Genomic DNA, 68,058 nt, shown 5'->3' with positions numbered 1-68,058 from the left:
AGCTAGTTGTTAAATATGCATACCATGAGAACTTCTGTTTTTGCCTAGAGACATAATATTTTGTCAGTATGGTTTTTTGCAGGTGAACATGATCAAAGATCAGTGGAATTTCTTTGTAAGGGGAAGGTACTGGTTTGAATCAGAGCTGGATAAGTTTGCTTGCTTGGGTCGTATTCTACCACTTGAACAACACTTCCAGCTCTGGTCTTTGCTGGTTAATTGGAGTCTAGTGACATTTTTGTCCAGCCTGGCTTTGAACCATGATCTTCTTGATCTTAGATCCCTGAGTAGCTAGAATGACAGGCATAAGCCACTGGCATTTGGCATACCAATAGAATTTTGCTATATATATATATATATATATCAAATAACTTTTCAATTTGCTACATTTACCATTTATTAACTACTTATGAAACTAGAAACAAATCTATTTTCAATTTAAGCTTATTTTTCTTTCTTCTAGGATCTTAGGAAAATGGGGCTGAGAGTATGGCCTAGTGGTAGAATGCTTCTCTAGCATGCATTAAGCCCTCAGTTTGATTCAGTACCCCAAACACAGAAAAAGCCAGAAGTGGTGCTATGACTCAAGTGGCAGAGTGCTTGCCTTGAGTAAAGCCCAAAGATAGTGCTCAGGCCCCGAGTTCAAGCCCCAAGAAAACAAAAAGAATAAACATGCTTGATCTATGAATATAATACGAAATATTTATCACAAATCACTCAATTATTTTAGTCATTACCTGACATAGTCATCTTGTATTATACATTATTGTTAACAAATAATGTAGTTACCATGCCATACATTAGAGCAGCTTAAAAATGTATCCATCTCACAACTGAAAGGGTATGATCCTCTGGACTGTTTATATATCAAGGAAACACATTTCCAGAGGTCCCATCTAGAGTCTTTATTAGAGCATGCAAATGGGACTCCTGTATCAAATACCTAAAACCCTGTGATTGCACTTAACACTATCAGAAAACCGAGCTATGAGAACAAGAGAGGAAAGAAAAAGCAGGAACACTACCAACAAACCAGATCAGCTCCAGTGGAGAGCTGAAGTGGTACACCATGCTCACAAGACAGGACACAGGACACAGGACAGGAGGCATGGTAATGGAGCCTGAGCTGATCCAGGCCTAAATAGGGTCAGATGGGGAGGGGGAGTTCATGCTTGAGGGGGGGAGGTCACAGGGAGCTTGAGAGTTCAGTACCCAAGACTGGCAGGTCCAGTAACCTATTGTCCAAGTCCCCATCCCTGCCTCTAGGAATTCAAGCACACCCATCACCCAGGAGGTGGGGCATCTCTGCCTCCACCATGAAGACAAGATGGCACCAGTTAAACCAAATACCCTATCATCCACCAGTGGGGTGTGTGTGTGTGTGTGTGTGTGTGTGTGTGTGTGTGTGTGTGTGTATGTGAATGTGCTGGTACTGGGGCTTAAACTTAGAGCTTCTTACTCTTGTTTGCTTCCCACTCCCTCCCTGCCCTGCCCTTCCCCTACTAAAAGCTAGTGCCCTACCACTTGAGCCACAAATCTACTTCTGGCTTTTTCTGGTTAATTGGAGAGGAGAGTCTCAAGGACTTTTCTTCCCAGGCTGGCTTTGAACTGTGAACCTCAGATCCCAGCCTCCTGAGTAGCTAAGATTACTGGTATACACAGTGCTGCTGCTCAAAACCAGTTCTTAAGGCGTGCCTAGAAGAACAAGGCAAAGTCCCTGAAATGTAGTGGATGAGTAGCAGGTGGTGTGACCCACGTTCCTTCTTGCAAGGCGCTTACACCGCCAGGTGTCAGATTTCCAGGATCAGCTGTGCTCTGGAGCCTCCAGTGCTTTTGTAGATGACTAGCTATGCAATTAACTTATCCTTCACTTTCCTTGCATCATTTAAGTTTTGATTAACAGGTTATAAAAACAAACCAAACCTCCCATATCAGTCTAAGAAAAACAGAATCCTGATCTCAATGCCTGTGTATATGTCTTCAAGAATCTCAGATGGATTCAGGTAGATTTCAGAGAGAAAAGTAAGGACAATGTTATTGTCTTCAGCACCACAACCCAACTGGCCAATGAAGATACTTCTAGATTCAGACCATGCTTAGGGAGCACAGCTCTGGCCTTACTTGCTTCTTGTACACTTGGGAGTTTGTGAACTGTCTGTCATCAGAGCCCTTGACTTTCCAAGCTGCTCCAGCCATAAACATCCCCTGTGGTTTGAGATTAGAAGTCAGAACATTTATTGGCTGATTTGGGATGCCTTACATGTTTGTTTGTTTTTTTTTTTCTTGGAGGAGAAAACTAATGGAATTTCAGGAGTGACCACATATTTGTGGTCTCTGTGACCCTTGCCGCTCAACTTGCCCTGCTGTTTCACCTTCCATACTTTAATACAATGATGTTTTTGCTTTTTTGTATTAATTAACCTTGGCCTTGGATTTGTAGGTGCCTTCCCACATTTCATTGTTCTTTGATTAGTTAATTTCTTATTTCAAAATCTGTTCTATGGCAAGAATTTTAAGCTGAGTAGAAGAGGAAAAAAGTCAATCAGCACTCATTCACAGTGAGAGAAGCTGTTTACATTGGCTTGACGACAAAGAAGTGAGGTAAAAAATGGAAAGGTATGGAATGGCTGTTTATTTCAAATGCTTGAGGACATTCCTTTGTCTCCCATGAAAACTCAAGTGTTCTCTGGTTTACAGTGAAATGAACAAGTACTTTTAAAACATGTTTTATTTTACTCTATCCTCGTGTGTATGTGTGTTTGTGTGTGTGTGTTTGTGTATGAGTATGCTTGATATGCTTGCAAATCACAGTTCTCTTAACTTTGCCTCCCAAATAGTCAGGATTATAGGCATATGCCATCATACCAGGCCCTTTTTTGCTGTTTTGAGACAAGGTCTTACCATGCGATCTTACCATGTGACCCCGGCTGGTTTAGAACTTTCAGTGCTTGTTTTCCATCTCCTAAATGCTGGATTTCAAGCCAGGTGTCACCCTACCCTAGCTCTTATAATCTTTTCAGCGGCATATACTTTTTTTTGAACCACTATAAAAATATATGATATGGAACCATTAGTGGAGATCCACTAATAATAGTTTGTGTGAGAACTTGAATGAGACCAACAGAACACCAGAATAAATCTACTCAGGTCATTAGAATTGTTTTCAAAGGGGCATTTTGGTCTTAATCCACAAGAGGTCACCATAACATTATAGCAAATGGTCTTCATTTGATTCATCTAACCAGTAAAATCATAATTTAAAAAGTGTCACATCAAAGTTTTTTCTTTTTTCAAACAAGTGGCTTTCAATTGTTTAATATCTTGATAGATTCTTTGGACATCTCACCAGGTGTCAAGGAATTATGCTATTCCTTACCTGTCTTTTCTTTCCTTCAACCATCATTGGTTTCACCAGAATGCTGTCTTTTTCTTCTTCCTCAGCTGCCTTTTCCTCTGTTATATCTAACCTGGCTTCATTTAGTCTCTGTATTCCTATGGCATCTCTTGTTTTCAGAATCCTTGAGGGAAGCTCTGTGAGGAGAAGATTGCTCTGTGAATAGTTTGGAAAATGCAACAGGCACTGGAACTATGGTTAATATGCACATTGACAACATTTCTGAGAAATCTTTCAATAGTTCAAATTGTTTAACTCGAACCCAGCATTTCCCAAACAGTTGATTGGAAAAATCAGCTTTGATTAGGTAATTCAGCCCACCACCAGTGGCTTATGCCTGTAATCCTTGCTACTCAGGAAGTTGACATGGCAGGATTGTGATTCAAAGCCAGCCCAGGCATCAAAGTGCCCTTGAGAGTTTTATCCCCAACTAACCACTCAAAAACCAGAAGTGGTACTGTGGCTCAAATGGTCGTCTTGAGCACAAAGAGGCTCAGGGACAGTGGCTAATCATTGCAATTAACAAAAATATCAGAATGCTTCATCTTTTGAAAATTATTTGAAGATTCTAATTTGTAACATTGCTTTTTTAAAGCCTTAGAAAATTTTGACATCATATTATCTCATGAATATTCATTTTTAAGTTCAAAAAATTAATTATAGTTTTGAATTCAAATGTATTTTAAGACTTACTAGTCTAACAATGTTTTCTTCCTCTGTGTGGACAATTTGCTTTTTTTTTTTCGTTCTTTCAGTTTTAGTGGCAGTGATTCAAGGGCCTGCCTTGCTGTAGCAGTAATTTGTGTGGTGATTACAGGCATTAATGATGGAAAATTCATCCTTGGAAATAATAGATGACAATATTAGCAGAGAATATTGCTTCTAAGACAATAGAGGAACTAAAAAATGAGTAATGATAGGCAAAAAGGTCGTTATTTTATAAGACTAAGAAAATGTCACCGAGGAAAAATTGTAATCAGCAAAGACTATATTAAAGATGGCTGTTGCCATCTTTGATAGGAAAGAAACCCAATGGTCATTTAATATAAATGTCACAGCCACAGCAGAAATGAGCAGAAATATGTGATTTTGGAGGATATTCATTACATTTTCAGGTACCTCCAATATGTTTTGTAGTGAAACATATTTACTTCCTATGGGAGTTACTGTGCTCAAGGCTAGCACTCTACCAATTCCAGCTTTGGGGTAGTTACTTGGAGAAAATAGTTTTACAGATTTTCTTGTTTTTATAGAATTTTTTACTGGCTTTGGCCCTCAGTCCTCAGATCTCAGTCTTCTGAGTAGCTAGGAATATGGGTGTGAACCACAGAGCTTGGCTAGTTTGAAGAGTTTTTAAAAATTGAGGACTGAAATCAAGGGTAAGAAATATAAAAAAGACAAGTACTGAACTAGTGCTTATAAGCTCCAGACTTTCTATTTTCCTGGAAGGTGATTATAAAGTTCACATTTTTAAATGTACAAACATAGGGACAAATCACTGACACAATTTTAATAGCCTGACAGTTAACTCCCCCCCCCCCAGAAATTTACAACCTCATTCAAGCACACAGCATGTATTTGAAAATTGAAGTAAGCCATCCAGGAAACAATATGATTTTGGGGGTGGGGGTGGGAGGAGGACACATTTCAGAACAAATACATCATCCTATGGAGAAGTAAAATTGGTATTTCTGAGGTCAAATGAGCCTTGACAACTGGAATACCAGAAGAGCTGATGATGAGGTAGAGAAAACTGAGCTACTTCTTCAAACAATTGGTGGAGATGGAAGCTTGCAAACCTTTCTTAATAGGCCGGTCTCGAACCATGATCCTTTTCATTTCCAGCCTTCCAAGAAGGTAGGATTACAAGTGTGAGCCACAAGTGTGTGTCTGACACCTGTTAACATTTGAAAGTGCTATTTCTTTCTGCATCATACCAGGGAATTCAGGGTAGGTTTCAGGAAATAGTGAAGGGAAGCATCATCATACTAGTTCTGGCAGGCTCACCCACAAGGCCCGCCCCCAACTGGTGGCCACCACCCAGAGAAGGGTCTTTCCTTCTTGTTTCAAAGGAACCAATCACAATCTGGAAGATCACTTAGGGGGAGGAGGAAAGGAAGTGAGGGGAAATAAAAACAGTGGTCAGGGACCACGAGCCATGTGGTAGACAAGTTGTTACTATAAGACGTTTACTGTTCCTGGCTTCATGTCTATACTGTCAGAAAGCAAGAATCCACCATGAGCATACATCAGTAGCTAAGACGTGTTGACTTAAGTTAGAAATCAGTTGTGAAAAATGTTTATGAAAACTATCCTTCAAATGCAAGAATTGTTTTTTGTTCACTTTTGAAAATGCTTACCTGAAAATAGTTTGTCTAAATATTCCAGCATCACTCCACTATTTATTTTTTTAAGATAATAATTGCATTTAACCCTTTGGATATGGCAGCCTTGAGATTTGCATCATGCCAACCTTCCACACTGGGGAATGCAATTGATTGGAGATCTGTCCTTGAGTCTGCAATCATCCCCTAAGCCATTGCTCATCACCTGCTTGAATGGAATGCTGGAGCTGACCTGTTCCTGAGACATGGACTCCTTTCTCAGCAACAGGCCAAGTGCTCCCCAATAAATTCATTCATTCCTCCCTCCCTCCCTCCCTCCCTCTCCCCTTTTTTTTTGACTGTTCTGGAGCTTGAACGCAGGGCCTAAACATTAGCCTTGGGCTTTTTTATAGCCAGCACTTTACCACTTGATTCACAGCATCACTTCTGGCCTTTTCTGCGTATGTGGTACTAGGGAATTGAACCCAGGGCTTCATGCATACTAGGCAAGCACTACCACTAGGCCAGGCTTCTAGCCCTCCTCAGTGAATTCCTACATGATTCTCCAGGATATTTGGTTTCAACCCTCCTCAAAGGCTCTGCTAATTTTTCCCATTAATGTTTCTGTTTGGCATGAACACTTCATCTAATTATAATTATTCTTTTTGCAGTGTGGGGCCTTGGCCTGGGCACTGTCTCTGAATTTTTTTCACTCAAGGCTTGTGCTCTACCACTTTGAGTCACAGCTCAACTTCCATTACTAAAAGAATCTGTATATATTTCTTACGATAATAGTAACAGTAGGAAAAGTAATATAAATAATATATAATATGTGATAAATAATATATGGTATATGATAAATGTACACATTATAGAAATATTATTAAAGTAATAGTATAAAATATAAATAATAACAATAGTATTTCAACTCTTCCCTCAAATGTCTTGGATAATTTGATCCTCTTCTTTTTTTCTCCATATATTTGTCTTATTTCCTACTCAAATCTACACTTTTTTCTTTGCAAGAGGAAATCACATGTTAGGAGCTATCATATATCTTTCAGTAAGCTATAAAATGATGTGGAAATCCCTAAAGAAGTACAAAAATAATGCAACTAAAAGAATTTGATCACAGAGGTATAGATAATTTTTTTTTTTGTGGCTCATTGGGTTTGAACTCTGGGCCTGGGCGTTGTCCCTGAGCTCTTCAGCTCAAGGCTACTGCTCTACCCCTGGAGTCACAGCCCCATTTCCCATTTCCCATTTTCTAGTGCTTAATTGGAGATAAAAGTCTCAGGTCCTTTTGTGCCCAGGCTGGCTTTGAACCATGATCCTCAGATCTCAGCCTTCTGAGTAGCCAGGATTACAGGTGTGAGCCACCATGCCCAGCTTAGATAAAAATATTTATTTCTGTCTTAGCGATATAAAAAAATCAGGGGCGGGAGTGTGTCCTAGTGATAGAGTATTTGCCTTGCATGAACGAAGCCCTGAGTTCGATTCCTTGGTACCACATATACAGAAAAAGTGGAAAGTGGTGCTTACGTGGTAGAGTGCTAGTTTTGAGAAAGCCCGAGGACAGTGTCCAGGTCCTTAGTTCAAGCCCCAGGACTTGCAAAAAAATAAAAAATAGATATCAGAAGTGGAGGACAGAGAGAGAAGCTAAAAAATTTTCCTCAGGGTTGAGTGTTGTTACCAGAACTTGAGTTCAAGCCCTAGGACCAACATCCTCCCTTCCACCCCACAAAAAGAAAAAAGAAAGAAAGAAAGAAAGAAAGAAAGAAAGAAGCCGCTTCTCTCTTTGTCTCTCCAGTATTGGGATAGAATTCATGTTGAACAAGCTCCTCTCTCACTCAGCTGTACTCCAGATCCTAATGCTGTAGTGCTAAGTGTACAGATGAATGTACCTGAATTATTCACTAGTGCGTGGAATGAAGAATATTTTTATTCAGTAACTGAAAATGTATTGGGGGCCAGGAGCATAGCCTAGTGGTAGAGTGCTCACCTAGTATGCAGGAAGCCCTGGGTTTATTCCTCCGTACCACACATATTTAGAAAAAATCGGAAGTGGTGCTGTGGCTCAAATGTCAGGACACTAGCCTTGAGCAAAAAGTGTCCAAGGCCCTGAGTTCAAGCACCAGGACTGGCAAAAAGAAAAAGAAAAAAGAAAGAAAAGAAAATGTATTGGAGAGGTCTCTGAGTTATCTGCTTTGCTGGTGTTTTCACTGGGAGAGGCCGTGCAGCCAGGGTGGTTAAGAAAGTTCCTACTTCTCCAGTTCACACAAAGGCCCCCTGCTAAGCCGACCCTTATTATTTGCTTGTGGAAAGAGAGCTCAGAGAGTAAGTAGCAGCCTAGCTCCCTCCCTGCCATGTAAACACAGCCCCTGGCTAGTGGTCCTAACAAGAACAAATCCTCCCACCTGCTGAGTTGCAGGGAGCTGGTGAGATGAACTTTCAAACTGATATTTAAGGCAGGAGATTGCCTCAGAGAAAATTAATCCCAGCAAGGGGGCTTTAAAGAGAGCTAAAAACTTGTAAAAACAATGACAAACTTGTAGCTGTTGGAAGAGGAACTAATTCCAAATGAAGTGACTTCTTTATGTTACGTGTGTGTGTTTAAAAAAATGTCTTTGGGTTATATCTTTTTGAATATTGCATTTTAGGGCTTCTGAGCATGTCATCTCCTGGGATGCTCATAATCACTTGTTTTGCTCTCCTTGTTTCACGGAAGTTAACTAAGGACTGACAAAAGAATGGACTGTTGTATAAATATTGTATAAATACTATACCTGGGAGAAAATCAGAGTTTTCCCAAATGTTGGTCAAATAATTTCACAAATATTTGATTTGCCATAATTCCTTGAATATTTTTAAGTATATTATTCTTTAGGGGAAGGAATAAAACATGTGGAATTATCTTTTCCAATCAATTAGTGAATCCAGAGTTCTTCTAGGAAGGTGTTCTTTGTTGTTTTATTTTTTCGCCAGTCTTGGGGCTTGTACTCAGTGCCTGGGCATTGTCCTTGAGCTTCTTTTGCTCCAGGCTAGTGCTCTACCATTTTTTTCTGTTTATGTGTTACTGAGGAATGGAACCTAGGGCTTCATGTATGCTAGGCAAACACTCTACCACTAAGCCACATTCCCAGTCCTCTAGGCTAAGAAGTTGTTTTTTTTTGTTTTTTTTGTTTTATAGAATCTCTAATGCCTCAGACACATTGTAGGTATGTGGAAAGATCAGGCAGACTAGAAAGAAAAGGAAACAAGGCAGAGACCTCTACAGATTAGATTTTATTCATCACTGAAAAGTGGAGTCAAGTACCAACATGGAGACATTAGTCTTTTAGAGTGACAGTCTCAGTATAGAATCTCCCATGTTTACTTGTCCTCTGGAGAGTTGAAAAGCCAGGCCCAGCAAATTAAGTTAGGCTTCTGTCTTCCGGTCCACTATGTTCTTACCTCGTTAAATTCTGTAGATGAGTGGCTAGTGGTGTTTGATCTTGGAGCTGTGTCTTCTGAGTGTTACCTAACTAACAAAGACGCCAGCAGGGGGTTTCTATCTAACGGAGCAGCAGGTGACTCTGCCCGCCTCCTCCCAGTTGTTCTGCCCATAAACGAAGGCTCTGCAGAGCATTAATTCCCTTGAGTCCCTCCACTCTGGGGCGCAGAGCGCCCATGGCAGGGATGGGGTGTGGAGTCAGCAGGAAGGTGGTCCCAGAGGGGCCTTCTCTGGCTTGGGTCAAACACAGAGGCCAATGCCACGGCAGCACCACTGGTACAAGGTTCTGGCCAGAGGAGACGGCGGCCCAGGCAGCTCAGAGGATGCAGGTGGCTTTCTTCCGAGCCAAGTTCGACTCCCGAGTCCTTGCCAGGTAAAGAGCTTCAGGACGCATGGAGGAGGTGGCCTGGGCCTGGGTTCGGAGAGACAAACCAGGGTCCAAGATTGGCTGCAGGTTCACAGCAGCTTCCCTAACCCCCAGAGAGGTTTCTTCTGCATTGTAATAATAACAGAATTTAGGCCTTAGATTGCTCGAAATTCTTCCTTTGACGCTTTCAGATGTCCATTTTCTACAGACGTGGAATATATTTTCCAAAGACTTGGACTCATGATGGACAAAATGATTTTAAGGGACTTAAACAGCCATGAACCTGACATTCATCACCCTTGTATCTCACCATTTTAAGACTGACTCAAAGTGTGTTTGTGTGTGTGTGTGTGTGTGTGTGTGTGTGTGTGTCTGTCTGTCTGTGTGTGTGTGTGTGTGTGTGTGTGTGTGTGTGGTCTTTCAACAACTCATTTTTACGGACCAGAGGTGTGGCCTACTATGAATGAAGCCCTGCATTTGATTTCTCCATACCACATACACAGAAGAAGCTGGAAGTGGTATTATGGCTCAAGTGGAAGAGCACGAGTCTTGAGAAAGCTCAAGAAGAATGTCCAGGCCCCAGAACTGGCAAAACAATAAACAAAACAAAACAAAAAAAGAAAAACCGTTATCTTTAATTAATCAGAAATTGAGCCCAAGAAGATTGAGTAGCTGAAGATAAGGCATAATTGCGCCTTAGAATACAGACATCTTTCTTCTCCATTATGATTCTACTATAGTCATATATCTCATAAGATTCTAAAGTTAAGCAGAAAACAAATGATAACATTTAAGTCTGACTACAATCATTTCTAGGGAGCACATGATGATCGTTTCTATCGAACAATATGTTTCTGTTTTGTTAATTCCTATTCAGAAATTCCCTGCTCATAGCTGCTGGGGTGGTTAAAGTGGTATTTCCAATTTACTTACCCTCCGGGCTGATGTGAAACACCACCTACGAAACTGACTTGAGGTTGCTCTGTGGGAGGTGTCTCCAGCTTGATTCCATCCTACTTAATGTTTTGCTGACAGTTATGATGAATCAGGAACTAATTGTATCATTCATTATTTATTACTTCCCCTTCATTCCCATGTGCTATATACAAGGTTATAGTGATAGGTGGCAACATCCACAAATGGCAGAGACCCCCAAGCAAGGCTATAGCTTGTTACACAATGGGTTACACAATGTGCAGTCACATTGTGAAGCAATGTGAGGGAAGCCATTTATTTCTTCTACTTAAAAGGTTGGCTTGAAGCCCACTGCTTGCTCCAGTATCAACTCCCCAGCATGTTCTTCAATTATTTGGTACATGAAGTCCCCTCTGCATCCCACTTAAGAGTATCGAATAAATCTCTGTTGATCTGAGCAAAAGAAAATAGATCCTCAAACGCTGAACTTGATTGATAGCTAATGATTAATTCTATGAGCAGTTTGCTGGTAGTTTTGACAGTATAATGTTAAGTACTTACCAAGTGCTTTCATCCCCCCAAATTTGGTTATTCTGAAAAGCCATAAGACTTGAAATTCTTGTGATTACCTTCAGAGTCCTACTAGGAATGTATGTGAATGAAAAGGCAGAGTTGGACAGGGAAGAGAGAAAAGATGTATTTAAGATTATTAAATTGTTATCTGGCTTGATAAGATAATTGGCCAGAAAATTAAATTCACAATGTAGAAGATATTTTTTCCCCTGAGTTGGTCCAGTAGAATGTGGTTTTTATGCACTAAGCACAAGAATGTAAGGACCAAACAAGCAAAAGCAAAAATTACAGGAAGAATATCTTTTGCAAAATGAAGTAAGACTATGAAGAACATTTGGGCTGGCTTTGAACCCCGATCCTCAGATCTCAGCCTCTGAGTAGCTGGGATTACAGGCATGAGCCACTGGTGCCCAGCTTGCTTTAAGTTTCACATCTGCGAAAGATATATATTATTATGTCACTATCATTTCTTCAAGCACAACTATTGACACAAGATGAAGGGTAGTTATTGTTAAGACTGTCTTTCTATCATCAACTTTTATTTCAACAGAGAATCTGGAGTAACTGAAAAGTACAAGCAATACTAAGCAAGGGTATCTGGTGGGCGAAATATGAGGATAGAAACAGTGATGTAAAGTAGGGACTTCAATAATTGTGAGAGCCATCTATTTAGCAGATAAAGGCTTTGGTTTTCTTCCCACAGATATGACATCAAGGCTCTCATTGGGACAGGCAGATTCAGCAAGGTGGTCAGGGCAGAACAGAAGACTACCAAGAAACCTTTTGCAATAAAAGTGATGGAGACCAGAGAGCGAGAAGGCCGAGAAGCCTGTGAAGCTGAGCTGAGCGTCTTGAGGCGGGTGAATCACCATTACATTGTGCAACTCATGGAGATTTTTGAGGTCCCTGATCGAGTCTACATGGTGATGGAGCTGGCTACGGGAGGGGAGCTCTTCGATCGACTCCTTACTCAAGGATCTTTTACAGAACGGGATGCTGTCAGGATCCTTCAAATGGTAGCTGATGGGATTAGCTACTTGCATGGTTTGCGAATAACTCACCGGGACCTCAAACCCGAGAATCTCTTATATTATCATCCCGGTGCAGAGTCCAAAATTTTAATCACAGATTTTGGTTTGGCTCACTCTGGGAACAACAGAGGTGACTGGATGATGAGGACACACTGTGGGACCCCAGAGTACATAGCCCCTGAGGTTTTGTTAAGGAAACCGTATACCAGTGCTGTGGACATGTGGGCACTGGGTGTTATCACCTATGTCTTACTTAGCGGATCCCTGCCTTTTGATGATGAAAGCCAACCAAAGCTTTACAAGAAGATTCTTAAAGGCAAATACCATTATATAGGAGAGGTAAGTGACCAGTAATTTCTGTGTTGACCTAGAATAAGAGCTGTTGGCCTTTTTTTCTCTCTCAGCTATGGAATGTAGATACCCTGGACATCCCGTGCCTTGCAGGATGGACACTTACCTGCATCCAAGGCCTCTACTCACTGGATTCCAAGAATACCCAGATGTCTCCTGGTTCAATGTGTTTGTTGGGCAAAATTGGCCTTTGCAGAGTCTTTAGTTCTCAAGAGTGTTGATTACTGAGCTGCCTGTGGTTAGCATTTAGCAGTGATAATCTTGTAGATAAGTGGGTTAGGCTGCAGTGTTTTCCTTTAGTATGCAGAACCTGAGTGGGCTGAGGAATGTATACTCAGAAGCTCTGCACGATGCTTGTGTGTTTGGCAACAGATTTTTCTGCCTTGAATCTGGAAGTCTCCAGCACTTTCTATGATATAGTGTTTTCTCAGTAAAATGTTTAACCTCACAGCTTGTGAGAAGTATTTATCCAGTGTTTAAACTTGGAACTCCCAAGTGTTTGTGAACCTGCTAACTTTTTGTTGTTTTGAGTAGGGAAGGAAAATTGCCAAGTCTTGTGTGTGGGAAGCCCAACCAAATAGGAAATTCTTCTCTTGAATTTTATTTTGCTTTTGACTTCTCCTAAGGGAAAAGATCAGTGGTTTGATTATACCTACTTAAAATTAAAATGTCACATCTCTAATCAAAAACAAAATTGAAAAAACTCCATACCCTGCCAGAACTTTGGCACTCTTATATTCATTCCCTCAATCCACTTCCCTATGTGTGTCAGGCATGCTTATCCTAGCAAATATTTTATTTTAATATTTCCCAGTGGCTTATTTAGGACAGGCTTCTAGAACAGAATAATACTAGCAGGGTGCCATAACCACGAAATCTTATTCCTCACAGTTTCAGAGGCTGGGGGGCCCATCGTCAAGATATTGACAAGGTAGATTTCATTTTGAGAGCCTCATAGCCGTCCTGCTGTGTGCTCTCCTGAATGATTCTTTGTGTGTGTGTGTGTGTGTGTGTGAGAGAGAGAGAGAGAGAGAGAGAGAGAGACAGACAGACAGACAGACAGACAGACAGACAGACAGACACAGACAGATAGACAGAGACAGAGAGAGACAGAGAGAGCATGCTTCTACTGTCTCTTCTCATAAGGACACGAATCTTAGCAGGTTAGAGCCTTACATTCAATTTTGTTACTAAATTAACTACTTAGTTATTTCCTGTCGTTGATTTTAATGTGATATGTCCTCCACAAGCTCAGGTGTTGAGTGCTTGGTTCCCAGCTGCTAGATGTATTTTTGGAGGAAACTTTGGGAAGTGAGGAAATGAGTCACTGGGAGAGTGTCTCTGGGGTTGTGTCTTGTCCTGGGCACCTCTTTGTCCACCTGTTCGCTTCTTGTTGGCCATAAAGTGAACAACCTCGTCCTTCACACACTCTTACTACTATGAAAAAAGCATGAAGTGTGTCAAGACTGAATCTGAAGCCACAAGACAAAAGAAATCTTATTTCTCTCAAGTAAGTGTTTCTGTCGGATATCTTGACGTAGTGACAAGAAAAGTAACCTAGGGAATCATCTACAAATATCACCACACTGGAGTGTTGACTTTTAATATATGAATTTCTTTGGAGAGACAAAAAGCATTTGGTCCATAGCATCCTAGACTCAGAAAAGAATGTAGCATTATGGCTTTTTGCCACCATAATTTTGTTACATTAGCCCTTATGAGACAGCCTAGAAATCAGGGTGACCATTAACACTAGAAGCTTGAAATTAGTAGATAGAATAATAACCCATCAAAGAGGTCCAAACCTTACTCAAGAACCTGTGACCGTTACTCTTTATGGCACAAGGGAAAATCTAAGTGTGACTAAGGATTTTTTTTTCGGTCATGGGACTTGAACTCTGCATCTGGGCACTGTCCCTGAGCTCTTCAGCTCAAGGCCACTGCCCTACCCCTTGAGCCACAGCACCACTTCCAGTTTTCTGGTGGTTAGTTGGAGATAAGAGTCTCTGGGTCTTTAGTGCCCAGACTGGCTTTGAACCTGGATCCTCAGACCTCAGCCTCCTGATTAGCTAGAATTACAGGTGTGAGCCACCATGTCTGGCTGACTTAAGGATCTTCAGATGTGGAGATTAACTGGAATTGTCTATATGAGCCCAGTATGACCTCTCCCTATGGTCTTTATGGTAGGGGAGGCAAGAGGGCAAAGGCCAGAGAAAGAAAGAGACTGTGGAAACAGGTTGAAGTCATATAATTTGAAGATGGAGGACAGTTATGACCCAAGGGTGAAAGACAGGCTCTAGAAGCTAGGAGAGGCGGGGAGCTCTGCCACTCTCTCCTGCTATGTACAGAAGGATTAGGTTTACAGAAGGATTATGTTCTGCTGACACCTTAGCTTTTAGAGTTTGTGTCTCATTTTGGACTTTGGATTTGTGAAACTGTACAGTAACAAATTTTCATTTAAAAAAAGTAGTTCTTAGCTGGGCAGTACATGCCCACAGTCTCAGCACTCCAATAAGATATAAAAAAAGGAGATAGAAATAGGAAATGAATTTAATAAAGAAGTATTTTAAACAAGTATTAAAGCTTCAGATTTATATCTGTATGCGAATAAGTGTATTGACTAGTGTAACTAGTCAAAACTAGTTCAGAGTTCAGGAGACTATCAGGTAATTAATACCTTTAGTGTCCAAATTTATTAGCGTTTTTCTGACATAAACAAGGAGTTGGCAATGTAACGTTTATTTTACTCACTGCTTGCCTTCTATAAGGATTGGAGGCTCCCCTTGGCATTGCTTTCTCCCTAAGGTGCACCCACAGTAGAAAGATGCTGCAGCAGATAGTAGGAAAGGGGTGGGAGAGGACAGAGATTCTCCTTACTTTGTGAAGGAAGCCTTGGTTGGGCAATCATGCTGGAGTGGTAGCAGAGCCTATAATGGTAAGGCCTCAGAAAAGGACTCATCCAGGAGACCATTCGGAGACATTCTAAGTAGCTCTCTTCTCTAAATATAAGTGCTTTAATACAAGTAGAACAAAAAGCTAAAAGTGCATAGGAGCCCTGGAAGAGTGTCAATTACCATGTAGAAGGTAGATTCCATGCAGAAAGTGATATCCTGTTGTTTTGGAGGAAAGGTAGACATTTCTCAAAGAGAAAAGATCCACACATTCCAATAGATAGAACACTATATGCTCCATCATAAAAAGAAATGTGATCACCATAGAGGGAAATAAGTTGACCAGTGAAATGTAAATTTCTGAGTTTGTGTGCAGCATGCACACACAGACACACCTACGTATTGATATGACCATATACAGTGTAGTGTAAGAGGAACACAATATGGAACAATCTAGGCTGGATGACACCAGCAAATCTGCTGTGTGCTAACTGCACAAGTTTGGTCATGATTTAAGTGCTTAAAACAGTTCCATCTATTGGTCTATGTATTAGTTATCTCTGTTATAATTACTACTAACATGGGAAATTTTGGTTGAAAGTTTGATATTGGTTGTTTGTTTTATGTTTTGGTTATTTTTTTTTGGTAGAGTATTAGTAAAAACTTCATTCTTAGCTACTCAGGAGGCTGAGATCTGAGGGTTGTTCAAAGCCAGCCCAAGCATGAAAGTCATGACTCTTGTCTTCAATTAACCACCAGAACACTAGAAGTGGCACAGAGCACTAACCTTTAGTGAAAGACCTCAGGGACAGTGCCCAAGCCTAGAGTTCAAGCTCCACAACTGACAGAAAAAAAAAGAAAAATGAAAATGAACCCTTCATTTTCCAACTGTACTATGTTATTTATTTATGTAGTTATTTTGTCACTTGTGGGGCTTGAACTCAGAGCTCACTTGTGGGACTTGAACTCAGAGCCTGGGCGCTGTCCCTGAGCCTCTCTGTGCTCAAGCCTAGCACTGGATCACTTCAGCCACAGAGCCATTTCTGGTTTTTGTGTAGTTAACTGGAGACAAGAGTCTCACAGATTTTCATGCCCAGGCTGGCTTCAAACTATGGTCATCAGATCTCAGCCTTCTGAGACGTTAGGATTATAGATACGAGCCATCTACACTCAGTATAACATGTTATCTTTCCTTTTTATTTTTCTGTATATTTTTGCCAATCCTGGGACTTGAACTCAGGGCCTGAACACTGTCCTTGGGCTTTCCTCAAGGCTAGTGCTCTACCACTTGAGCCACAGCACCACTTCCAGCTTTTTCTGTGTATGTGATAGCGAGGAATCAAATCTGGGTCTTCATGCATGCTAGGCAAGCACTCTATCACTAGGCCAAACTCCCAGCCCCTGTCTTATCATTCAAATGCAGTATCATGAAAGGATTTTCTTTTTTTTTCTTTTCCATATATTTTTTTTATTGTAATTAATAGAAGGGTTACATTATATTCACCAGATAGAAGGTGCATTACTTCACAAACATTGATACCCTTTCTCATGTCTTGGTCCCATTTCCCTCTCCCCACCTCCCCCCCATGAAAGGATTTTCTTATTAGAGTTTTAATATAAATGATAAATTGCAAGCATTTCTTGCTAATGAGTTAGAAATCTCATACACTATTGTCTAACTACATTTCACTGTATTACAGTAATTCTTCTAGTATGAAGTAAATTGATAATAAAATGAGTCATAACTATATTTGCCAAATACTAGGGTAAACACTGGTATTAAAAACATATTGCCGATGCCAGTGGCTCACATCTTTAAACCTAGCTACTCAGGAAGCTGAGGTATGAGGACCACGGCTCAAAGCCAAACTGGGCAGGAAAATTCTCGAGACTTATTTACTTAATCACAGAAAAAGCTAGAAGTGGAACTATGGCTCAAGTGGTAGAGCAGAAGTCTTAAGTAAAATGAAGCTCTAATGAAACATCCAAGCTCAGATTTTGATCCCTACCCAGAACCAGCAAAAAAAAAACCCAAACAGAAAAACAAAAACCATAAAGCAAAAAATGTATAATTCCAGACCTGATGGCGTATATCTGTAATTACAGAATTCAGAGATTGAGTTAGGAGGATTGAAAGTAAGTTTAAGGGCAATGGAAACAAAAACAAAAGAAGAAAGCCAAAAAGTAAATATCCTTATGGATATTCATATGGACATTGATAGAAAAATGGTCCCTATTTTAAATATTCAGTATGATTTAAAAATATCTTTAGCCGGGAGTTTGGCCTAGTGGTAGAGTGCTTGCCTAGCATGCACGAAGACCTGGGTTCGATTCCTCGGAACCACATACATAGAAAAAAGCCGTAAGTGGTGCTGAGACTCAAGGCTCTAGCCTTGAGAAAGTCCAAGGACAGTGCTCAGGCCCTGAGCAAAAGCCCAGGACTGGCACACACACACAAAAATCTTTATTGTAAAGGTGATGAAAAGAGGAGTAACAGTTGAAATTGGCTAGGGAACAGGGGAAAACAAGATGAGGGGTGAGGGTGGGGGGGAGGGAAATGGGGACCAAGACATGTGAAGGGGTATCAATGTATGGGAATTAATGCACTATCTATCTGGCAAATATCATGTAACCCTTCTATTAATTACAATAAAAATATATGAAAAAAACCCAGTTATGTAAGTAAGGTAGTGAGTACATTTCTTTTTTGAACAGTGTCACAGGATTTGAACTCTGGGCCTGGGCGCTGTCCCTGACCTCCTCAGCTCAAGGCTACCACCCTATCCCTGGGCCTGGGCATTGTCCTCGTGATCTTCAGGTCTAGGCTACTACCCTACCACTTGAGCCACAGCGCCACTTCCTATTTTCTGGTGGTTAATTGGAAATAATCTCCACAGACTTCATTGCCTGGGCAGGTTTAAACCATGATCCTCAGATCTTAGCCTCCTGAGTAACTGAGATTACAGGTGTGAGTCACTGTACCTGTGAGTCAAGCTATAGAAAATAGCTTTTGCTATATTCCCAGAACATGGTTGATAGATTATGTTCATTTTTACCAGCTATGACCCAATTTCTTTCTGTTTTCTTAAATCCCCGCTCAGTTCTCTCATTCTCTCTTTGCAGTATTTATTCAAATCAGGGAGGAGCAAAGGAGAGAGCAATAGAAGATTCAGAAGACTCGGATCCCTATTGCTTCTATTCCCATCATAAACAGAATTCTAGCAACCGATGTTGAAGTATTATTCAGTTAGATCTGCCTGCAATTTGGTTCCCATTCTTCTAGCTTAGTTTCTAAATACATAAAAAGTGATACCAATTTTTAATAAGAATTGTATTCTAAAAGAATTTTTTTTATAAGAAAACAGTTTTCATGTGCTTCATTTTTTGGGGGCCAGGAGTTTGGCCTAGTGTTAGAGTGCTTGCCTAGCATGCACGAAGACCTGGGTTCGATTCCTGGGTACCACATACATAAAAAAAGCCAGAATTGGTGCTGTAGCTCATGTGGTAGAGCGTTAGCCTTGAGAAAACCCAAGAATAGTGCTTAGGCCCTGAGCTCAAGTCCAGGATTAGCAAAAAACAAAAAAAACCAGTACTTTATTTTCTTCTTTATCATTTTCTTCATATCTTCTCTGTCTTTCTTGAACACAGTCACATGAGTGCTTTTAGAGATTAATACAGTATGATAGATTTTGTTTTGACTGTGTGCATGTTATTTTTAGGCATTAAGGTCGGTGATGGCTGAAATAGAAAAGAGGTTATGTTTTCTGTTTCCTTGATTAAGTTGTGCTTCTTGACCTCAAAATCACCAGTAGAGCTCATAGAGTTAAGGATAAAAGAAGTGTCCATAAAATGTGTTTTTATATACTTAGAAGTAATGAATTTAATATTACATTATATTCTTCCTTTTTTTTCTTTTCTTTTTTTTTCTTTTTGCTAGTCCCATGGCTTGTACTCAGGACCTGAGCACTGTTCTTGGCTTTCTCAAGGCTAGAGCTCTATCATTTGAGCCATAGCATCACTTCTGGCTTTTATCTATGTATGTGGTATGGAGGAATTGAACCCTGGATCTCATGCATGTGAGGCAAGCATTCTACCACTAGACCAAATTCTCGGCCCTATATTCTTTCTTTTCTTCTTTCCTTTCCCTTCCCCATCCATTTCCTTCCCTTCCCCTCCCCTTTCCCTTCCTCCTTACCTTCTTTCTTTCTTTTTGAGGTAGCAGAGATTGAACTGAGCTTCGAGAGTGATAGGCAAGTGATTTATCACTGACTTACATGATTAGTTTCTCGGCTGGACAATTTTCATCTTCTAGTTCTCTAAATAGAGTCAATGAGTAATCCTTGGTAGCTAGTATTACAGGCATGAATTATCAGCACCCGGCCCATGCTCTGATTTTCGAGCCAAGCGTTAGCATGTGTGGCTGATTTCAGGAGGAGAATCTGTGAGGGCACGTGCATTGGACAGAGTAGATGTGGGAGTTGTTAGGGTGGGAATAATGTCAGCAGGATACCAGTGGTCCAGAGGGAGACCGCTCAGTGTGGTCTCTTCATTATTTTTGGTCTTATAACACTATTAGCCAAAACATTCTGAACATACACCAGAATTTATTTATAGAATATGTGTAGTTCATTTTTTAGATAGACAAAACATAAATTTTTAATTAAGAAAGCAAAAATAAAATAGAAGCCCATTTTGCTCCTATATGTATCCTTTTCTAAACTGGTCATATGAAATTGATTCATAGATTCTTTCTACTTGCTGTTGATGACTCAGGAATTCAGCAATTTAGAACTCATGTTTGAATAATAAGCTTTGGCTGAGGACTTTTTTTTTCCTCCCAGCACAGCAGTTATTTTATGTTCTGAGATTGCATTTTTAATATGTTTCATTGGAGGTCATTTTAATGAGCTCTTCCTCAGCCTCTCTGCACGTATTTTATAATCTTTTCAGAAAGATTCAGCTGCTTGTCTTAAAACATTCCATTGGAGACATCTACTAATGTTCATTTAAGCAGTCTTGAGCCCAGATAAATGTGTCTGGATCTAGGGCCAAGTAGTCTAGTTCAGACGTGCTTTGTCTAGTCTTGGCAGATATGCATTGTATTTCTTCCATATTTGAGTTTAACAAATCTGTTCATGTATGTTATGACATTAACAGTGGTACATACTTCTCGTATCTCAATCTTAAATCAACTGAAGGAGAAAAAAGTAGAAGAGTAATCTCTTTGCTGGTTTCCTGTTACTCAAATTCTAGTTTAATAGATGCTAAGCGATGATTGTGCTGTCCATACAGGGAGTCTGAGTTTTATACAAGGGCAGAGACAGTCAATTGTGAAGATCCTTTTATATTTTTCCTGGGATATTTATATTTTTAAAAAAGACATTTCTTAGAACTTGTGATTCTGAGATAGTAGATCCAGTTTCTCCTTTGTAATGGATACGAATGTATGCTTATTTTTTTGGTAGATATGTGTTATGTGTTAGCAGATAATACAGAAAAGAAGTTGAAGAATAAAGCAACAGCCCATTTGTCACTGTTTTTACAAATGCCTGTGTGAACTGTTCCTTGTATTTAGAGTATGTGCAAATGCTATAAATACTGGCAGAATGAGTCCATGAGCATCCAACAGCTATTTGTGCCAGTTGTACTTTGTCCCAGCTCTGCTACGTGCTGAATTCCACTGTGCTCCACCGACTGGGAACAAAGAGGCTGTGTGGCTGAAGAAATGCACTTAGATGCATCCTCTGCTGAACCAGCTTTACCCCCCCCCCCTCGCCCTCACACTCACAGGTTGCAGCCCTGGAGGCACCTTGTCTCCTTGGGAAGCTTTCAAAAGGAGAGAAAGTTGCAAGTTGCAATTCCTCGGTTTGTTCTGCTGTCCACTCCAGATCATGTCAGAGTCATAGGAACTCTGGGAGAGGACCAGAGTGACAGTAGATGCTGCCCTAATATTAATGTACTTCAATCCAAATCTACTGTCACAAGTGGATTTTTATTGTAGTGATGTCTCAATCACAATTCTAGTTTATTTTATTTTATTTTCTGTCAGTCCTGGGGCTTGAACTCAAGGCCTGGGCACTGTCCTTGCACTTTCTCAAGGCTAGTGCTCTACCATTTAAACCACAGCACCACTTCTGGCTTTTCCTGTGTATGTGGTATGGAGGAATTGAACCCAGGCCTTCATACATGCTAGGCAAACACTCTACCACTAGGCCACACTCCCAGCTGATTTGGTAGACACGGGTCCATTTAAGAAGATGAATCTTCATGTATATTTTTGTATGTTTTAAAAAATTATTTATTGTTTTATCTTTCTCAGCCTTGGCCAAGCATCTCCCACTTGGCGAAGGACTTCATAGACAAGTTACTGATTTTGGAAGCCAGTCACCGAATGTCAGCTGGCCAGGCCCTGAACCATCCCTGGGTAGTCAACATGGCAGAAGGGGCTTCCATGAAGAATCTTCAGAGAGCCATTTCCCGGAACCTCATGAGGAGGGCATCTCCCCACTCTCAGAGCCCTGGGTCAGCACAGACTTCCAACTCACGGCATTCTCACAAGTCAACGCATCCGTGGAACAGGAGAAACTTAAGAACAGCAGGATCCCCGCTCCCTGTACTTTTGTAAGCTGATGGGCGTTGAAACCATTTTCTTTTTCAATTCTAAACCAGATCCAATGAATTCATTTATACTGTCAGTTCAAGAGGGACTATTTTTTATCCTGATGATGGGACACAGAACCTGTGATTACTGTTAGATAATGTTGACTTTTATCATCTTTTGTTCTATAATTTTACCAATGCATGTATTTGATTCCTGAGTATGTATTACAGCATTATATTAAGTGATAGGTACATTTGTATAACTGGAAAAGGTAAATGATGATGCAATCATTTTAGTGTTGAGCGGTTTAAATAAAACATGATATTATGGGGCTAAAGAATGATGGATTAGAGACATAGACACAATTTGATATAGGGAATAAATGTATTTATCCTCAAAAATACTGATTTATACTCAAGGTCTATTTATGATGTTAACTAAGTAAGAAGTTAGTGACAACTACTGCTAATTTTATATTTAGTCTGCAAATACTTAGGGAAAATTGCTAATTCTCAAGCATTTATAAACTTTATGAAAAAAACTTTACTATACAATTTTTGCCCATCAAAAACTGATACACCATTTGGGATATTATTCACTGGAAAATAAGGATTTTACACAGACAGTAGTGATTTCTTTCCAGTATTAACATTCATTGCTCATCAGTCTACAAAAGATATGGGATCATCTTCTATTGCTGCTGTCAATCCTTTGAGTGGTTCCTTCTAGATTTAGTCAGAATTAGTCATCCTAATTCTACATACCCACCACAACATAATTATATATCTATCTCATTGAAAGAGATGGATTCCAAAACTCAATTATTATCATTATTATTATTAGTCACTCATGGGGCTTGAACTCAGGGCTTGGACACTGTCCCTGAGCTTTTTTGCTCAAGGTTAGCACTCTACCTCTTTGAGCTGCATCTCCACTTAAAGTTTTTGGGTGGTTAATTGAAAATAAGAGTCTCACAGGAACTTTTCTGCCTGGTCTGGATTTGAGCTGCAATCTTCAAATCTCAGCCTCTTGAGTAGCTAGGATTACAGATGTGAAGTACTTGGCTCCAGACTCAATTATTATTAAAAAATTTTATTGTAAAGGTGATGTACAGAAGGGCATAGTTACATAAGGTAATGAGTACATTTCTTGTCTTACAGTGTTACCCTCTCCCTTGTTTTCTCCAGTTTTTCCTTTCCATGGCTCCCCTCCCCACCCAAGTTGTAAAATTCATTTCCAAAATAGTGTGTCTTGTATGCATCATTGCTTCATTGTCCTTTGTTTTTACCATTTTGTTATTTTCCTTCCCTTCCCCAAATTGGATAAATATATATACAAGACACAGGGTACCAAAATCAAAAACAGTGAAAACAGAGGCTAAAAGAAAGAAGCAAAAAAAGATTGAAAGAAATAACTATAAGCAGTACACTAAAAAAAATCTTATTTCTATTTCTTGGAGTTCATTTTGATTAGCATCTTTTTTTTTTCTTTTTGGGGGGGACGGGTGTCAGTCATGGGCTTGAACTCTGGGTCTGGGCCTGAGCTCTGTCCTGAGCTATTCAGCACCATTTCCTGAGCTGTAGCACCACTTCAGATTTTCTGGTGGCTAATTGGAGATAAGAGTCTCACAGACGTTAATGCTTAGGCTGGCTTTGAACTGTGATCCTCAGATCTGAGCCTTCTGAGTAGCTAGGATTACAGGTCATTGGTGCCTGGCTGATTAGCATCATTTTGTGTGGTCATATGCACAAAGCTATTAGGCTATTGTGATCCTCTGCTAAGAATATCCTACACATATTCTGGTTATTACAGATGAGGGAGACCATGGAGCCTATGTTTCATTGTATCTGGCTTTCTTTGCTTAATACAATTTTTCTAAGACTTATCATTTCCATATACATGAGGCAGTACCATTCTTTCTGATGGAAGCATAGAATTCCATTGTGTATATATGTCACACTTTCTTGATTCATTCATTTATTGAGGGGCATCTGGGTTGAGGGGTATCATGGTACATGATACTGCAATGAACATGATTGTGCTGGTAGCTTTAGTATGGCCTTGTTTGTGGTCATTTGAGTAAATGCCCTGGAATGAGATTGCTGGGTCATAGGGCAGCTCTATGTTTAGTCTTTTTTTTAATGTATTTTTTATTGTAATTAATAGAAGGGTTACATTATTTTCACCAGATAGAAGGTGCATTACTTCACAAACATTGATACCCTTCTTAGTCTTTTGAGGAACTGCCATACTGTTTTCCAGAGAGATCGAACAAGGCCCCACCAATAATATAGTACCTTTTCCTTTTGGCCACATCCCTACACATCTGTTATTAGCTTTCTATTTTTCATTATTCTTTCTTTTATTTTTTTGCCAGTCCTGGGCTTGGGTTCAAAGCTTGATCACTGTCCTTGGGCTTTCTCAAGGCTAGAGCTCTACCACTTGAGCCACAGCACCACTTCTGGCTTTTTCTATGTATGTGGTACTGAGGAATTGAACCCAGGTCTTTGTACATGCTAGGTGAGCACTCTACCACTAGGCCAAACTCCTAGTTCTGGTATTAGCTTTCCTTATATATAACAGCCATTGTAATTGAGTGCTGCTTTGATTCGCATATATATATATATATATATATATATGTGTGTGTGTGTGTGTGTGTGTGTGTGTGTGTGTGTAATTAGTGTTACAGATATCTTTTAAAATTATAATGTGGCATCACATATAACAGATGAGGCTAATTTCTTTAAAATAGAACGCTCAGAAATTTTAAGAAAAATAATGGCAAAACGAGCAAATATTTTGACAGGTGGTTCATAAAAATACAGATGGCTAATAAGTATGTGGAAATGTTCAGTTTTCTGCAAAATTTACAGAATGCAAACAACAAAGGGATCACATTTTTTTGCCTGTCATAATACACCTGTTTTGCCTTAGACAATACCAAGGTGGAGTGTAGGGTTTCTGGGCAGCAAGTACTGGGTAGCGCCACCTTATGGAGCTAATGGACAGTTTGGCATATCTCTTCAGATTAAAAATAGACTGATGCAACTCAATAGTGGCATTTCTAGAAATTTGTCCTACATCTATTCTTGTAAAAATATGAGAGAAAGCCAATGAAAGAGAGAACATTACTGAGGGAAGATTATAAGATACTAACTGCTTTATACTGGGATTTTTCATTCTTACTGAGTACTCCCTGGGCACTAGATAAGTGCCCCCTGGCTTTTTGGAAATTTTAATTTAATTTTATAGTAAGGGTGACGTTACCGGGGTTACAGTTACATAAGTATGGTAATGACTACACTTCCCCCTCTCTTGTTTTCTTCCACGTCCCTTCCTTGACAACATTTCCCTCCCTTCCAAGTTGTAAAGATCATTTCCTACATCGTGTCTTGTGAGTATCACTGTTTCATTCGTTCCCCCTTTGTCCTTTGGCATAGCCAGAGCCCATTTCTCTCTGACGTTTAATGTTCTTCAGTGGAAGGCTATGATTGATTAACTACTTCTTGTGTCACCTTTGTAAAATTCTTACAAATTGACTCGCTTCATTATTGGTAGTTTGTCTAATAAGTCTTTCACAGGTCTAGTTTTTTGTTATATGGACTGGATAAAATTAGGAATTGAATGTCATAATTTATGTCCTACGATAGTATTCTTTCTCTCCTTTTTTTTTCTACCAAACAAACTAATAAGTAAATAAATCAAGCAAATATATAATCTATTTTTATTTATTTTTGTAATGAAACAGGTTTTGATAATGCTTTTCATTAGACATAGCACTTAAGTACCGTTGTGAACTCTTGCGAGAAAAATATCAACTAGCCCTTTTTCATATGCTTTGACCCTATCCTGCCATCCTCTGGTAAAATCAGGTATTGCAATCAAATTTCTAAATAACCACAATAACTTTACACCATCAGCTATTATTTATAGAGTGAAAAGAATACCCAGGTTATTTTTATAATAAACATACTAAACCTCACATTTACTTTTTTAAGTTTCTTTAGAAACATTTCATTTAATTTCTCATAAAACACTTTCTCCTGAATGAACTTAATGTTCATCACTACTTGTCACTGTTTTTGTCTTAGGTTATTTGTCTTGCTCTTGGAACATTTTTTTCATTTTTCTCCTTGCATAGAGGGGGAGACTGAATTTAGGGCCTTGAGCTTGCTAGGACAAGCACTTTACCATCATATCCCTGGTCTTTCTGTTTTCAGTTGTTTTTCAGATAGGGTCTCGTGCTTTTCCCCCATGACTGTGATCTTTTTATCTCTGTCAAGTAAGGAGCTGGAATTAAAAGTGTGCAGCATCACACCTGGCCCTCTCTTTTCCATGTCTGCTGGTTTATTACCTTATTATTACTTATGCATGTTTGTCCCACTCCTTCCTTCCTTCCTTCTTTCCTTCCTTGTTTCCTTCCTTCTTCCAAAAGATCTTCTTTTTATGCCATGTAAGGAATGTGGTTCCATAGTAGAATAACATAATCTGAGCAACAACATCATGATCCCATTAATTGCATTTAATACTTATATAAACCATTCATTGCTTACGAACCACATGTAAATATGTGATGGCGGAGCGTCTTGTAAGGGTGCACATTTCTGGAGAATTAGAATGTGTATGCTGCAGCACAAACTCCTTTAATTGGCAAGGTTACTGCTTAGTACTTGGGATATTTTTTCAAAGCCTGTCACAAAAGTTTAAAAATAACAACAACAAAATACCCTCCTAAACAACTCACTTTAAGTCAAATTCGCAGAGAAAGGTTTTAAAACATAAGGCATGAAACAATGTGATTTAGAATCCAGAGGCCTCACATAGAAGATGCGTTTCTGCAGCTGCTATAACTAGGTACTGCAACCTGAAAGGATGAAAACAGCAGATATGTATTCTCTCGCTGTTGTGGAGGTCTCCTCTGGTTGGTTCCCTTAGCGGGCTAAGGGAGAATCAGCTCCAGGCCTCTTTCCTCACCTCTAGAGGTGGCCAGAAATTTCTGCATTCTTTGGCTTGTGGATGCTTTCAAATGACTGTCCCAGTCCTCTTTTGGCCTTCACTTCTGTGCATCTGCATCCTTCCTTCCATTTTTCCGTTCCTTTTTCCCCCTTCCCTCCTTACCTTCCTCTCTACCTCCTTTTATCTCACTTTCTCTTGCACCATTTTTTTTGTGGCTGATGATAAAACTTCGGACCTTGAAGAGCTAGGCAACTGCTCTACCACTGAGCCACATTCCTGTCTTTCTCTTCCTAAGACACACACGATAGAACTTGGGGCCCATTCTAGTTCATGAGGATCCCATTGCTAGATCTTTAATTACACTTGAAAAAAATACTTCACATCAATAAGTTTGTGCCTGGACAAGTGCTATAGGGATTGTGATGCGGCCTATCAAAGATAGCAGTTACTCTGATTTATTTGCAACTCTGGAGAATATATTTGGCTTTTTACATTAGGACAACTTCTCTAAGATGCTCTCTTCCTTGTACTTAAATATATCAGGAAATGTGACTTTTTTTGTCGGTCATGGGGCTTGAACTCTGGGCCTAGACCCTGTCCCTGAGCTCTTCAGCTCAAGGCTAGCGCTCTACCACTTGAGCCACAGCGTCACTTCCACTTTTCTGGTGGTTAATTGGAGGTAAGAGTCTCATTGACTTGGGTGGCCAGACTGGCTTTGAGCTGTGATCCTCAGATCTCAGACTCTTGAAAAGCTGGAATTACAGGCGGGAGCCACCAGTGCCCAGCAAAATGTGGCTCTTTGCATGAACAGGTGGATTGTCCCAGTTCTATCAATTTATGTGTTTCTTTTTATGTCTATTGAGGAAACGAGACAATTTATTTATTTGAGAGTTTAGAAATAGTTAACCAAAAAGCTCATATAGTTCAGTCTTTACTATTTATTTTCCTATTGTAAAGGCCCTATGATATTTTTAAAGCAGTACAAACAAAAATAAAATGAGAGTCAATCTGCACTGAGTGAAACAGGAGTTCAAGAAACACTAAGAGATGAAAAGAGAAGGGCTAGGAAAGAGCTAAAAGTCTCAGGATGTGGTGGAACCTGCCATGCAGGTTCAGTGCCAGCTGGAGGCACAGTCATGTGCTGTAGCTGGCAGCTCTGCCTGGCTGGCAGCCTTTCCTTCACAAGCTGAGCAGATGCTGATTCCTTTCAAGCAATGGGCCACCAGGGCACACAGTCCTACTGTCCTACCATCCTACTGGAGGGTTTTCTCCAGACACTGGAGCCTACTACTGTGCCCACAGGGAAGGGCAAACAAGGGCACCAGATTCCACAGCCAAGTTCAAGGTTCATTTACACTTGAAAAGTCTTCAAGTGTCTTTGCATAGGAGTCAGAGTTTGGTGAAGTCATGCGGACTGCTGCTCATCACATTCCTTGTTAATATACCTTCTTTTGTACCTTCCTGCTAGGACACGGGCTTAGTTAATGTGTCTTTTAGAATTAATATCCTTATGTGAGGTATGCCAGTGTGGTGGTCCACACTACAATCTCCACACCTGCGGTTTGGGGCAGAAGAATCTGGTGTTTCAGTCCAGCCTGGGTGACATAGCGAGATCTATCAAGACCAGAAAACAAGCCAACAAAAACAAGCAAAATGACAAAGGAAGAAAGAAAAAGGAAGGAAGGAAGGAAGGAAAGAAGGGAAGAAGGGAGGGAGGAAAAGAGGGAGGAAAGACAGAAGGGAAGGAAGGGAGTTTAGTGATGGAATGTGTTCTTAGCAAAGAACCAATTTAAATGTGTTTCCAACACACACACACACACACACACACACACACACACACACACACACACACAATCATGCCTGTGTGAAAGAGCCTTTTAAATGTTCAGTGTACATTTCATTTTTTATTTAATTTTAGATTTTTGTTGCTGTTGTTGGTTGTGGGGCTTGAACTCAGGGCCTGGGCGCTGTCCCCAAGCTTCCTTTACTCACAGCTGACACTCTACCATGTTGAACCACAGCTTTATCTTTGTTTTGGGGCGGGGTGGTTAACTGGAGATAAGAGTCTCATGAACTTTACTGCCGAGGCTAGCTTTCAATGGAAGTCCTCATATCCAAAGTGTCTTGAGTACTAGGATTATAGGTGTGAGTCCCAGCACCTGGCTCAAAGCAGAATTAAAAACCCTCACTATGTGTGACTTCAAGTTTGCTAGCATTCTTTATTATTAACACATTTTCTTGATAAAAAAAATAAGCATCATAGCCTCAGAGAGAAGAGTCTCCTCTGTAGGCCAGGGAATCTTCTTGTCGCGGTAACAGCAGGCCTAGACAAAAGTCAATTGCATTGGGTTCCCATGTGACTGCCAAGGCTGGGATAGGGGAAGGGCTGGTGACTGTTCTATGAGGTCACCCACATGTATCCCCTGTCCCCTTCCACCTCAGCAGGACAGGGAATCGATAGCAGGATGGGGAGGCTGACCTGAGCTTGGGGACCTGCCAGGGGTTAATTAGTGTGTTCTGTTAGGCAGCTTCTGGATAGAGAGGTAGAATTCTTGTTCCTATAAACCATCTGAAGTCAGATTCTTGCTCCAGGCTGAGCTCCTGCTACCAGCTTGGTGGGAAAGCTTTGGCCCAGGTGTAGGGCAAGTTCAAAAGAGCCCCTGCTTCTGCCAGGGGTAGCTTCAGTTTCAGTGACTCAGGCAGAGCAGAGAGAATGTTCTGGCATGCTGCCGGGGTGAGAACACTCGCCCCCCTCCCCCACACCATAATGCCATCTTCCTGTACTCTGCAAGACTAGGGACAAGCAGAAGGGAGAGCTGGAGGTGTTGGCTTGAGACAGGCCATACTATGTGGCTGCAGAAGAGACTCGTGCTTACAGAGAAAGAGGAAAGGGAAGGGAAAGGAGGCAGGACACAGCCCCTTCTCAGTGGACACTAGACAGGGTTGCACAACCAAGGGATTCAGCTACCTCAGCCAGGATTAAGCTGAAACTCCACCTGTCCCCCTAGAATGGAAAAGACACCTGAGGGACTGGATCGTGCCTGGAGTTTGAGAGTTTTATGAATCCAGATACATGACAAGACAGGGGAGCCCATCAATGGTGGAGACAAGGAGGACATGTTAATGATGGGAGTGGGGATGGGGGTGGAGGGACCACACGACAACATGCTAGTGATTTCAGGTAGAGAAGTGAGAGGGAGGTGGCAGTTTGGAGACATTGCTGAGAGCAGTTTCCATAAGAGGAAGTAGAGTGTTGCTCTCGTGGGGATTGTGTGACACAAAGATCTGTGATGTAGAAACAGTGTTTTTCTCCAGTCAGGTGTGTGTGTGACCTCCCCCCAAAACAAAACAAAACAACAATAAAACAACCAGGTCTCCTTCTTAAGGAGCTTCTGTGGTTGATGTAGAAAGAAAGCAAAAATAGTGAGTCCTCAGACTACCCATCCTGTCAAGATACAGGGAAAAATCAAGTCTGGGACCACACTTAAGAGCCTCTGGGTCGTGATGGATAGATTCAACTTTAACTGTCTTTTCAAAGATGTACAAAAGATGTAAAGGCTCTGCCCCATTGTTAACAATGTTTCCTTAGGAAGGAGACTAATCACCTTTTTATTCTATTTGGTTGAAATATCTGAGACAGTTGAAATTACTATCAAGAAATCGTTTTTGCTCCCTTGCAAAACAAACAAGCATGGTAGAAAAAAGCAAACAGTAAATGATTCCTCCTGGAAATTGGATATGCCATTCCAGAGGTTTCAGAGCTAGAAAGAAGAGACTGAATGTGCCTCCAATTATGCAAACATTGTCAATACACACTTCTAACTCAGTTCCTCTCTCTAGAATGACATAACATTGCAAGGCATTTTCTGTGAATAAAGACTCCTGACAGCCACATAATCGGATCATCAAGATCAAAATGCAGACAGCCTCATGAAATCGACACACAGAAGAAATGATATTGCTTTGCTGTGAGACAATTTAGTTATTCTTTGGAAAGAGATGTGTTTTATCTGGTAAAGCGATACTTTGAACCTGCTAATGTTTTCATTTTAAATGGAAATGTAATTTCTAGCAAGTTGTAGATATGTCTACTCTCATTTATCTCGATTAATTGGGGCCTGTCCTATTTCAGGCAATGTGTGCAGTAAGGAGGTCACAGAGTTGAATGAAACTAGGTCCCTACCTGTGCAGAACAATGGAGGTAGGTCTTTGCAGATTAAAAAAAGAAGCACGCTGGCTCCTTAGTGATTATGTCTGGGGGAGTAGTACTGGGATTCTAACGCTGGGTCTTATGCTTGTTTGGCTTGCTTGTGCTCTACTACCTGACCCATGATAACATTTTACTTCTTTTTTGGGGATGTAAACTCACTGACTTTATTTTAGGGCTAGCCTCAAATCATGCCTGTGAGCAGTTAGGATTAGTAGGCATGAGTTACAAGTGTCTGGGGGTTGTGCATGCATGCATATATATATATATATATGTATATATGTAGTTTTTTGGGAGGAGGGTCACCTACAATACCACAATTGACTATATACATGTGTGTATGTGTGTACAACATATATAACGACATGCATGTATATATGCATATGTATATGTGTGAATATATGTATGTATTGTCTGTATATGTACACTTGCACACACACACACAGCATGGTTTTGAGGATGTCCAACTTAACATTGTAGGCATTTATGACACAGAAGTCATTTCAAGTAAACCGGTTGTTTTGCCCACCTCAGGCACTAGATGGTGCCATATGACATATATAGCTTAACATTTAGGTCTTCAGTGATACTAGTTCAAACTGAAGCTTAAAGCTGAAAACTTTAGGAAAATTAGAGTAATTGTCTAATTTTTAGAAAGTCAATTATTTTTCCAGTCCCAGGGTGTGAAGTTAGGCCAATGCTCTGTCCCTAAGCCTCTCTGTGTTCAAGGCTAGCACTCTATTACTTGAGCACAGCACCATTTCCAGCTTTTTCTGTTTATGTGGTACTGAGAAATTGAACCCAAGGATTCAAGCATTCAACCACTAAGCCACATTCCCAGACCTAGCAAGCCATTTTTTTTACTTTCATAAAATCATTTGTTTTTCAAGCACTAAATGATTACACATTTACATTTTAGATGGTTACAAAACAGGAATTTTTATTTAAAAATGTATATTGTTGTGGTGTGTAGCATGTAATTCTTTTCTTTTTTTAAATATATTTTTTATGCCAGTCTCTTTATTTTTTTCACACAGTTTATGTTTATTTATTTGTTTTGAACATCAAACACGGCACCAAAATATGAGCCATTTATTTTAAGACATCTTTACCATGACTAAGATAGTGTACTGTTCACAATTTCTGACAACTTAAAACTTATTAGTGACATTGCTGTCTAATAATCAAATACTTCATCAGTTGAACGTAATTATTAAAAGAACAAAATTTCCCCTTCCCTTTTTTACCTTCAAGCCAAACCAGAAAGATAATTTTCACTTGGAAAAAAATGGTTGGTTTAACCAGTTTTAAAATGAACCCAGCATGCTCTAAAACATGGAGAAACATGGCTCCCAGAGTAAAGATGAGGATACTAGAAAAGCTAAACTCCCTGGAAGAAACTGTTCTTACCCACTTGCAAAAAAGAAAGTGCTTATGTTCTTTTTTTTTATTTACTTTTTATTGTACTTAATAAAAGGGCTACATGATATTTGCCAGATAGAAGGTGCATTAATTCACATACATTGATACCCTTTCACATGTCTTGGTACCCATTACCCTCCCCCCCACCCCCCCACCTGTCTTGGTTTTCCCCCTTCCCTATCAAATTTCAAATAACCAAATACAAATAAATTCAATATATCAGATAACAAAGTGAGATACTGTAACAATATGAGATACCCAAGGGACAGCAAAGGAGATGAGATATAACATAGTACATTAAGGACAACAATCATTCGTTATATGGCTTTTGTTTCAATATTATGTTCTTCTTTCTAACCATTTTTTTTTTTTTTGCGAAGGCTTGGCTACACCAGTGAGGGCAACCACAGTAAGATGTGTCGCCCACTGGTCAGGGCGGCCGCCCTTGCCAGTCACTTAGCTCTTCTTGGGTTGTTCTTACAATTTTTAGCAGTTTTTAGGACATCACATTATTAGGTTTGATTTCCTTTTCCAGCTGAACACTGCAGATGTGTTGGACAATGAAGCGTGGCACCTATGATGGGGCTGTTAGTATGCTCCAAGTCCACACGCGCACATCACACAGCCTGAGAGCTATGTGAGCTTCCACAGAATGTGTGTCAACACATGACCGCAAAGGAGACACTAAGGTTAGATAGAACAAAGAGGGAAAGGGCCTACAAAGCAACTGACAGCATGACATAGAAAAGCCCACCCGCCTGCATTGCCCTGCAACACCATCCACCACTGGAGACAGTGTGAGGGTGATGTTCTACTCTCTATTCTAAAGATTTGTGTGCAAATACACTTGAGGGCCTCTCTCTTTCACAGAAAGAATGAATGTCATTTGTACCAAATGTATGTCAGTCTCTTTAAATAGTTACTTTCCTCTATGTCTAGATGTAAATGAAATTTGTATTGTAGCAATGAAGAGATGAAGTTGCCTTCCAACAGGCCCTTTTCTCTTTGTGAAACTTTGCCAAGAAAACAGACAATACTGAAGAGAAAACACTTCATAATACGATTATGATATGAAAATATTTGGGCAAATAATTCCAGTCTACTGAATAAATAATTACCAAGTACTCTTGTGATTGGAACTTATGCTAAATGCTTTCTAAGTATGAATACCATTTAGTTTTCCAAAGGAAGTAGTTATGATGATTCTGTATGGCAGAAGAAACTAATCTTCAAGAAATTAGTTATTTGTGATAGAGCATGTTGTTAATAAATGTCAGAATTATTAAACAAATATTCTTTGTTATTCATTTTTTGTTGTTGATGGTTCTGGGGCTTGAACTCGGGCCCTGGGTGCTGTCCCTAAGCTCTTTTGCTGAAGGTTAGTGTTCTACCACTTTAAGCTATAGCTCCACTTTGGTTTTTTCACTGGTTAATTGGAGTTAAAATCTCAGAGACTTCCTGCTCTGGCCAGCCTTGAATTAATGCTCAGATTTCAGCTTTCTGAGTAACTAGGATTGCAGGTGTGAGCCACCAGCACCTAAAACAAATATTGTATTGTCAGGGACAAATGAACAGTTTAAAAGAATGTGAGTTTTATATTCAATTCCAAAATTTCTTTATTTGCACTGAAAAATATGTCTTAAGGATCGTCTGTGTTCATTCTTCCTACTATTTATATTAGATAAATATTAATTTCCTTAATTTACTTTATAAATATTTTGCTTTTTATTTATTTATCCCTATGTGCCATATTTTGAATATTTTCTTCCAATCTATTTTCTGATTTTGTGTGTGTGTGGGGGTGGTCATGGGGCTTGAACTGGACCTGGGCACTGTTCCTGAGCTCTTCAGCTCAAGGCTACCACCCTACCCTTGAGCCAAGCCCCACTTTCTGTTTTCTAGAGGTTAATTGGAGATAAGAGTCTCAGGTCCTTTTGTGCCTGGGCTGGCTTTGAACCTTGATCCTCAGATCTCAGCCTCTGAGTACCTAGGATTACCACACTGAGCTGATTTTGTAGTCTTTTAGTGCAGCTTATTGTGTTCTCCTTCCCTCCCTCCCTCCCTCCCTCCCTCCTTTCTTCTTCCTCTTCTTCTTCTTCTTCTTCTTCTTCTTCTTCTTCTTCTTCTTCTTCTTCTTCTTCTTCTTCTTTCTCTCTCTCTCTCTCCTCTCTCGCTCTCTCTCTCTCTCCCTCCCTCCCTCCCTCCCTCCCTCCCTCCCTCCCTCCCCCCCCCTCTCTCTCTGTATGTGGACAAGATTGAATCTAGGGCCTTAGAGTGTTGCTTGATTGTTTTCTTGATCCTTTTTCTTACATTTTAATTTCAATTTTATTTGCTGCTCACTGTCATTAGATCTTGACTTAGAAGTGCCACTGGAGTAAGAATTCCACGTGGGGCACAAATAAAGGTGAGGTTCTGGAGTGAGAACCTGGATCTCATCATGATACCATTGGATACCAGCTATGGATCTTGAGTAGGTTACATTGTTTCTCTCTGCTTCAGTCTCCTATTATAATATAGAGTAATACCTACTTACAGGGCAACCATGAACAACATGCAAAACTACATACGTGAGGTATCTGCTTTGTTATAACAAGGGCTCAACAAACCTCACTACTGTGCTTCTCCTGTCTCCAATTGCTCTGATCAGAAGTTCTAGAGAAGTTAATCTCTGTGGTTTATCAAATCCTCCAGCTTTTCCTGCATTTTCTATCTTTCTCCATGGCTGTTTGTTCTTTGAAGAAGTTTGTGGTCTTTGACTGTGAACTTATCCAAGTAAAGATTGTTTTCTGTGAAAATAGTCATGTGATGGCCTGGCTGTGAAGGCGTCCTTACAGAGATGGTTCACAGTTGCTTGTGCAGGTCTCCATCCACTTTAATAATAGCTTCTCAGTCTGGGTGGTGCCTTTTGTGAGAAGTGTCACTTCCATCTCGCACTCTTGCAGGTGGGGACTTGGTGTTCTGATTTCCCAGGAGTGACTCTTTCATCTTTCACACAGTGTCCTGGGCCCAAAGAATGGGTGAGTTAATTTCTAGTCTTGTCTCTAGAACTGGATAGCCTTTCACAGCTGTCAGGTTTAAGCAGGAATAAATAATAATAATAATAATAATAATAACAATAATAATAATAATAATAATAATAAAATACTTCCTCACTTTGGAGCCCAACTTTCTTTGGTACTATCCCATCATCTTGTCAGGGGTTCAAGCCCCATTTTGGCCCTATGGACTCACTTCAGTTCAGAGGTGATGGCATGTTTGGTTTTGCTTCTAGCTATGGCTCTGGGTCTCAGTTTGAGAAGATTTTCCCCCTCTGTGTATAGACGATCCATTCTTGTAGGTTATCCAGAATCTTCTTGTTTTAGAAAAGTGGGATATGCTTCCCCACTAGTTCACTGCACCATTCAAAACTGGAATACCACTGTTACCATTTGAAACAAAATCCATGAGTTGAGAAAGACCAATGAAAAAGAAAGAGAAGGCTCAAGTAGTCTGTGCTCAGCGATGTGAGCTCTGGTGCCCTGGGCTAGTGTTTCACTCTTGCAGTTGCCAGCTGTGGTGATATAGGCCCACAGTGACTCATTTGACGCATCTATGGGAAGCCATCTGTGGCTTCCTGACTCTCCCTGTTTTCTGTGGAAGCACCTTCCCTCCATGAGTCTACTTCCATCCCAAGTGACATGGAATGAACAATATCTACTGAGTTTGGGCAGTAGTAATCCTTGCTCACAATGAGAATGCTCCAGTGGGCTCACAATATCCTTCATTATTACTTTTCAACAGTCCCTTCTCTGTCCCACCCTTCCTCTCAGCTTGCCAAGTCCTGATTTCTGTGCCTTGAAAAGTTACAGTGCTGGGACAGAAATGGTCTTGACTATTTTTTTTTCCTGAGGTACTGTGGCTTGAACTCTGGGCCTGACCACTCTCCCTGAACTCCTTTTGTTCAAGGGGCGAGTACTCTCCCAAGTGAGCCACAGAGCCACTTCTGGCTTTTTCTGTGTAGTTTAATGAAGAGTCTCATGGGCTTTCTTCTGCCTTGGCTGGCTTTGAATCATAATCCTCAGATCTTAGCCTCCTGAGTAGCTAGAATGACAGGCATGAACCAACCAGCTCTTGGCTCATTTCTTCTAATTAGAAACAAATCATCAAGGCATGTCAAATCTTAGTCTAGAATACCTCTTAAATCTTCCCCTCCCTGTATTATGTTTTATATTACCATTTGTTTGCCTCAAGCTTTGTTGCCCCCCCAGGCGCTCTCTCTCTCTCTCTCTCTCTCTCTCTCTCTCTCTCTCTCTGTCTCTGTCTCTCTCTCTGTCTCTGTCTCTCTCTCTCTCTCTCTCTCTCTCTCTCTCTCTCTCTCTCTCTCTCTCTCTCTCTCTCTCTCTCTCTCTCTCTCTCTCTCTCTCTCGATCCTGGGGCTTGAACTCAGAGCCTGGGTACTTTCCCTTAGCTTGTTTTGCTCAAAGGCAGTGCTCTACTACTTTAAGCTGCAGGTCTACTTCTGGTTTTTTGGTGGTTAATTGGAGATGAGAGTCTCACGAACTTTTCTGCCTGGGCTGGCTTTGAACCTCTGTTCTCAGATCTCAGCCTCCTAAGTAGCTAGAATTATAGTAACCATCACGTAGCTTCTGTGTTATCTTCTCACTAGTCTCCTAGACTTCAGCCTTGCCTCTACCAAATGCATTTTCCAAACTGTTTTGAAGTATTTTTCTAAAGCACAGATTGATCACAACATGCCTCTTTCCAGATATCCCCCAACACCCCTGCTCAGTTGCAATGGGCTCCAGTCTAAAATTCCTTGCAGGAGATCACAAGGTCCTCCATAATCAGACAGAGACTATGTCACTCCTCTATGGTCTGTCTAGAGGGTCTGACTTCACTATTATTTCAGGGATGTGAACAGTGCTCTAGGATGTGCTTTATTTCACCCTAGCTGCAATACCTGGGTGGGGGTGGGAGAAGAATTGCCAGAAATAACATCTCCAGGATGTGCCAGGGAGAAGAAAACAGATCAGAGCTGAGTGTAGTTCAACCTCACTAAGCAATGAAACTGGGGAAGAGGAAAGGCAAGTACATCCAGCATAGCTATGTTAGGATTCTAGTAGTGTTGAAAAAGCCTGTGAGGGCCCATTCCCCCTGCCCACACCCTTTTCCCTTCAATATATAGGGCATTTTCCTCTGGGCACTTTTTCTTCTGTTTAGGACTTCTTTTTCTGCTTTAGCTCTTTGCTCTTCAGCAGCTGATATTCTTACTGACTTGATTGTACTGGGACATAATATGAGTATCTGGTCTTTATCACCCTCTATGGTCACTTTTTCTATTTTCTTTCCCTTTCCTACACAGTATCACCACTTACCTTGAATGATAATCAAAGAGTAATTAAATCTGGGTATTTTTCTTTCAATATAAAGTTAAGAGACTGGGCATGCTGACAACATACTGTAATCCCAGGTACTGGAGAGGCACAAATAGGAAAATCACAGTTGGAAACAAGCTAGGGAATAACATTTGTCAGATCTTATCACAATGACAAACTCACGGTGGTACGTATGTATGGTTTTAGCTATTTGGGAAGATTGCGGACAAAAGCACAAGATTATTGTAAAAAAATCATCCTAAAAGTAAAAGGACTGATACAATTGTTTATTGTGCTTGTTTAGCAAATGGGAGGTCCTGAGTTCAATTCCCAGGACTTTTCCCAATACTCTAAAAACATTAATGACATTACGTCCAGTGCCTTTGGAAATTAAGTCTTTATTCTTAACTAACGATGTGTAGATGTGTATGTGTCAAGCTAAATGTGTATATTAATTGCTTTTATTGTCCCATGTACTTGGGCAGGATATCTTGTGTGTATATGTGTGAAGGGGGGAGTTTTTCATCTCATGGAAGACAGGAAGAAGAGATGAAGGGGCAATGATAAGGTACACCCACTAGAGTGACATACTTTTCCTACCTTTTCCTGCCTCCTATTTCCACTAATTCCACCAGAACATAAATCTATCAGTTGGTAGAGCCCTCATGATTCAATCACTTCTTTAAGCTCTATCTCTGAACACTCCCCCAGGGAACAAGTCTTCAGTACACAGATCTTTATTTCAGGGAGGCCTTCAAAGTTCAGTTTACTAATATGTGACATGGGTAGGAAAATTATATTACTTACCTATAGAGTTGTGTAAAATTTGAGGTAACACTTATAAAACAAGTCTGAAAGCCCCCAGAATATGGAAATGCCAAGAAACTATTCGTTAATAAAAACCAACATTCAAAATGTGCCCAATCATTCTGATTGATGTCTCAGTCAGCCATTGTTCAACCTGAAGCCACCTTCCTGGGAATTCACTGGTATCAGAAATGAGTTATGTTTTTCTGGGGCTGCACTTTTTTTTTATACTCCTTCCTATGATCTGTACAAAATTGTTAATGACTTATGAGCAGCAACAACTCTACCTAACTGTTACCCAGGGACCTTGAACTCATTAAAAGAATCTGAGTCCAAGTTGTTTTTCCTTACCTTAAAAAACCCCCCAAAACAATGAAATGATTTGAAAATTAGATTTGGAACTGTGGTGAAGCAAGAGAATTGGAGATAATGTGGTACAGGCATTATTCTTGTCATCATGAGAATGAGAGACACAATAAGGAAAGATACCAGAAAGTAACAGCAAATCAAGCACAAATCTTATACTCTGTGGTTTAGACATTCAAGTTGTAGTTAGAACATGGGAAAAAGAGGCAATAGCAGATAATAGAGGAGCTTTGTAAGAGTGAATTTCTCTTCCTATCCTACCTCTTAAAGATGAGTGGCAATCGAAGCAATGGCTGATAGGTCTGAGTTGGTTATCAGTCCAATGATAACTTGTAGAAAAGAAAAAAATCCCTAACATATATTCAATTTTTCTTGAAGAGAAAATAAAACAGAACACACAAGCCATTATTTTGGTGAAGGCTATGAAGGGAAAGTCTACATTTTATCATGAAGGGGGAATTATGCTTCTTCTCTCCTCCCTGTGTCTGACCACCAGCCTCAGAGGAGACATAGAATCCCTTCTCTGGGAAGCAGAAGTCCAGACACGGAAAAATGTAAGGGGGAGAAGATGTAAAAATTTCAAAACAGGAATGATATTAACTCAGAAAATCATCTCAAGTCAGAACTGCACAGTGATTGTATAATGCAGGGATTATGAAAATGAATTCTCACAGATGATGATTATATGAGGGACTTGGAAGGCTTATACTTCCATCTCCTGGGTCTGCTGAGGGTTGTATCATTCTCTCTCTCTCTCTCTCTCTCTCTCTCTCTCTCTCTCTCTCTCTCTCTCTCTCTCTCTCTTCTCTCTCTCTCTGTCTCTCTCTGTCTCTCTGTCTCTGTCTCTCTCTGTTTCTCTGTCTCTCTCTCTCCCTCTCTGTCTGTCTCTGTCTCTGTCTCTCTCTCTCTCTCTCTCTCTCTCTCTCTCTCTCTCTCTCTCTCTCTCTCTCTCTCTCTCTCTCTCTCTCTCTGTCCCCTCTTAAACAATTTGCAATTTGAGATAGTACATTTGAAGGTGAAATCAACACTAAAACCAAAAGTAAACCAATGGGTGACTGTGGTAGTGTGATTATATTTTAGCCATTACTTATTATTCTTTGCCAGCCCTTGGGCTTGAACTCAGGGCCTGAGCACTGTCCTTGGGTTTTCTCAAGGCTAGTGCTCTACCACTTGAGCCACAGCACTACTTTCTGCTTTTTCTATATATGTGGTACTGAGGAATCAAACTTGGGTCTTTGTGCATGCTAGTCAAGCACTCTACCACTAGGCCAAACTCCTGGCCCCCTATTACCTTTTTTTTTTTAAAGTTCTTGAGAACAAGAAGCATTATGCTGTTCCCACAACACCCTGGTTATATGACATCAATTGTGTTACCTTTAATGTCTGTGCCATGATTTTTTTTTATTAGGACCAAGATATAGCTAATAGTCAGGTATGGAAATATAGACCTGTATGTAATGCCAGCATTTGGGAAGTTGGGATAGGAGAACCCTACACTTGAGGCTAGACTACAAAGCATATCAAGATTCTATCTGAGATAAAACAATAAAACAAAAGGCCGATAGGGCTGGTGATTCACATCTGTAATCCTAGTTACTCAGGAGGCTGAGAGTAAGGACTGCAGTTCAAAGTCAGTCCAGGAAAGTCCATGAGATTTTCATTTTCACGTAGTTACAAAGAAGCCAGAAGTGGAGTTCTGATTCAAGTGGTAGAGTGCAAGGCTTGAGCAAAAGAGCCTGGAAACCTGGTACCATCTCAATGGCTCTACTTCCAAATAAGTCACATTCAGAGATACCGGCGATTAAACTCCATTGTATCCTTTTGGGGAGCTCAATTTAGCTCCTGACACTATTTCATTTTATGTTTATTAACTCTATGCCTATATATGTCCATCAAGTGCTAGTGCATAATCAAACATGCTATGAAAGAGAATGCTGCCGAAGTTATGGAAGGAGAGAAATTACCTTCTCTGCCTCCCATCTTTGTTCCGAGTACAGAACTTTCCCTATGGGTAAATGAATGGACAATGCAGGCTGAACGATGGGCACTTTGAGTCCCATCAGAAGACAACCACTCAGTCTGAAGTCATTGTATGATGATCTGAGTTTTCAGTGTTTCCCTTCTCTTTTGAAAGGCGAGTAGGAATACAGCTTGTGTTGATCATGCTTTCTTGCATTACTGACGGCCATCATGGCATGTGTTTTAGCCAGAATAATAAAGCACGTCTCTGGAACAATTATAGCTCATTTTCAGTGCAGAGTGGTCTCAGAGTGCTCCTGCGTTAGTGTCTCACATTTGTGGATGATCGAGTCCCAATCCACAATACCCACTGCTGTAGATATCTGTATTGCTAGTTCTGTATAAACACAGATCTGTTCCAAAGAAATACACTGAATGTTTCTGAAAAACAAACACAAGTGCGAGAATTTTCAATTTTCTCTGTGTTGTTTGCTGTAATTTTTTTGGAAGATGATTATTACACTGAATGATTTGTTAGCACAGAGCATCTAGGCCTTCATGATCTCGTCATAAGCAGTCAGCATTTCTGTTGAATTATGGATGCCGCATTCACATTCCCGAGATTTTTTTGTCTTTCTGGCAGTTGCTTGAAAAAACCTCCATTGCTCATTTGAATCATCTATCTTTCTTTGACATATAATTATTCAGCCCTTCTTTTATCTAGAAAATAAGCCACCCATTCCCATGGGGAGCAGCTCACAGCCATTTCTGAGAGGATGAGAAGACAGTAGCCTACAGGAGCTCATGAAACAGACCTGGAGTCTGACAGAAGTCTGAATCCTAGCTCTGCTTCTTTGTTGAAAATTGCTCATCTTCTCTTAATCATAGTTCACCTAATAGTACAATAAGGAGTGCAGGAATCACACCTGTATCCTAGGGTTTTAGTGAAGACTAGAGATGATATGTAGGAGGTGGGGTAGGTGGAGAGCTTTCTCCTCTTCTCTTTTTTCATTACACTTACAAGCCACCAGAGCAGGTGAGGATTTCCATCTCTCCAGGGACACCAATTCTGACAGGAGTTAGTACAAATGCCATAGGTTTTGACCTCTGTCTCATATGACTGTCCCTAATTAAATCATAAGTAGTGGGTCCTTAGGTTTCCTACCACTTCTGATATACTTTGCACACTTAGGTTCTCATGAGGTCCTTCTGGGGTTCAATTATTTAATAGAGTGTCCTTCAGAAGTCAGACAAATACTTTCCTTTTACCTACAAAAGATCCACCTCAGGAACAAATGGAATGTATATGGCAGCAGGAAGTGGGGTGGGGGGGAGGACACAGAACCACCACGGCTTCTTTAGGTGTGTCACCATCCTACAGCCTGGTTTTCCTTTGAACTCTCTCCTTTAACAAATTAATAATAAAAAAGGATTAAATCATTAAATCATTAATCAACTGGCCATTCAGACTCTGTCTATTTCCAGTGGGAATGAGTATTACAACCTTCGAATCACATGGCTGTTCTTCAGGCAACCACCTCCCATTCAGTGCACCCTCAGCCACCAGTCATCACATTTGCACACATAAAGGCACTTAATAATTCAGAGATTTCAAGAACTTTAGGATCCCTCTGTTAAGGAAGGGACTGACTTCAAAATAAGGATTTCCTATTCTATTCCATTATCACTAAAGGAGGTTCTCAATGTGCTTACCAGAGCACTTGGCACGTACCAAGTCTAATAGTAGACAGAATTATCTTACTTACTCACTGAGAGTAGATAGAATTATCTTATTTATTTATGCAAATTCAGACTTATGTTTTAAACATTTTTTTAACTATTGGCTGAGAAATGGTATGCATAAAGACATCTAATAAATCACAAATTAATTTTATGAGTTAATAGGTAATTTAATTCTATGAAAATGGAGTGACCATTTCTAGGATCTTATGTGCTCTGCTTGGTGCTGGGAGTGAAAATCCATTACAGGCTTCAGGCTCAAAATATCTGTCTTTCCCAAGTCAGATCCTCTCATTTGTCTCTATATGGCAAATAGAGAGACAGTAATTATGAAGAACAGAGAAAGACTCATTAGCTGGACCTGGAAGTTATAGGAAGACAGAGTTTTAATTTATCTTTAGCTGTCTTCGGGATATAATCATGAGCTATCGGTTTAAATAGACAAAGATTTGAAGCAAAGAAAGAGCGAGAGAGCGAGAGAGAGAGGGGGGTCTAATTATTAAAGTCTTGGTTAAAGTATGGTCTGGTTGATCATTATTTTAGTTTTGTTTTGGAAAAGGTTCCAGAGAAGTTATTGCTGTCATTATTGGTTAGAGTAACCATATCATCATAGCCTAGCAGGTACTCTGTCCTCAGGAGGCTTTCACATTCCTTAGAGGTCATTTCTGTTCTTTACCACAGAAGTATGGTCCATCAGTCCTGTCTTTTTGAGAAGTCAAGGTGATTGAAAAGTGACAGCAGAGGGAATTTGTAGCACTAGGATTCATACACATTGGAAGTCTGGATGCCAAGCTTTTCTGTTCATTTAGGTATTTGGGGGGGGGGAACCCTGTAAAGTTAGTACTTTTCAGAAAAAGCAGCATTTAAGCACCTGTTACAGGAATATAAAGGAGAAAGGTAATCCTGATCCCTGTGGTGAAGAAGTTCACAACACTTAGAGGAGATAGTACATGTGTGGAGTTCAAGCTGTGACCTGTTCTTTGTTAGTTTATTCTATATACAACCATAGCTTTTAGGCTGTGCTACCCTGAATGCCTCTATTTTATAATGTGCAACAGCTCAGTGACTGGATTATGACTTTAACATTTTATTTAACTTCCTACTGTGATTTGCATCTGTATCAACTCTCTACCTTACCTTCAGTGAGACCATTTTACAGCACTCCCCTGTGCTCCTAGCCAACTTAACCTTTCCTTTGGCATTCTGTGGTGGTAATATTGTGTGACATGTAATGCATAATCTGTGATTTAATGTTAGAACTTGTCATTGCTAGTGGCCATGAGGACCCAGTGAACTCATGAATACTTGGTAAAGCAGATGAAATTGATATAAGTTGTGAATGTAGCTTATGAATTTATTGTTACTAATTCTTCAAGTTGGGGTTTCTATGGAGATCTCAAACTGGGATAGCGAGAATGCTCTGAATATGAGATCAGCAAGGATCAAAAGATTTCTTTCTTTTCTTTACTGTTTTGAAGGAGAAGGAATAAACTAGACTAGAGAGAACAAAGTATTGGAAGTGTGCTAAAAAGGAGTTGTTTGACTGGACAGTGGACTGGAAGATGTTCTGATGCCAGCCTACTCTGAGGAGGGGTTGGTAAGAAGAACTCAAGCTAAGGATGGGACAATGGCTAAGGAGATGGGAAGGACAGCTCCAAATTTTCGTTAACAGGTATTTTGTTTCAAGCAATCAATGGTATGAAATAATTCATTCAATTATTCATAAGGCAAATAACAATTTAGAGGGTTTATGTCTGGCCTTATCATAGCTAAATTAGGGTGTGGTGGAACTTACAAGTCTTACCCAGATTTCATGGGTGCCACAAGGCAAACACTCTCAAACGCTGAGAAATGTAACCTTATCTGTTAATTAGCATCTCATTGCTGATAAAAAATATTTGTTTGACAAGCCACATGGATATCTGAGATTCCTGCTACTGGTTCAAAACCAGATGCTGGAAGAAACCTGGCAAAATTCCATGTAATTTATCTTGTGATTCATTGTCCTCCCACTGTAATCCATTACCCCAGTAAAATTCCCACCCACCAGCACCATCTAGATCTCACCTGCTTCTGCTCTAGACTGGAGCAGGCCTGGGGTTCCAGAAACAATCATGTATAATCTTCCTATTGATTATCTAAACTCTTCTATTCCTCTCCTTACCTCTCAGCCTCTGTTCAGGTGGATTTGTGAGACTGTCTCACTGTTTCTTCTATTCTCTAGCTGTGATGGTTCATTTTGTTCATCCATTTGACTAAATAAGAAATATCTAGGCGATTAGAAAAGCAAAGTATGGATGTTGTATTTGTGAGGGCATGTCTAAAGATAATTGATAACATGGCTATAACTCCAGAAATGGTCTAATCTAACCATGGATTAAAATTTTTCATAATTTTGTGGTGGTAGAAGTGCTTTTACCACAATGTCCAAACATCACAATGCTGCAACCAAGTGTGCGGTTCTAAGTAACTATGGGCTGAGCCCTCTGCAGCTGTAAAGTAAAATAGTTCTTCCCCTTAAGTTGTCATTTCAGGTATTTTGTCATGGCATGAAAGCTCTAACTATTAACCAAGAATACATTTTTTTTACTGCTTAATTATGTTCCTTCTTGTTATTTGGTTCTATGATACCCAAAGAACAAAAGGACCCCGTTATATTCACCAGATAGAAGGTGCATTACTTCTCACACATTGACGCCCCTTCTCATGTTTTTGTCCCCCAATCCCCTCCCAATCATCTTGTTTTCCCCTTCCTGTCTCAAATAAATAAACACCTTTCTTTCTTTCTTTCTTTCTTTCTTTCTTTCTTTCTTTCTTTCTTTCTTTCTTTCTTCCTTCCTTCCTTCCTTCCTTCCTTCCTTCCTTCCTTTCTTTTCTTTTCTTTTCCCAGTTCAGTAGCTGCTTAGTTTTCTCTCCTGAAGAAAGCTTTGTGGTGTCATAGAGACTTCTTGTGTAAGACAGATACTATCTAGTGAGAAATTCAGTGGTCATGGCTTGTTATTCCATTCGTTACATACATCAATTATTTACTCACTCATTAGATAATGTAACTAATATTTAATAAGCACTTTGTTCATTTGTTCTAGGTGGTACTATCCTACACCCCAGGGATATGAAGAAAAGTGAGTCATGCTTCTTAGAATTTATCTGCTTCTAGAAAACCAATCAGGTAAACAAATTAGCAGGAAAATGATATCATTAGTGTGTTAGAAAGAATGCTAGGTAAAAAGGAAGCAGTAATGGAGCTGTAATTTCTCAGGTTATTATTTATGATAATTATGATGCTATTGCAGGAAAGCCACATTCTTCCTAAGTATTTTAGGGCTCACAAAACTCCAGTGATTATGAAGACTGAAATCAAATCATCAACCTCATTTCATTGAGGCCAGGTGATTGCACTCTAACACTATTACGTCCTTTCAAATTTAAGTATATGTCTGTAGAAAGGACACATATGAAGAAAATGATACAAGTATACTTGCAATCATTAACAGAGCATACGCCTCTGATTGGCCAGAACATATACTTGCCTATCATTTAGTTCAACAAATATAATTATCAAAGCATTGTTAATGAAATTGTCTGCTACAGGTATTTTTTTTTTGATAAAATACCATCATAGAAAACAAGGGGCTTTATTTTTTGCTCTGTCTCCCTTTTTCAAAATTTTTTTTTTCTGCTGGTCCTGGGCTTGAGCTCAGGGCCTGAGCACTGTCCTTGGACTTTCTCAAGGCTAGAAGCTCTACCAATTGAGCCACAGCCCCATTTCTGGCTTTTTCTATGTATGTGGTACCAAGGAATAGAACATGAGTCTTTGTGCATGCTAGGCAAGCACTCTACCACTAGGCCAATCTCCCGTCCCCTGCTCTGCCTCTTGCTAAGGAAACTCTAAAAGAATTGAGGTTTTGTTTTTCACTTTTTTGGGTTCTTTCTACTTCTGTCTTTTCACACTCTTGTTAGGGATCTGTGGATCTAGTGTCACCTGTCTTATGCCCAGAAATAAATTTTTAAAAGTCTCTCCTTTTTGGTCAAAGGCCACCTGGGATCATGTATATTACTAGGTAAAGAAAATGGCGTGTGAAGTACACACACATCCAGGAAATGAGTTTTTTCCTCAGGTGGTTTTTATTTAAGTGAAAACAAATTAATGACGTATTGTATTCATAAACTACTTTTAAGAAAGGCAACTCTTTTGTACTATTTCCTTCTTGAATACTTGCTTGTTAAATACGTCATTTGAAATATGATGTAAAAATCAATGTTAATAAAATTTTTTATTGTGATTAATAGAAGGGTTACATTATATTCACCAGATAGAAGGCGCATTACTTCACAAACATTGATACCCTTTCTTATGACATGGTCCCCATTTCCCTCCCACCCTCCCCCGCTTATCTTGATTCCCCCCTTCCATATCCAATTTCAAATAACCAATTAAGCACGTATAAAATATATCAGATAACAAGGTGAAATATTGTAACAATATGAGATAACCAAGGGATAGCAAAAGAGGTGAGAGATACCATAGTACAGTCATTCATTATATGGCTTTTGTTTCCTTATCCTGGAGGTCCTTTCATTTAGTGTCATACTATTTGGCCTAATGTCTCTAGATTTTGTTCTATTGTAAATGTCTGCTAGGAGAGCCCAAGGTTTCTACTGATTATGACAAATGAGGGAGACTATTGGGCCTATGTTCCTTTGAGTCTGGCTTACTTCACTTAATATGATTTTTTTCTAAGTCTTTCCATTTCCTTACAAATGGGGCAATGTTGTTCTTTCTGACAGCAGCACAGAATTCCATTGTATATAAATATCACATCTTGTTGATCCACTCATCAACTGAGGGACATCTGGGTTTATTCCATATCTTTGCTATGGTAAATAGTGCTGCAATGAACATCGTTGTGCTAGTGGCTTTAGTATGCTCTTGTTTCTGGATGGTTGGGTAAATGCCAAGTAGTGGAATTGCTGGGTCATAGGGGAGCTCTATGTTTAGTCTTTTGAGGAACTGCCATACTGCTTTCCATACTGGTTGAATGAGTTTGTACTCCCACCAAGAGAGTAGTAGTGATCCCTCCTGGCCACATCCCTCCAGCATCTGTTATTATTCGTTTTCCTGATCCTGGCCATTCTAACTGGAGTGAGGTGGAATCTTAGAGTTGTTTTGATTTGCATTTCTTTTATGACCAGAGATGTTGAGCATTTCTTCATGTGTCTATAGGCCATTCTTATTTCTTCTTCAGAGAAGACTCTCTTTAAGTCTTTGGCCCATTTTTCAATGGGATGGTTGTTACTTTGGAGATTAGTTTTGGAGTGATTCAATTTTTTGAGTTGTTGGTATATTTTAGATATGAGGCCTTTGTCCGTTGTTTGGTTGGTGAAGATCTTCTCCCACTGTGTAGGCTTCCTAATTAATTTACTAGCTATGTCCTTTGCCATACAAAAGCTCCTCAGTTTAATGCAGTCCCACTTATCCAGCCTTTCTCTTATTTGTTGTGATTCTTGGTCCTTATTAAGAAAGTTTCGACCTGTGCCAAGGAGGCCTAGTGTATCTCCTATTCCTTCTTGTAAAGTTTTCAGTGTGTCAGCTTTTACCTCCAGGTCTTTGATCCATTTGGAGTTAATTCTAGTGCAGGGTGACAAAGAAGGATCCAACTTTAGTTTTCTGCAGGTGCTTAACCAGTTCTGCCAGCACAACTTGTTGAAGAGGCTGTCTTTCTTCCATTCTATTTTTTTGGCTCCCTTGTCAAAGATTAGGTGGCCATAGGTCTGTGGTTTAATATCTGGGTCCTCAGTTCTATTCCATTGGTCTTCAGGCCTGTTCTTGTGCCAGTACCAAGCTGTTTTGAGAATTATAGCTCTGTAATAGAGTCTAAAGTTTGGAATTGAAATTCCTCCAGCGCTGTTCTGTCTGCTAAGAACTGTTTTTGCTATACGGGGTCTTTTATTATTCCATATGAAATTTTGAATTGCCTCTTCTATTTCTTTAAAGAATGCCATTGGGATATTCATAGGTATTGCATTGAATTTGTAGATAGCCCTTGGCAAGATTGTCATTTTCACAATGTTGATTCTTCCAATCCAGGAGCATGGGAGGTTTTTCCATTTCCTTAGTTCTGCTTTAATTTCCCTTTTTAGGGTTTTAAAGTTTTCATCAAAAAGGTCCTTTACATTCTTAGTTAAGCTAATTCCTAGGTACTTTATTTTCTTTGAGGCTAGTGTGAAAGGAGTTGCTTTCCTGATTATTGCCTCGTTCCTCTCACTGTTGGCATAAAGGAAGGCAGTTGATTTTTGAGGGTTAATTTTATAGCCTGCTACTCTTCCAAAGCTTTGAATCAGCTCAAGGAGCTTGGGAGTAGAGTCTATAGGATTCTTTAAATACAGAATCATGTCATCTGCAAAGAGGGATAGTTTTATTTCCTCTTTCCCTACTTGGATCCCCTTTATGCTTGCTTCTTGCCTTATTGCACTGGCTAGGAATTCTAGAATTATGTTAAAGAGTAATGGAGAGAGTGGGCATCCTTGTCTCGTTCCTGATTTTAGAGGGAATGGCTTTAGATTTTCACCATTAAGTGTAATACTAGTAGTGGGTTTCTCATACACAGCCTTTATTATATTGAGGAATGTTCCGTGGATTCCTAGTTTCTCCAGAGCTTTTAACATAAAGGGGTGTTGGATCTTGTCAACTGCCTTTTCCGCATCTATTGAGACAATCATGTGATTTTTGTCCTTGCTTCTGTTGATGTGTTGAATTATATTAATTGATTTGCGTATGTTGAACCAGCTTTGCCTCCCTGTGATGAATCCAGTTTGATCATAGTGTATGATTCATAAAGGAAATTTTCAAAAGCCAGACTGATTTTATTTATTTATTTATTTATTTATTTATTTATTTATTTTTGCCAGTCCTGGGCTTGGGCTCAGGGTCTGAGCACTGTCCTTGGACTTTCTCAAGGCTAGCACTCTACCACTTGAGCCTCAGCACCACTTCCAGCTTTTTTCTATGTATGTGGTACCAAGGAATCGAACCCAGGTCTTCGTGCATGCTAGGCAAGCACTCTACCACTAGGCCAAACTCCTGGGCCTCCAGACTGATTTTAGAATTAGAAGAAATCCCAGCAAAGGGAAAGGAAGAAACACAAGACTTTGACATATGATTTTTAGAAGATAATCCCAAGACAAAGTTAGTAGAGAATATATCCTTGCTGAGGAAAGTGCTAATGCTTCATTATTAAAGTCTTAGTAGCATTATTTCTAACTGAAATAGAAGAAAGGAAGGAAAACCCAAAGGTGCTACAGAGCAACTGAAGTGGTCAAAGAATCATTTTTTTTTGTAGTGGAAACAGTTATAAGTCTTAACACTTTATCCCTTGGATATATTTTTGCATTATATTTTATTTATTTTACATTTCAACTAAGTATGGAGCTTATTTATTTTCAGATTTATGGTAAACCAAAGTTATCTGTCTGAGATTTAATTTATTTTTGGGATGCATATATTTTACCATAGTCTTTCATGAAGTCAGTCCAATTTCTTCTGAATGTTTATTACTAAGAAAATCAGTTCATTCTAAATTTCATGTTTTATTAGATCTTTGCTTGGCTATTATGAAGTTTGGTATGCGAGGCTGGAGCTGTGATCAGTTACCAAGGAGGAACTTGGAGCTCACATTCTCAGGGCATGACAAATCGTGCTTTGAGTAATAACCTGTTCTTCATATTCTCAGACATCCTTCAACGAAGTCCATGTTGTTGGTTATGGGGCTTGAACTCTGGGCCTGGGCACTGTCCCTGAGTTCTTCAGTCCAAGGTTACTGCCCTACCCCTGGGCCTAGGCATTGTTTCTGAGCTCTTCAGCTCAAGGATACCGCTGGCTTTGAACTTCGATCCTCAGATCTCAGCCTCCCAAGTAGCTAGGATTACAGGCCTGAGCCACCACACCTGGCTTGAAAATCTTTTCTACCATCACAAATGTTTACCATCACTTGAAAATACCTTCCTACCAATGTATTAGCCACCTGTATTAGCTACCTATTTCTGCATTATAAATACCCCCCAATTCAGTGACTTAATGGCACCAATATATTCCTCAGAGCATCTGTAGGAAGAGCTAAGTTGGATGATTCTCACTCAAGGTCTCTGCTGAGATTGCTGTTAAGAAATTGGCAGCCTTTTAGTTTGAAGGAGGACGGAGGGTCAATTTCCCTGATGCATCTACCACATGGCCACTGGCATATGGACTCAGTCGTGCTGTCCCATGAACTGGGTAAGGAAGCTTAGCTGTTTCCAGGGCATGGTGGCTGTTCTGATTTGTCCTTGTTCTCTTTTCTGTGCTTCCCAGAACTTAACACCACATGAGCCCAGTCTCCATGTTGTTAATGTCATTGTGACTTTAAGATCTAAGCTACTGCCTGGGACATGTAGCAGGTTCCTGATATGTGTTTGCTCTTGATGGCTATTATCATCTTTGAGACCCGTTTTCTCTTGATAGCAGAGTGACAGCCTTGGGAGACTAGCATGAGAGGAACATTGAAGGAAAGAACTACAGGAAACTTGCCTGCCTTCATTTCCCCCTAGGGTCGTATCTAAGAATGTATCAGACTCCAAAGTTTCTGTGTCAAAGTAGAGCATTTGCTGAAGGGAAGAAAAGATCCAGGGCATTTGTTCTAAAACATCCACTCATTCATTGTTCACTTGCTCATTCTTTCATTCACTCAGCACATAGATGCTGAGTCTCAACTAGATGTCAGTTTTGAAGGCACTTGGAATATAGCAGTGAAGAACAAAAAGTCCTGCTTTTTAGCAAAACTTACATTATAATGGAGAGAGTATGACCATAAACATAATGCCAGATCATTTTTGAGCAGATTTTGTCATGTAAAATTCAGGAATTGCATCATTTAGAAATAAAACAAGTTTAAAATCTGGAACAAAGAAATAAATTTTCTCTTTTATCACAGAGGTTCCTAAAGGCTAGCTGGTTATATGTTAGAACTTTACCTCAGGAGAGCTTTTAGGGGTGCAAAATTCTCCTGGAATTAGCTGATGAAAGCAGTCATTAATTATATTTGACTCTTAGTTTAAGAATATAAGAGACAGATGGAAAGGTGGTGGGGGTAATGGCAGAAATGTCATGCTTCTGGCTGCATTGAGCCTGTATATAATTTGTCCTTTCTCTCTCCTTTCTTTCCCTCCTCTCTGTTCCCTCCTTCTTCACTCCCTCCCTCTCTTCTTTCTCTGTTCCTTCCATTTAACAAGGTTCCACTTTGCGGCTGAGATTTACCTTGAACTCAGAGTCCACCTGCTTCAGCCCCTTGAATTTCTAGGTTTCTAGGTGTATACTGCTATGCCCAGCAAGAACTTTCCCATCTCTCTTTTTTGACTAGCATATTCTATCTTATTTAGAGTTTGGACCATGTCCACCAAAGCATCCTTTTTGAGTTCTCAGCAAGACTGTCATCACTTCCTACATACCGTCAATCCAAAGGGGGGTACCAGACAGGAGTTCATTGAACACTGGTTGAATGGATTTTATGTGGAGTGATTGTGAGAGAGGCCTCCAGAGATGTGTTTTCTTTCCCACAACCATAGGACATTTGTCACCCCTTGTTGGACAATATGAGAAAGAAATGGGGAAAAATATGAGTAACAGTCAAAGCTGAAACAGCTAAATCAAAACTTTCCAAGCATTCAATACATAGTGGCTGGTGACAGAATGAAGCTCACCTGGGTCTCATACAACCATCTCTCTGATTGAAGCCATGGCACCCTCATGTAAATTGTCATATAGGTGGCTCCCATTGTGTCCTCCATCTCTTAGGGCACAGGTTTGTGTGGAAGGTGAAAGGTGCACCTTTAATGCAAAAAGTAAGGAATATGCTTTCCTATTAACTTAGTGAAGTGGATGTAATAGAACCACTTTGGTTTGTTTTTATTGGAAATATCGACTCATGTGGCCACTATTAGCAGCAAGGAGGGTATAAGCTTTAGTTTTCAGCTCATGTCTGGGAACAGAAGATCAGGTTTGATGTGGACTTTAGTCAGCAACTCACCTTCCACCTGGGGAGGAACTGATTGAAGAGCCCATGTTTCCTCCGAGTCTAGAAACAGTTCTGCCAGAACCTCCTAAGAGGAAAGAGACAATGCAAATGCAATGTCTAAATTTAGTGTTTTGAGTAGAGAAACATTCAAAACAACATCAAGAGTTGTCATAACACAAAGCTCAAGTTAGTATGGTAGGAGACTCTTGAGTTTTTGAAGGTAAGAATGGAGAAACACAGAGAAGAACTGAGAGCAGGGAGAATCAGCTCCCTTCTTCAACTTCCAAGTCCCATGAGAAGCCATCTGAGAATTAACTCTTTATCCGATGGATTGGAACCTAATGGCAAGTCATGAAAACTGCTGTTGTGGAGAGAGGGGAAGAACAATTCCTAGTTTTTATGAAGTACATAGGAAAACTTAAAATGTTAAAATTCTAAAGTTTAGATGATTATAATCAGAGAATGGAAGAATTTAAAGTACCAGGAAGGAACAAGAGAAGCCAAATGAGTCAGTGCTAATCCATTTTGGGAATGGTATTTATGTTGAATGACTTAACACCTGTAATGAAAACTCCCTGAGATGGTTTATTGTCTATGGTGGAAGGTGTGAGTATTTTGGAGTTTCATGCTATTCTTTTTTTTTTTTTCTTTTTTTTTGGTGTCAGTCTTGGGCTTGAGCTCAGGGCCCGAGCACTGTCCTTGAACTTTCTCAAGGCTAGAGCTTTACCACTTGAGCCTTCAGCACCACTTCCGCCTTTTTTCTATGTATGTGGTACTAAGGAATCGAACCTGGATCTTCATGCATGCTAGGCAAGCACTCTATCACTAGGCCAAACTTGTGGCCCTACTATTCTTTTTATAAATTGCAAAAGCAATTCCGGAATGCTTAGGTCCTTTGATGGAATATAATAAGTGCGATAGCTTTGCGTAAATAATGGCAGCTCAGAGAACTTAAGGTATTGCTATTTATTGCATCTGCTGAAAACCAAGAGAAGACTAGATGCCCACCATGAATTTTCAGAATAAAGGATAAAGAATAGCAGTTTTTATTCCTTCTGAAAGAGAAACCATAAAACAAAATATTCAAGTTATAAATAAGTTCCATGTCTTTAAAACAATTTCAACCACAGAATAAAAATTCTACAAGGAAATTAGAGGTTAAAAGGAGGGGAACTATGCATATTAAAAATTTGAAAGCAGAGACTAAGAAATTGAGGTAGTTTTTCCGATAGAAGAGTGAAATTACTTTAGTGAGAGATTGGAAGGGCTCAGTTTTAGACCATGAGAAATGACAGCTTTATAGAAAGTAAATAGACTCATGCCACTGACACATTTTCCCGAGCCAATAGTGTAACAGACAGCAATTTTATGAAGCAGAAAAACGTGAGAACACATAGATTCTGAAGTCACTGTGTGTCTTTAGCTTCTAAATCTTCTCAATCAGAGTTTATGTTCTCTAAAATGTCTCCTTCTTATCCTTAACAGGCCTCCTTCAGTCCTTTTACCCATCCTTTATCAATTCATCAAATTTTTCCTCCAAGAGTGGCTATTATTTGTGACATCTATTTAGTAGTTAAAATTTGCTTTTTGAATTGTTATTGATTATAAAAATGCATTTTCTGTTTCTATCCCCCCAAAAGTTGGCCCATGGAATTAAGAATCAGACAGTGAAGCTGCTTCAGTGGTACATGTGAGAAATATGAAGTTATGGGCTGGGAATGTAGCTTACTGTTTGCCTAGCATGTATGTTTGATTCCTCAGTACCACATGAACAACAAAAATGTGATTACTTTAATAAAATCATTAAAAATATGAAGTTATTTGAGAAAGTAAGTATATAAAGGAAAAAGGTATGAAGAACTGGAGATAATGAGCTTATCCACTGAATATAGATCTTTATATTATTTAATTGATACTTAACGTTGTACCAGTCCCTATGCCATATGAAGATGACAGCTCTTAGATTTTGTAAAACCCATAAAGGCCCAGTTGCAGGTAAGAGCCATAAATCTCTAGAACCTATTCTTGGAAGCCATCGAGTGTTATTTTCCTGGCTGGCATCTGAACTTTGGAGATTCTGGCTCCTTTTTTTTTTAACTTTCTGCAGTGTATAAAACAGTTCTCAATGGTAGCTAGGATGCCTTTGCTCCTGGGCCAATTACCACTGTCTTCTTTGCTTCATTGTCTTTGCCTCTCAAATTCCTGCCAAGGCTATAGGTGGGAAAGATGGCAGGCTTAATTCTAATGGGGATCATTATGTTCTGGGCTGGAAAGAAAATCCTCTTCTGATCTATTTGATCTTTTTCTCAATTTGTCTTCCAAAGGCTTTACAGACCATAAGCCAGAATATGGGCATTGAGTCAGAATACTTGTCTCCACATCCCAGCTCTGCTGCTTAACAGCTGTTTGACATCTGTCTGTATACTGGGGATAATCATCATGTACACAGTTAATTATAGTAAAGATTAGTCAAGTCAGTAGCAAGTACAGAAGTTAGATAATGCCAGACAGAAGTTCTCCACAGCCTTTTAGCTGTCACTAAAGTTCTTTATTATATTTTTTTTACATGTTCTGTTATCAAAACAAAAAAATTGAACTTTTTTCATATTGCTAAGACTTTATACTTAAATAAACAAAAACAAAAACAAATCTTCACAGACTATAGAACATTGTTAATCCCATAACAAGCATAGCAAGAAATATTCAAGGACACTGAGCATACACATACCATAAGTATATAGTATAGCAGTTAATGACATTTCTTCACAGAGTAGGATCAAGAGAGAATGAATATTAACAAAATGAATACACATTCAGCTCTATGAATATTTTTAGCCACATATTTATTATGTCATTTAGTTATGCTAGAACTCTGAATAAGCAGTTTGGACTGTAGAAAATTTTTTAATCACATGCCACAGAAGCAAACCTCCTGTTTCAAGTACCAAACTGGCAACGTAAGCAATCACTCACACTAATCAGAGATATAATTCTGGGTGAAGAATTTATAAAGGAAGCCTTGTCTTAAAATTGTAAAGCTTTTTTAGTGTAGATGATTTAATTTTCTGCTTTTTGTGTGCTACTAAATTATATTGTCCAACACATAATTTGCCAATGGCTAGAATTTATTTTCAAGATAAATCCTTGGAAGCAAACATGCCGTAATTTTGTTCTTGTTAATTGCCCTACAAATGCCATATTTTTCTTTTTTTTTAAATAAAGTTGGTCCGGTAATAATCACTCTTCTAAATTATTAGAAAATTGAAGTTAAATTAATTGGAGCATGTTTCTTGTCACTGAAAAAAATGTATTCATCTATAATAATTTACTATGATGTTAAATATTTAAAATGAAAATTTTGATGAAATGCAAATAGAAAGATGTGTTTATTTATGTATTGCTTGATTCTGTTGTGAGGCAGAGACCCCCATGTTACAGGGTTGTTATCTTTCCCTGTGAGTTTTCTCATTTATCAGAAGTTTAGATGCCATCATGTACTGGTAGAATTAAAAAACATTCTGTCTTGGATTGGGAGAGTGGCCTAGTGGTAGAGTGCTTGCCTAGCATTCACGAAGCCCTGGGTTTGATGCCTCAGTACCACATACACAGAAAAAGCCAGAAGTGGTGCTGGGCTCAAGTGGTAGAGTACAAGCCTTGAGAAAGCCCAAGGACAGTGCTCAAGCTCTGAGTTCAAGCCCCAGGACAGGCAAAAACATATGTCTTATTTTTATCTGACTTTAATTTAGTTAATTTAGCAGAAGTAAATGCAAAAGAAGAGGTATGCTCTTGGGCTAGTATTAGTTTGTGTTCTTTATTGTAAAAGATGACCATCTGTGAGATAATTGGTATTGGTTGATGATAGTAATTCTGCACCCTACTGTGTCACCATCTCCATTCTCAACCCTTAGCTATCCAGCACATGTATTGGCAATGAAAAATTTAGCTAAGATTGACAAGGTTGTGAGTTGATTCAAGGGACTGTGAAGATACAATGAAAGAAAAGGAGATGGGAAAGTAAGATTATACAGTTCTGTGTATATTCCTATCCAAGATAAAGACAAGAGGGTTCTGAAACATCACACTATGATGGGATGCTCAGGAACAGAACACATTTTTTGCATCATATTTCAAATGCCAAGTTTAGTGAAGAAGTATTCAAGAATGGAACCTCTATATGCAATCACTGGCACATAAATTTAAGAACAAAATTAAAATTAAGCCGAGAGTTTGTATGTCACAGATACATATCCATCTATGCAATATATCAATATGTCTATACAATATATATCTCATCATAGATTTATATGTTGAGATAGATATATGTATATCTCCAAGACCATGTCAATAACCTTGGATTCCTGAATATTGAGTCATCGAGCTGTACTGTTTGGATCTAATATCCACATATCAAGGAAACCAAGCATCTTTTGTTCCTTGGATCTTGACTTATCTCACTCAACATGATTTGCTCTAGTTTCATCCACTTCCCAGAGAATGCCATTATTTTATCTTGTCTGGTGGCTATGTAGAATTTCATATATATATATATATATATATGTCACATTTTTTGTATCCATTCATCTGTAGTGGGGCATCTGGGTTGTTTTTATCACTTGGCTATTGTGAATAGTGCAGAGATGAACACAGTTTAACAGGTGTCCCTATCATATCCCAGGTTATGATGTTCAGGGTAGATGCCCAGGAGTGGTATGGTGGGGTGGTAGGGAAGGTCTATTATTAGTTTCTTGAGAAACCTCTAAATTGCCTTCCAGAGTAGCTGTACTAGTTTACATTCCCACCAGCAGTGCAATGAGGTTCCTCTTTCTCCACATCTCTGCCAGCATTTGTTGTTCTCTAAATTCAGAACATTGGCCATTCTGATTGGGGTAAGGTGGTATCTTAGGGTTGTTTTTATTTGCATTTCCTTTATGACCATGGATGATGAGCATTTTCTCATATGTTTTTTTTGCCATTATAACCTCTTCTTTTGATAGGTCTCTTTTAGTTGCCTTGCCCATTTAGTGATTGGTTTGTTGGGTTTGGGGGAGATTAGTTTCTTGAGTTTCCTGTAGATATTGGATATTAAGCATTTGTCTGATGAATTATTGGTAAATACCTTTTTCCATTTGGTTGGCTGTCTCTCTACTTTAGTAGCTATGTCTTTGTCTGTGCAGAAACACTCTTTTTAGGTAGGTCCATTTTTTGTTGTAATGTATAGAGGGGTTACAGTTACATTCGCCAGATAGTAGGTGCATTACTTCTCACACATTGATACCCCTTTAGTCTCTCTCCAATCTATTGTGACCCTGGGACCCTATTCAAGAAGATTTTTGCCTGTGCCTATGAGTTCCAGTGTCTCTCCTACTCTGTCATGCAGCAGTTTCAGGGTTTCAGGTCTGATATTGAGGTCTTTGATCCATTCTGAATTAATGTTAGTGCATGACAACAGGCTGGGATCAACTTTTAGTTTTCTGCATGTGGCTGCCCAGTTTTCCCAGTACCAATAATTGAGGAGGCTGTGTTTATTCCACTGTATATCTCTGGCTCCTTTGTTGAATATAAGTTGACTACAAGTATGTGGTTTCATTTCTGGATCTTCTATTCTGTTCCATCAATCTTCTGGTCTATTTTTATGCCAATACCATGCTGTTTTTGTTATTATGGCTCTATAGTAGAGTTTGAAGTTTGGTATTATAATACCACCCACATTACTCTTTTTGCCTAGAATTGCTTTGACTATTCTAGGTCTTTTGTTGTTCCATATGAAGCCTTAGATTATGCCTTCTATTTCAGTAAAGAATGTCCTTGGGATTTTGATGGGAATTGCATTGAAATTGTATATCAATGTTGGCAGCATGGCCATTTTCACTATGTTGGTTCTCCCTAACCATGAGCATGAGATGTCTTTCCTTTTCCTGGTATCCTCTTTGATTTCTTTCTTTAAGCTTTTACAGTTTTCATTAAATAATTCCTTTACATCCTTGGTTAGGTTAATTCCTAAATATTTTATTCTTTTGGGAGCTATTGCAAATGGGATCATTTTCTTGATTTCTCCTTCTGTTTGTATCTGTTGGCATACAGAAAGGCCACTAACTTTTGAAGGTTGATTTTGTATCCTGCCACTTTGGCTTATTAGTTCTAAGAGCTTGGGAGTAGAAGTTATTGGGTTGTTCAGGTCTAATATAATGTCATCTGTGAATAGGGATAATCTAATTCTTCTTTCCCTATGTGGATCCCTTTGATGTCTTTCTCTTGCCTTATTGCTCTGACTAAGGGTTCCAGCATTATATTAAAGAGAAGTGGAGAGAATGTGCATCCCTGTCTTGTTCCTGATTTTAAGGTAAATGGTTCTAGTTTTTCTCCATTTAGTATGATACTAGCTGTGTTCTGTCATATATGGCTTTAATTATTTTAAAGAATGGACTTGTTTTCTCTATTCCTATTTTCTCTATTGCTTTCAACATGAATGGATGTTGTATTTTGTCAAATGCCTTCTCAGTGTTCAGAGAAATTATCATATGGTTCTAAACCTTAGCTCTATTGATACGATGTATTACATTAATTGATTTGCAAATGTTGAACCAGCCTTGCATCTGTGGGATGAAGCCAACATGATCATAGTATACAGTTTTTTAAATTTGTCTCTGAATTCTGTTGGCTGGTATTTTATTGAGGAGCTTTGTGTCTGTGTTAATCAGAGATATTGCTCTGTAATTCTCTTTTTTGTTGGGTCCTTCCCTGGTTTGGGGATGAGTGTGATATTGGTTACATAGAATGAGTTTGGGTTGGCTCCTTCTGTTTCTTATTGCTCGGAAGAACTTCAAGAGTATAGTTTTTAACTCATCTTTAAAAGTCTTATAGAATTCCACAGTGAAACCATCTGGGCCTGGGTTTTTCTTGTTGGCAATGTTTCTGATTGCTTCCTCTATCTCATTGTATGAAATTGGTTTTTTCAATTGACTTATCTCTTCTTGGTTCAATGGGTCTGTTGGTCTTTGCTCAACACCAAGTATTAGAAACCTCAACAGTATCACTATTTTCAAGCAAGTGTTTTACAAAAACTTGGAAAGATGATCTGGAAAAGATCCTGTCATATTATAACTTTTTTTTGAAGTGGAAACTGATGTTGGAAAGACTACTAAAGACAGATTATCAAAAAGACCCCAAAGGACATAGAGAAAAATGCCATCTACCAACATATTAATATATAATTTATCCTGTTAGGAGGAAAATGTGCTTCTTCACAGGAGGATATTTGGTATGGCAAGAAGTTGAGTCTAGCCAATCAGCTCTTTAAGAATTAATTGGATCAACAAATATTTTTGATTTTCTGTGCTTGTCCATTTTCAGAAGCTTATGGGAATAGTTTTATTAGATCATAAAATGGCTTAAAGTTGTTTTTAAAGGTATTTAATTATGTCTTGTAAGGTACAGAAGGTAAATAATTCTGAGTTGAAGTCACTTTTCACTTTTACCCAAACATTTTGAGGTTCTTTTAATAAAATAAAATCAAAACTTCATAATCACAGTATTTCCAAGATATGTCTGATTAAGTCACAAGCACATGGAGATACTGGCCCAGGCCTCACTCTTGCAGTACAGGAGAGAAGTGAATGCTGTTTATGTTCTTCATGTTCTCATGCACTTTTCAGCCCATATATTTGCTTATGCCTTGGGCAGCCTGACAGGAGAAGGGGCAGAGAGAAAAGAGATTGCTCTATGTAAGAAAAAGCAAATGATCCCAAATAGAATTGCACTCTTTCCTTAATTAGCATTCTGTTCCAACCAAGAATGCTAACTAGGTTGTTGTTCCTATTCTTATTTGAAAAGATTTAGTGCTGACCCTGCCTAAAGGGAAGGTTATAAGCCACAAGGTACATTTTCTAGGTCATGAGGTAGAGCCTCTTCTTAAAATTAACTCAAACACTGTGAGATTTTATTAGTCCTGGTGTAGTCATAACATTCAGGTCCCATAAATACATATCTAATGTGTTTACTTTGGTCAACTTTAAATTCCAAAAAGGCGAAGTCCAATATGCTTGGCTCATGGAGTCCAATAATCCCACTATCTAGCATAAACAATCAAGAAAAAGAATAAAAATTGCTTTGAATGATTGGCTTTTTAAATAGAAATGGGTAGTTCAAAATTATTTCATAATAATTATTTTTAAAAACCAGTGACTGAATTCCACTATTGTATACTCATAAAATTGATTTTATTTACAGAAAATTGGGTTTAGAAATACATAGGCCACCTTTTGGCTCTCTGACCAGCACCATGGCGGTCGGCAAGAACAAGCGCCTTACGAAAGGCGGCAAAAAAGATGCCAAGAAGAAAGTGGTTGACCCATTTTCTAAGAAAGACTGGTATGATGTGAAAGCCCTGGCCATGTTCAATATCAGAAATATTGGGAAAACACTAGTCACGAGGACTCAAGGAACCAAAATCGCATCTGATGGCCTCAAGGGTCGGGTGTTTGAAGTGAGCCTTGCTGATCTGCAGAATGATGAAGTTGCATTTAGAAAATTCAAGCTAATTACTGAGGATGTACAGGGCAAGAACTGCCTGACCAACTTCCATGGCATGGATCTCACCCGAGACAAAATGTGCTCCATGGTCAAAAAGTGGCAGACCATGATTGAAGCTCATGTGGATGTGAAGACTACACATGGTTATTTGCTTCGTCTGTTCTGTGTTGGATTTACTAAAAAACGCAACAATCAGATCCGCAAGACCTCGTATGCTCAGCATCAGCAGGTCCACCAGATCCGGAAGAAGATGATGGAAATCATGACCCGAGAAGTGCAGACCAATGACTTGAAAAAAGTAGTTAATAAGTTGATTCCAGACAGCATCGGGAAAGACATAGAAAAGGCTTGCCAGTCTATTTACCCACTTCATGATGTCTTCGTAAGGAAAGTGAAAATGCTCAAGAAGCCCAAGTTTGAATTGGGAAAACTCATGGAGCTTCATGGTGAAGGTGGTAGTTCTGGAAAAGCTACTGGGGATGAGACCGGTGCTAAAGTCGAGCGAGCTGATGGATACGAACCACCAGTCCAAGAATCTGTTTATAAAATTCAGAGTTTTAGTAATGACAAATTAAAGGCCTATTTGTGATGTTAAAAAAAAAAAGAAATACATAGGCCATATAGTATGACACTAAATGAAAGGACCTCCAGGATATAGAAACAAAAGCCATATAGTGAGTGATTGTTGTCCTTAATGTACTATATTATCTCTCATCTCTTTTGCTGTCCCTTGGTTATCTCATATCATTACAGTATTTTAACTTGTTATCTGATATAGTGTATAAATGCTTATTTGGCTATTTAAAATTGGATATAGAAGGGTGGAAAACAAGATGAGGGGCGGGGAGGGGGTAGGGAAATGGGGACCAAGACATGAGAAAGGCTATCAATGTTTGTGAAGTTATTCACCTCTATTTGGTGAATATAATGTAACCCTTCCATTAATTACAATAAAAATATGAAAAAATCTGTAAATGAAAAAAACATACTTGGAAATAGTAAAATATTTTCAAAAGCAGATTTAAACATGGGAAGGGGTATTAATGTTCAAGAAATAATGCACCCACTACCTGATGAATGTAACTGTAACCCCTACGCATCACCTCAATAATAAAATACAATTAAAAAAGAAGAAAATTGGGTTTCCCCTACAGAATGTTAAGGAGAGAATTTGCCTATGGAGTATCTTCAAAAATCACCCTTTTATGTATAAGGAAAATTATCTCTTAGAGAGAGGTGTGCGGACAGCTTTATTTTCAGAGATAATTCCAGAATTCATTGCCCATTAGCATTAGCTAGTGAGCAAGACCTGCCTAGTGACATTTATGACATTGTACATGACTTTCATGGTGAAAAAGTAGAGATTAGTGAGCCTTTAATGATTGTTTTATTATTTCATAGGAAGAGAAGACAGTTAATCATAATTAAGCTTTAAGATGTAGATTTTTCACTGTCAGAGAAGAAAGTACCTAATTCCCATTAATAGTATAACTTCTGTGTTGACTCATCTACACATCAATCTTCTTATTTACTCTTTATTATATGCTTTCTAAAATAAGAGAACATGTGCCATATCCTGCCTTGGATGCATAAGAGCTGTTTATGTCCAGAATAGAAATTATTTAATGACAAAGAGATTGTACGTTCTGAAGTTTAAGAGCTCCTGGAACACCTTAGGTGTTGATGTGTCTTTTGGAATCATGGATCTGGGTGTCTTTCTTTAGATCATCAAGAGTCTTGCTATAAAACTTTTTTTTGTTGTTTTGGTTGATCGTGAAAGTTGAACTCTGGGCCTGAGCGTTGTCCCTGAGCTCTTCAGTTCAAGGCTACTGCTGCCCTACCCCTTGAACCACAGTGGCACTTCCGATTTCTGGAGGTTAACTGGAGATAAGAGTCTCACGGTCTTTAGTGCCTGGGCTGGCTTTGAACCTCAATCCTCAGATCTCAGCCTCCTGAGTAGCTAGGATTACAGGCGTGAGCCACCGAATCCAGCTGCTACAGAATTTCTTTCACAGCTCTAATGGAGGAGAGGAAAGCCTTTTGCTTTTCATTTGCAGTCAATGTTAAAGTAATCCCAGAGCTTTGGCTATATCTATGGTGACAGCATACGCAGCTTTGCTGCAGGAGGTGGATGCTGGTTTGGAGATGAACATTGAACAAAGGTGGCATCAGCCTACATGCAGCATTAGTAGGGCCGTGGTATGTAATTGGACCAAAGCACTGACCAGTCGTGGTAAGAGGTGAAACCTGTCATGAGATACTTGTTAGACACCAGAACACAGTTTCCAGAAACTGTAAAGTAATAGACCAATGGGAATTGGAATATTAATAATGGGAAAAGAAGATATCTGATATTCAAATGCTTGATATTTTTTATACTGACAGTAGTGTTGACATCGTACCTGTGGGCAGGTACACCTGAACTCATTCTTGGTTGGATACTATCTTTCTATCTTTGCTTTACTGATAAACATTCTCTGTAGCTAGTGTATTCTAAAACAATTTTTTTGTGATAGCATCATGAACTCATACTCAAGGAGGAGGAGGAGATTGCTTCTCTTCTGTGATCTCCTGGGAACATCACAAGTTCTGGTAACAGTTGTTTGTCAGCTCCACAGGGGCCAGAACGATCAGTTCCAGTAATGCTACTATCACTGCCTTTATCATTACTAAATCTCCATTTTAGTAAAATGCAAATTCTCTTCAAAGCAGACAACATTGCACACAGCAGAAATTATTGTATCACTGGGCAGAGTGTTAATAGTTTGGTTTCAGAAAATCAGACTAAGAAATGTATACAGCACAATTACACACCTCCTCACACCTTTAATGATTCCTTGTTGTCTCCAGAATAAAGGTAAATGCTTTTGAAAGACATTCTCAGCCCTAACAACTTATGACCTGACCCCTGTCATGTGCTTCCAAATATAAAACATTTAAGATTGCTCATTATTTTTAATTCATCATCCATTTATCTCCTAAAAATTCCTGATTATATGTTAGGCTCTTTTTCAATACTGTGAGCAACACAGAATAAAATGCTTATTATTATGTACTGTAGTTGATACTCTAGTGAACAAAGACAACAAATAAAGTAAATAAATATTTGAACATGGCATGTTTTAATTTAATATTTTGCCATTAAATGATCTTTATTATTTTATGCTGTTGAAGGAATTGGCTGACAGAATTCATATTGTCTAATTTATAGGCATTATGAATTTATTTTATTTTTATAGTTTTGTTGGCTTTTTTAATTTTTTTATTGTTGAGGTAATGCATAGAGGGATTACAGTTACATTCACCAGATAGCAGGTGCATTACTTCTCACACATTGATACCCCTTCTCATGTTTTTGTCCCCATTGCCCACCTCCCACCCCCTCCCAATCATCTTGTTTTCTCCCCTTCCCTTTCCTATTTCAAATAAACAAATAAAGGTATATACAATATACCAGGTAACAATGTCTTAATTTAATTTTTTATCATAACTATTTTTAAAAGGCAGTGATCAAAATTATACTGATATAAATGAACACATGCTAAAGATTGTATTGAATTCAATCAGTGAAGATACCGGGTAGGAACCACTTGGATATTTATGGTTATCATGACCAGGGAACAGACAATAACAGACACCAGGCTGTGGAATAAAGATTTGGGGCACCAGGGGCCTGAAGTCTTCCTCCAGCTTCAGGTGTCCTGGGTCCATATTGAGGAGGATGCAGGAGTATATGTACATGTACAGAAAAAGTGAGGTCACAGTAATATTGAAGTCATAGCAACAATCATGTGATATATCAAGTGACAAATAACTTATCTTAAGAAGCAGGTCCATGGCCGGGAGTTTGGCCTAGTGGTTAAAGTGCTTGCCTAGCATGCATGAAGACCCGGGTTCGATTCCTCGGTACCACATAAATAGAAAAAAGCCGGAAGTGGTGCTGAGGCTCAAGTGGTAGAGCTCTAGCCTTGAGAAAGTCCAAGGACAGTGCTCAGGCCCTGAGCTCAAGTCCTGAACTGGCAAAAAAAAAAAAAAAACAACAAAAAAACCCCGCAAAAAAACCAAAAAAAAAAAAACAATGAAGAAGCAGGTGCAATTAGCTCAGATTTATGTCTTTTCCTAACTTCCCAAAAGACTGAGTGTGGAATTTGCCTATACCCAGGTTAGAAATCTGAGGTGCTTCAAGTCAGTACTGACTGACAGATTTAGGAGACTCTTATAATTCTGAGAGTTTAGGGTTGGTAGATTTTGAGTAACTCAGATTAAGGGCAGAATCATGGGTCTCTGTAATGCTAAGAGCAATTGCAGTTTCTCAGTCCACTCCCAGCTTTCCGTGGGTCTAGAGAATGTCATTCCCATTCTCTTTATTAGTCCTGATAGCTCAGCATTCACAGGTTCCCACAATTACCCATTTTTAAATTAATTAGTTAATTAATTAATTGTGGCATGATTTTTGTTTCTGTTTGAGCTAGCATACACTGGATACATAGGATAAACACTGACACAGGCAAGGAGCCAGCAGAACGATTCCTACTATGGAAACTTTTGTGCCCAGGGGGTCCAAAGCCAGCAAAACCAATCAGGAAGGCCCCAGTTATTACTGGTTTTTAACTCTTTTTTGAGTTGCTCTACCTGGCTCTGAATCTTTTGAGGACTGTCAGTATTATTAAAGCAACACAATCCTTCAAACTGTTCACATTCTCGGTGCTTTTTGTTTGTTTGTTTGCTTGTTTGGAGCTTGAACTTGAGGCCTAGGCGCTGTCCCTGAGCTCTTTAGCTCAAGGATAGCACTCTACCATTTGAGCTACAGTGCCACTTCCGGTTTTCTGGTGGTTACTTGGAGATGAATCTCAGACTTTTGTGGTTGACTTTGGACTGCAATCCTCAGATCTCAGCCTCCTGAGTAGCTAGGATTATAGGCATGAGCCACTGGTGACGGCTGGATGTTCAGTCTTGAGACAAGTATTTACTTCGCAAAGTTGTTTTGTGCTTGGAGAGTTTTTTTTTTTAAATTATTTTTTAATTTCTTTTTCCAGGCTGTCATTCTTAGAATATACTACTCATTTGGGCAAAAGTTAGAGTGAGAGAACTGATTCCTCTCTCTCCTTCCCTCTCTCCCTCTCACCTTCCTTCCTTCCTTCCTTCCTTCCTTCCTTCCTTCCTTCCTTCCTTCCTTCCTTCCTTCCTCCCTCCCTCCCTCCCTCCCTCCTTCCCTTCCTTTCTTCCTTCCTCCCTTCCTCCCTCCCTCCCTCCCCACCCTCTCTCGTTTCTTGTTTTAAACTACATGGCAGCTTATTAAGGGTCTGTAAGGCCTAAAGCAAAGCAAATAGTGCCCATGTGCCTTTAATCAAGCTATAAGCTATAATATTTATGAATTCAATATTCATCTCTAATAACTGGCTACTAACTCTCATGGTTCATTTTCCCTGATCTATCCTGACTCAGTGGTAGTTTGCAAGTATTATTAAAAAGACCCTAGGCTGTAACTATGACTACTATGTACATCACTTTTACAAAAAAAAAAACGCTGGGTTCAATTTATGACTATCGATCATTGAAAAATTATAATAAAGAATTTGACCACATCTAGTTTCCAACATAAAATGAACTTAGTGTATCTGTACACATCAAAGATTTTTTTGCTATTATAACATTTGTGAAAAGATGACTAGGATTTACTTTAAAATAAACAATGGTATTAATGACTTTCAAGAGAGGATCCTGGAAGTCCAGAAAAATGAAAAATGAAAAACAAATCAAAACAAAAAAACAACAACCCATATTTTCAAGTTGGTATATATGAACTATTAACTATGAACCATGCCTTGTCAATGTGGATATAGAATAGCAGAAAAGAATTGGTAATATTCTGATTTGTTCTTAAATCTCGAGAGATTTAAGGCAGGCACAAGGTGCCTCTTGTTCAGGGACATCCTGGTCCCTGCACCCTCTGTGTGCTGAATCAATGGCTCCCTTGTAGTCAAGGCTACCATGATACACAGTGAGGCCAGGGAGAAATACAAGTCTTGAAGCTTCTGGAAAGAATACAGATTTACAGGGCACAAATTAGATTCCAGAATGTTTTAGTGATGTTTTCGGTCATTTACCCTCACAGCTTTTATGTTTTTGTAATGATGAGCCCAGTCCAAAATTATCCTGTTGTTTTATTTATTAATTTTAAACCAAGTTGCTTTCTCCCTCATGCAAGAACAGGCTAAGTATTCACAAAGAGTTGAAATAATGCTCGTGTAAACATGGTTTAAAGAATACCAGAAGCTACTGATTTATTTCAACATAAAGCTCACCAAGAAGTCATTTCTCCACTGGTCTGCCAAATGAGGTGAGACGAGGAGGATTCTTAGCTGGAAGGAGCATTTTGCTTCTATTAGCAGAACTGTAAGAAATATTCCTATAGGAATATCTGGCTAAGAACAATTCCTTTTAATTGCCTGAGAAAGACTATCTTAAAATACTTACATTGATCTTAGTTTATATTGCTTGCTTCCACATAGCTGTGGTAATTGTAGTTTAAAAAGAGACAAAAGGGTGAGATTGTCCCAAACAAAAGTATTCATTACCTGACCCAAGAAACTATTATTCCTTACCTTTATAATAACAACATGAGAGAAAAAAACAAGTACTTTATTTTGGTCAGAAAGACCTTTATAGAAGAAGGGGGGAGACAGAAGCAGAGGCAAAAGCAGAGACAGATAGGGGAGATGAATGGACTGTCCT

The 68,058-nt window shown here is 39.3% G+C and overlaps 1 protein-coding gene and 1 pseudogene across 1 annotated transcript; both read left to right on the top strand.

The window, feature by feature from the left end:
- The first annotated feature begins 9,396 nt into the window (after positions 1–9,396).
- Positions 9,397–21,964, top strand: Pskh2 (protein serine kinase H2). The gene is made up of 3 exons (XM_090338693.1): positions 9,397–9,584; positions 11,770–12,436; positions 21,659–21,964. The coding sequence occupies exons 1-3, from the start codon at positions 9,397–9,399 to the stop codon at positions 21,962–21,964; spliced, it is 1,161 nt and encodes a 386-aa protein (XP_090194819.1).
- A 39,092-nt stretch (positions 21,965–61,056) lies between these two features.
- On the top strand, positions 61,057–61,912 carry LOC150058961 (small ribosomal subunit protein eS1 pseudogene; annotated as a pseudogene).
- Positions 61,913–68,058: the final 6,146 nt, after the last annotated feature.

This window comes from Megascapheus bottae, chromosome 9 (genome assembly GCF_031878675.1).
Source record: "Megascapheus bottae isolate mThoBot1 chromosome 9, mThoBot2.hap1, whole genome shotgun sequence".
In the NCBI taxonomy this organism is placed as follows: domain Eukaryota; kingdom Metazoa; phylum Chordata; class Mammalia; order Rodentia; family Geomyidae; genus Megascapheus; species Megascapheus bottae.
The sequence above is the reverse complement of the archived record's forward strand: the minus strand, read 5'-3'. Positions and strand labels throughout refer to the sequence as shown.

Bases quoted from the DNA above. Each gene is read 5' to 3' on its own strand.
- Pskh2 (XM_090338693.1), top strand. From the start codon at position 9,397: ATGGGGTGTGGAGTCAGCAGGAAGGTGGTCCCAGAGGGGCCTTCTCTG. The intron at 9,585-11,769 runs GTAAAGAGCTTC...TTCTTCCCACAG, and splicing joins GACTCCCGAGTCCTTGCCAG to ATATGACATCAAGGCTCTCA. The intron at 12,437-21,658 runs GTAAGTGACCAG...TATCTTTCTCAG, and splicing joins AATACCATTATATAGGAGAG to CCTTGGCCAAGCATCTCCCA.